We start from the raw sequence: 72089 nt of genomic DNA, 5'->3' as shown, positions 1-72089 counted from the left end.
TTCACGTTGATGTTCTTGGTGAACCTCCATCTGAACATATGTTTTGTAGTTAGCATTGTGAGCTCATATTTGGTTGAGCCTCACTAGATTGGTGCAAAGAATCTTCTGAGATGTCTTCAGGACACAATCTCTCATGGATTGAGATACACTGTTGGAAATATCAAATTGCATGATTATTCGAATGCTGATTAGGCAGGTAGTGTGGAGGATCATTGGAGCACTTTTAGTGCTATTTCTCTTTGGATTCTGCTTCAATATAATGGATGAGTAGGAAGAAGAAGTCAGTGGCCTTGAGCACCACCGAAGAAGAGTATATTGCTACCAGCATGGCCTCCTGTGAGGTAGTTTGGTTGCGAAAGCTCTTCAGTGCGCTGTTTGGATTTACATTAGATACCACCGTGATCCTTTGTGACAACCAGAGTGGGATTCGTTTGTTAGAGAATCTCGTATTTCATGATCGCTCTAGTAGATAGACATCATCTGGGATATGTTAAGTCAATGAGAAAGGAGGCTCCATCGCATTTTGATGTACAGGTCAATACACCTTGTCAAAGCCCCAAGGAAAGATCTAATCTGTGATTTTCCCAAACGACTTGGAGTCGTCAAGAAACCCTTGTACAAGGGTCTTTCATGTTGCATACATTGAGCTCTGGGAGCTTTGAGGGCTTGCGATTCTTATTGGAGCAACATATTACCACAGGGTGACTCACCCTCCCCTGGTGGTGCGCACTGGAACAAGATGATTCGCTCTCTTATGGGACAAGATGATTCGCTATCTTGTGGAACATGATGATTCGCTCTCCTGTGTAGCAGGATGATTAGTTCTCCTAGGAGGTCTGGATTGATGTGTTCTCCCTGGTGATTGTAGCAGGATTGATGTGTTCTCTTGTGAGGCTTGGATTGATGTGTTCTCCATGGTGATTGTAGCAGGATTGATGTGTTCTCCTGCGAGGCCTGGATTGATGTGTTCTCCATGGCGGCTTGGATTGATGTGTTCTCCATGGCGATTGTAGAAGGATTGATGTGTTCTCCTGTGAGCACAAGATTGATTAGTTCTCTTGTTGAGGCATCCTACCCATGCAGTCTGGGACTCATGGGAAGTACCTCTCATCTGATCAATGAGCAGGGAAATGAAGTTAGGGACCATAGTAGTACCGATGGATGCATTGTTGTATCTATTGTACTCCCTATGCTAGGATGACCTCCATTCATCTGGGATCAATGATACTGGTCTGGGACCAGTGGTAGGAGTTGTACCATACTATGATACTGACTTTGGGTTGGTTGAGACTACTCTGGGACCAGTGGTACATACTCTGAGACTGACTTCGTGTCAGTGCAGTACTGGTTTGGGACCAGTGAGAGTGATACATACTATGACACTGACTTCAGGTCAGTTGAGACTGGTCTGGGACCAGTGGTACACTCTCTGAGACTACGATACTAGTTTGGGACCAGTGGTAGGAGTGGTACTTACTATGAAGCTAACTTTGGGTCGGTTGAGACTGGTTTGGGACTAGTGCTACGCACTCTGAGATTGACTTTGAGTCAGTGGAGGATGATACTGGTCTGGGACTAGTGGAGTTGTACTCACTATGACGCTGACTTCGGGTTGGTTGAGATTGGTTTAGGACCAGTGGTACATTCTATAAGACTGACTTTGAGTCAGTATGATGCATCCTCGATCATTTCTTCTTCTTCATAATTCAGACAAAAGCATAGTAGAACAGAACAATGCAAGAGTAGAGAAGAACAAAGCAGAACAATACAGATCAGTACAGGGTAGAACAAGACCAAGAAGAATAGGCAGAATATAGCAGAGTAGGGCAAGGGATAGGTTGTATAGGGCAGTGCATTTGATGGATGAAAAGTAATGACTGATAGACAGATTGAAGATGAAGTTCTCCCTAGTTGAGAGGGAGTGTTAAAGTTGGAAACTAGGGAAAAAATTCATGTGGGTCATATTATTCATGGTTGATAATATTTTTATTAGATTCCTCTCATCGAGGGGTGTAGGATTGATATAAATATCATCCGATTCCGATAAGTATTCATGGAGATATGAATTTATTTTGATTATGGAATTATTATCAAGCTGACCTACAACTCATGTAGGCTCAGAAGCCCAACAGTTTCATCTATTCAAACACCAACATTGTGTATAAATACAGGCGGACTTTTCCTCATTTGGACTCACTCATCTCATCACATCTCTCTCTCTCCACTGTGTAGAAAAGAGTCTCTTCTCTACTGCGCAGAAAAGGGTCTCTCCCTCACACATGTGAAGCCGGAAGCTGCTGAAATTGAAGCTGCAACTGTAGAAGTAAAGATTGAACTAAGTCGACTAGAAGATATCCTCATCTAAACTATCCTATACGTTCATCTGAACCTCCTTTGAAAGCTGCAAATTTTGGTGGTGGAATCAAGTCAATCCGACGGACGGTTTGCAAAATATTGACTGCGTTAGTTTGAAGCCGGAAGCTGCTGAAACTGAAGCTGCAACTGCAGAAGTAAAGATTGACCTACATGGACTAGAAGATATCTTCATCTAAACTAAACTGTAGGTTCATCTGAAACTCCTATAAAAGCCACAACTTTTGGTGGTGGAATCAAGTCAATCTGACAGACGGTTTGCAAGATATCAACTGCCCTAGTTTCAAGCTGGAAGCTACTGAAATTGAAGCTGCAACTGCGGAATTAAAGTTTGACCTACGTGGACTAGAAGATCTCCTAATCTGAACTGCATTGTAGGTTCATCTGAACCTCCTCTGGAAGCCTCAACTTTTGGTGGTGGAATCAAGTCGATCCGACGGTCGGTTTGTGAGATATCGTCTGCCCTAGTTTGATGATGAAGCCGCTAATGCTGATGCTGCTGATCTAGGGTTTGCTACTACTAATATGAATCAGATTTATTGTACTACTTCTCTCTGCTGAATTATTAAAGATAAAAGAAGATTTGATCAAAGGGTTTCCCCACACATTGTGGGGTTTGTCCCTGGCTAGTTGCCACATCTTGTGTCTCTTGCCTTGGCTTGTTTTCTATTGATCGTTTAATGTTATATCTTCACTTTACTTTATGTACATGTGATTGCTAACCTGTGGAATATAATAAGGAAAATAAGTAAACTGTTATAAGCATAGAACATACCATAACTTAACAACAAGCAACATCAACCACATGCACCATTAAAAAGCTCAATCTTTAATGCAAAGTTTTTATAGAAAAATGTACACATGTATATATCCTGTATATAGGCTAGTCAATGTTTTCAAATGAACATTTACATATCTTGAGAAAGCATTTTGGCATCATTAGAATTTCCTCAAAATCCTTCATCTTATGATGAATATAATTATTTATATGAAATGCACCGATGTACATTATGATGATCCATGTATTAATTGACATTTGATCTAAGATCCATTCAAGTATATACATGCAAGCAAAGGTATTACTATGGAAATTGGCTCTTAAATCAAAATGACAACTGGTAATCAAGCTACAATGCTACATTAAAAACTGACATATCTTCAAATTTGTATGATACCATCAAGCCTAGAGGAGCATATTTTATTCATCTCCTCATCTGAACTATGTTGTAGGTTCATCTGAACCTCCTCTGAAAGCCGCAACCTTTGGTGGTGGAATCAAGTCAATCCGACGGATGGTTTGCAAGATATCAACTGTCCTAGTTTGAAGCCAGAAGCTACTGAAACTGAAGCTGCAACTGCAAAAGTAAAGATTGACCAGATCTCCTCATCTGAACTACACTATAGGTTCATCTGAACCTCCTCTAAAAGCCACAACTTTTGGTGGTGGAATCAAGTCAATCCGACGGATGGTTTGCAAGATATCAACTACCCTAGTTTGAAGTCGGACGCTACCAAAACTGAAGCTGAAACTGCAGAAGTAAAGTTTGACCTACGTGGACTAGAAGATCTCCTCATCTGAACTACACTATAGGTTCATTTAAACCTCCTCTGGAAGCCACAACTGTTGGTGGTGGAATCAAGTTGATCCGACGGTCGGTTTGTGAGATATCGTCTGCCCTAGTTTGATGATGAAGCTGCTAATGATGATGCTGCTGATCTAGGGTTTGCCACTGCTGGTATGAATCAGATTTATTGTACTATTTCTCTTTGCTGAATTATTGAAGATAAAATAAGATTTGATCAAAGGGTTTCCCCACACATTGTGGGGTTTGTCCCTGGCTAGCCACCACATCTTGTGTCTCTTATCTTGGCTTGTTTCATTTAATGTTCTATCTGCACTTACTTTATGTACATGTGATTGCTAATCTGTGGAATATAATAAGGAAAAGAAGTAAACTGTTATAAGCATATAACATACCACCCCCATGAGGATGGAGCGATACCGCTCGAGATAGACACCCCGGAGCCGGAAGATAGAACCATAAGATAGAACCTCCCGCATAAACGAACGAGTGGAGAACGAGTGAGAGCTGCCGATAGCCAAGTGGATACACAATCAGGTCAGTTAGCCCGGGTGTGAGTCAGTCAGTCCGGGATCCGTGCACATATTCCGGGGTCAGGACGTCACCAATTATATGAAATATGCCATAGCCAATAGCACTTAGCTGTGTTGTGTTTTAATTTAACAACAAGCAACATCAACCACATGCACCATTCAAAAGCTCAGTCTTTAATGCAAAGTTTTTATAGAAAAATGTACACATGTATATATCCTGTATATAGGCTAGTCAATGTTTTCAAATGAACATTTACATATCTAGATAAAACATGTTGGCATCATTAGAATTTTCTCAAAATCCTTAATCTTATGATGAATCTAATTATTTATATGAAATGCACTGATGTACATTATGATTATCCATGTATTAACTGACATTTTGTTAAACACACATGGGTAGCGAGAGAATCTGAAGGATAAAACATGAGAGTAAAATTTTTATTCACAAATGATTTACATTTATAGTACATGTTGTGACCTTTGGGTTTCACATCCCAAGGTCTCTTGGACTCTTTTTTTCCATTCGGCTTCCACACTAACCCATTGAGGATTAGGTGTCCAACATTCCCCCCCTTAATCCGAAGGGTTATGTATGAGTCTGAGAAGAGAGCTGTAATACAAAATGTGAAAAAAATGCATGGCAACACTAGGCTGAATGTGCTCTCTGAAATGTTGGTATAAATGGCGGTGGTTTAAGGATGACCACCAACACTGGAACGCTTAGTGCATTCCCGGAACTTTTCCAAAACAGGCAAGAAACTGAAGTCTTCTGCTAGAGGAAGTGCTCCTATTGTTTTGAAGAGGGAAACCTTCAACCATGAATGGGAGGTCTCACCCCGCATAAAAGGGAGAAATTCAACCTGAAAAGAGAAGTCTCAACCTGTGATGGTTTAAGGATGACCAACAATTTTGGAATGCTTAATGCAATTCCTGGAACTCTTCCAAAAATGGCAAGAAGCTGGAGTCTTCTGCTAGAGGAAGTGTCCCCAATTTTGTTCCTGGAATTCTTCCGAAACTGGCAAGAAGCTGAAGTCTTCTGCGAGAGGAAGTGTCCCAAATTACCAACTGAAGGCATGTTCATGGGCATCTTTGTCTCTGGCTACAACTATGAAACTGGTGTGGTAGGTTGTGGCTCAGGCTTGCTTGATGTGACTTTGAAGCTTGTAGATGACCATCATTTCCCCCCCTGTTAGATACAAGGTGAGATGATGGAGAAAACTCAACTACAAGACTGGTTCAATACTCTGGAACAAGTTTTGACTTGTGTTTGGAATATCTTCTTGGCCGTTGATGTCCATTGCCAAGAAGCGATCCATCCAAGATGAATCTTTGTTCTTGCAAGATGTTTGTTTCTGAAGAATTTGTGTGAAGAATGAGTGGTTTTATGACAATGCTTACATGGATGAAGATCAAAACAGTGATCTTTCAAATGGCCAACTAGGTCACAGTGTTGGCATTTCACAATCTGTTGTTGTTGTTGTTGTTGCTGTGGAAGAGTGGCAGAGTCTGGAACAACTGGAGGTGAACTGTCATGAATGAATCCAGCACTATGAAACTGAATGGGCTTGGCATAGTCTGGAATATGAAAGGACAAGTCCTTGTCATATCCAAGACCAGTTCTGTGCTTGTTGTGGACAAGCTGTTCCCAAGGTTTGATGATGGGCTTGGGAAGTGCAGACTGAGTTTCTGCATCTGCATGTACAACTGCTGCTTTATTGGGCACCAAACCTGAACCAACTGTAACATTATTGACTTGCTTATGATGGGTTGCAGTCTCAATGTTCTGAACAAAAACATGTTCAGAATAACTCCTTTATTTTAATTCTTCTTGCTGTAGCTGAGATTTGAGCTGCAAAAAATCAATTTTCTCTTGTACATTTTGTAGACAGACCTGAATGTCTGTGAGAGAAACTTTGCTGACTTTTAATGTATCATGATTAGTAGACAATATGAGAGTTTTGAGGAACTCTAATACTTCACTGATTCTAGCCATTTTTTTTTCAATGTCAGATTTACACCTTAAAAACTGATCACAACTACTACTCAGTGCAGAAAAGTAATACCCACTCGCAGTACACAACAATATCCTTTATAAATGTGTAGCAAATGAATCAAGGAATCAATGCATATATATGTAGACAGAGAGTATAATGAGTTTTAATACCACAACTGGGGCAACAACAACTGCAACATGCTTGGATCCTTCAAATACTCCTTCACTTTCAAATCAGAAATGATGGCTATCAAAACTTCAACAATTATAACACAATTCTCTGATCTTGCCACTTTCTAGCAATGAAGATAAGCAATGAGAGTAAATTCCAACAAGGAATTTCAGACCTAGAATGCTGCTCCAACACTTAGGTCATAGGCATTGGAATGAGTCTCTAGCATGCTGAAACAACAGTGATAGACCTCCTTACACATCCAAATACTTACAAACTGTATAGTTGTTAGCAGTCCCTCTGGATAAAACAATCGTAAGTCAAAGTGTTTTGATTCTCGAACTAATAGTGGAACCCTCCACTCTGAAACAGTAATTTCATGGAAAGTAGAACCCTCCACTCAGAAGCAATAATTTCATGGAAATCCGGACACAACTATTTTCATAATGCACAGGTTTGTGGCAAAATATCATGACGATGTTGCCTACCTGGAATCTTTCACCATGATGTGATAGAGATTATCACGATCAGTCCACAATATCAATGATCCAATGGTATGGCACTGCTCCCTGAACTCTGTAGTGAGTCTACGCCCTCAAAGAATAGGATGAAGAATTTTAGCGCGGACAGTGTCTGAGGTGAACATCAACTGAGGAAGTGTAGTATCGCAAACCAGCCTGCCCGAGTTCTGTCAACCATGACTGCATTTCTTTCAATCCCCATGATATATGTTGCAAGATCTACGATTGGAGGTTTCTGTTTAAAATAACAAATAGAGAACATACATTGATTTCCCATGGGAAATGCCCTCAGATTTCTATGTGGGGATTGCTGTAGTCTCCAAGTTGCAGAAAGGTCGACTAGTTTGGAAAACTAAAACAATGAACATAAATCATGCACATTTTCAACCATTGTTCAAAGCCTGCAGTTCACCATTCAATGCACATACTGGAATGGCTTTCAATGCACCATTCCCATGCTACATTCCCAGGGGCCAGCATTCAATGTTGTATTCAACATTCCATTCCCATGATGTATATGAACCAACACATGTACTTCAACAGAGTTAAACCAACGCACAGAGAATAATATACGCACTGAGATATTCAACACATCTTCATCGCACATACCAGAATGCAGAATCCTCTTGTGGCGGTGATATGAAATTATGAGGGTCACTTTGCCTTTTCTCTTCTCACAACATTTGCTGCTACGCAATTTACAACGCTCACTCTGACGCAGTTTTAGTGTTACAATCAACGAAATAATGGAAACAGTGAAACAAAGGGAGCACTGGGACCTGTCATAGTCAGGTGATGATTTATTTACATTTCCAGAATGCAAAGATGATTTACGATGTGGACAAATGGACAGTGCTATTTTTAGAAGAGTGGGTGAGATCAATGATACATAAAATGTTCTTTTCAGTAATGGACTAATGCCAAAGTAGCGGATGGAAGCATAAGGAGTTACAAGGGCAGTGGGATGCTAAATTGAGACCTGTGCTCTAATACGCAGAGGAGTTCAACCGATTTTTTGAACCGATTTTTTTGTTTGTTTAGGAGTTCAACGTGCAGGAGCGGCAGAAGATATGGAAGCTTTCGGGAAAATCCCTTATTGAGAATACTATATGCATATTAAAAAAACTGTAACTGTATTAATACCAAAACCACATGTAATAATAGAAAATACCAAGATTCGTAGGTAGAGTGGGCAGTGTAACCATGAATCATCACAAAGTATTCAACGCATATGCCAAAAAAAACAGCGTATAGCCAAAACACATTCAACATATATATATACCAGTGTTCTTCAAAATGGGAGCAGCGTTCTCCACCTGGAGCAGCATTCAAATCAGGAGCAACGTATTCAATACAGGGTTACCATCTCGACTTCTGAAACCCTCGGTCCAAGAACATTTTCTTTGTCATCGCTTCGTATGACACAAGCTCAAGCGTGATTCCTCAGCAAAACAACGGTCATACATTCCTTTGGCATGGAGATAGACCGCAGAGTGCTCAGTGCTTCAGGGCATGCTCGCATAGAAAACGTTGACAGTCCAGATGGAATATGGCAGAGGCAGCATCATTTATGGACAGTCGCCTTCTGGTAGATAGAGAGCGCAGGAAAGGAATATGGTAGTCAGAGGTCAGGTAACGTAGAAGAGAGTCTTAAAATAGCCAAAGTCAGGTGCAGCATATACAGTGTCAGAGGTCAGGTAGAAGAGGCAACAAATTTCTGGCAGACAATGAATTAATGGAGCGTTTCAGGTAATGGGCAGAACTGACATATATATATATATATATATATAAACCACAAAACAAGTGGCTCAAATTGGAGCAGGACCAACGATCGCCTGCTCTGATACCATGTTAAACACACATGGGAAGCGAGAGAATCTGAAGGATAAAACATGAGAGTACAATTTTTATTAACAAATGATTTACATTTATAGTACATGTTGTGACTGTTGGGTTTCACATCCCAAGGTCTCTTGGACTCTTTTTGTCCATTCGGCTTCCACACTAACCCATTGAGGATTAGGTGTCCAACACATTTGATCTAAGATCCATTCAAGTATATACTAGCAAGCAAAGGTATTACTATGGAAATTGGTTGTTAAATCAAAATGACAACTAGTAATTAAGCTACAATGCTACATTAAAAGCTGACATATCTTCAAATATGTATGCTACCATCAAGCCTAGAGGAGCATATTTTATTCATCTTTGTGTCGAGTTTTCAAGAAGTCTCAAATCATGAGATCAACATCTGATCCACATTATTTGCACCTTCCATATGAAGGAATCTAGCTCAAGAGATGATCAATTACAAATAGCGGCAAAGGATATTTTCATGCATAGATCCCCTTGTGATTGCAAAGAACTACTATTGAAGAAAATTATGAAAATGCTTCTACAATTAGAAGGCCATCATGTGATTGAAACATTGTGCCGCACTCAATTGCATCACTAGGATTTCTCCAAATCCTTCAACTTCATTATTATGGCCATAAATATTTGGTGATATTAAAGCTATATGATTATGTTGGAAATAATACTGAGAGGGGGGGGGGGGGGGGGGTGAATCAATATTATCTGGTCAATTATTTTTCATTTCACAATCAGATTTGTATACGCTACTTCAGTTAGTAAAAACCGCGTATGTACGCAACTACAGTTAAGGAAACCAATGTATAACCAACAGACTTGTAATTTAAATTATCCTTCAGATGTTGATCATTAATCTGTGCATCAAACCATATAAACAGTAACCGGGAACAATAAAACAGAACAGGCAGTCACACATAAAAACACAAGATATAAGGTGGAAACCCAATGTGGGTGAAAACCACCTGCTGCAATTCATCTCTATCTTCTTTTAATTAGAAACTTCTTTTTACAATGTTTTTACAACCTTCTCTCATTCTCCAGCTTCTCCTGGAAGGGAGCTACAACCCCCTTAGCTCTTGTACTAGTTTAGGTACTAGTACGTAGGTGCTGACCTACAAAAGGCTACAACCTTCTATTTTCTTCTAGGGACCACGTTTCATAAATTTTTAGACTGGATCCATAAATAATATCAATCAAACATCAAGTATATCTGCATCAACCAATCTCCTTTGCACCAAACAAAACTTAATCAAATAGTCACCTCTCTGAATGTTGTACCTAGAAACTAGTAACAGTAACCAGCCACCAATTCTGAACCTAGAACACTGCAGCAATAAACAGAAGTAGCTAAAACATATTTCAAGAGATGTACACTACTTCAATGTGTACAACCTGCATGCATACGCTGCTGAATTAAGGCCAACCTGCATATACGCTATTTTGAATTTCCGAACCAGTGTGTATATGCGCCTTGCTTCGCTGAACCTGCATACAGATCTATAAAAGATAATTTATCCTTTTCACTTATTCAGACATCAGTTATACCCAGATTATTAGATTTATAGATCAAGTCATGCGCCAAATATAACAGATCAAAATCACACAAAGATACTATTATTCAAGCCTTAGGATCTTGACCCATCAATAGAACTTATCCTTCTCCTTGCGCTTAGGTTCCTCCTTGATTCAGATCCAGCTATGCACCATAACCCAATGACCAGTGTTCTAGATCTTGCCTTTCATAAGATATACAATAATTCCATGAATGCCTTTGCCTAATGATCTCCTTCCCCTTTTATAGTCTTAGGCCTTACTCAATACCATGGTCCAAAACCACTTAGAACCAATACTTGGGGTGCAATACCTGGGTTTAATACTTTGGACGAGATACCATGGTCCAAAACCATAGGTCCAAATACCAAGGACCAAATACTATGGACTAAAATAAGTTTTCCCACATATACGCGCTTTTCCGTGCATGAAAGTGCGTGCATACGTATACGTGACTTTTGATCGGAAATACCGCGCATATACGCAACTTCGTCAAAGGGAACCTATGTATACCTCTTTTTCTTTCGTTCTGAGAGTCTGAACAATGATCTACCATCTGAGTGAGTTGCCATCAATGACAACACCAGTGTGATAGTGCCAAACCAGTGTCATAATGTCAACAATCTCCCCCTTTGGACTTGATGGCAACCCCAAGTCACTCAAAGTCATTCTCCCCCTTTGACATCAAGGGCAAAGGGTTCTTCTCCCCCTGAATACATGCTGAAATCTCTGCTTTCCTGTGCTGTCCATGCTCCCCCTTACTGTAGGCAAGGTCTGCAAGAATATGTTCTACAAGAAGATATATGACTTTATACATCATAAATGAAATTCCTATTACCAAAGCCTCATACATACATCCATCTCCCAACCAAGTGGGGATATAACTATATTGACTTATCCACCCAACCAAGTGGGGATACACCAAAAGTTTACACAAGATAAAACAAGAACATTACACCATCCATCCCAAGCACAGTGGGGAAACCAAAGTAGGCTGTTACATGACCTTAATAATAAAAGACATACATGACACAGAGACAAAAAAATCTAAGGTCTTCAACTAACATCAACAACATCTGTCAATCATCATTCAAATGGGCAACCATGATCTTCTTCTGCACCTGTTCCACCTGAACAAAAACAGCTGTGAAATTGAACCAATATCTTCTAAAATAATGCCAACAATGCATTATTAGAAGTATATGCTCCCCTTGAGCCTGTGCCAAATGGTCTTTGTCAGACCCATATCAGACTCTTTTCATCCTGAGTCTGGTCCCACTGATTTTCTTCAACCAAAATATACACGACTGTATCCACAGAAACCTGCGTATGTATGCGGATACGCTTCATGAAATTCACTTACAACCACTGTTCTCTGAAACATATAATTTCAACAGCAAGATGATGCATCAACTACTCCCAGCTTCTGTCTGAGGTATTCAAATGTCTCCTTGGGCAGTGGTTTGGTGAATATATCATCAACTTGTTCCTTGGAGGGGACATACTCCAATTTGACCTTTTGTTCAAGCACTTGTTCTCAGAGAAAATGATATTTGATAGGTATGTGCTTGGTCTTCGAATGCATGACTGGATTCTTTGAAATACCGATTGCACTTGTATTATCACATAAAATGGAGATAGGTGGAGTACAAGTGATTTGTATGTCTTGCAATGTTTGCATCATCCAAAGGAGTTGTGTGCAGCAAGACACAACAGCCACATATTCTGCTTCAGTTGTAGATAATGCAGTTGAACTTTATTTCTTGCTAAACCAAGATACTAATATGGAACCCATAAAGAATGCCCCACCACTAGTGCTTTTTATGTCATCCACGCTTCCTGCCCAATATGCATCTGTATATGCATGAAGTGTGAGATCTGTGTCTCTAGGATACCATAAACCATAGTTTTGTGTTCCTTGAAGATATTTGAAGATCCTCTTAACTGCCTGAAGGTGTGCTTACTTTGGATTTGCCTGGAGTATTCCAACTATTCCCACTACATGCATGATGTCTGGTCGAGTACCTGTTAAATAGAGCAGACTTCCAATCATGGATCTATAGGTTGGTTGATGCACTGCTGCTGATTCATCATTTGCACCGAGGCTGCATCCTGTTACCATAGGGGTACATACTGGTTTCGAATCCTCCATCACATATTTTTTCAAGATCTGTTTGAGGTACTTGGTTTGTGATAGAAAGATACCGTCTTTGTTTTTTTGGACTTGTAAACCAAGAAAATACGTGAGCTCACCAAGCATGGACATTTCAAATTATTTTTGTATCACCAAGGCAAAATTTTGACTCATGTCTTCTTCATTGCTACCAAAGATGATATCATCAACACACACAACAAGTATTAGCAACTTATCATTGTCAATTTTTATATATAGATTGCTATCTGTTGAACCTTTTGTAAAACCTTGTTGATGGAGGTACTTATCAAAGCGATAATACCAAGCCCTGGGAGCCTGTTTAAGGCCATAGAGAGCCTTTTTGAGTCTGCATACAAGTTTTGGATCATTTCCAAGGATAAACCCATCTGGTTGCTCAATATACACTTCTTCTTCTAAGTCTCCATTTAGAAATGCAAATTTCACATCCATTTGATATACTTTGAACTTCTGAAAGCTAGAAAGAGCAAGGAACATTCTTATGGCATCAAGTCTAGCAACTGGTGCAAAGGTTTCTTCAAAGTCTATACCTTCTTGTTGAGCATACCCTTTGCAAACAAGTCTGGCCTTGTTTCTAATAACATCTCCATTCTCATTCAGCTTGTTTTTGAATATCCATTTTGTCCCTATGACATTCTTATCATTTGGTCTAGGAACTAACTCCCAAGTATTATTCTTTTCAATCTGCTCAAGTTCTTCATTCATGGCCTTGACCCAGCATTCATCTTTGCATGCTTCACTTATATTTTGTGGTTCAGTGGAGGAGAGCAATGCTAGATAGCTTGAAGCTTCTGAAATAGTTCTTCTTGTTTGTACACCTGCCTCTTTCTACCCCAAAATTTGAGTTTTTGGATGATTCTTCTGAACATACCTGGATGGAGTCTTTTCTTCTATCCTTATCTGTTCATATGGTGCCTCATGGTTTTCTTCTTCATCATAAGTCTGATTTGATGTTGAAGAATAGTCCTCATCATCTTCGAAATCTTCGGATTTTACCTGCCTAGGAATGTTTCCTTCTTCATCAACCACTACATCAATACTTTCAACAATTTTTCCAAGTATTTTATTGTAACACTTATATCCTTTGTTGTGGGGAGAGTAACCAAGGAGAATGCCTTCATCTGCTCTAGGTTCAAACTTCCCAAGGTTTTCATCAGTCCTTTTGATGTAACATTTGCTTCCAAAAATTTTGAAGTATTTTACCGTGGGAGTCCTACCATACTAAAGTTCATGAGGAGTTTGAGTGTTGTTCACCCAGACATTTGTCTTGTTGAGAATAGTAACTGCAACAAATGCAGCTTCACCCCAGAAGGTTGCGAGAGTTCCAGACTCATCAAGCATAGCACGAGCCATTTTTTGAACTGTTCTATTAATCCTTTCCACTACTCTATTTTGTTGAGGAGTCCTTGCAGTAGAGAATTCCCTTCTTATTCCATGTTCTTCACAAAAATCGAAAAATTCATCCGAGGTAAATTCCCCTCCTCGATTAGACCTGAGGCATTTGATTCTGCGATCTGATTCGTTTTCAACCAAGGCTTTGAATGCTTTGAACTTTTCGAAAGCTTCGTCTTTATGCTTCAGAAGTCCTATCCAGCACATCCTGGAAAAGTCGTCAATAAACAACATAAAGTATTCTTCTCCTCAAGGTGACCTTTTCCTAGATGGACCACATACATCAGTATGGACAAGTTCAAGTGGCTTGCTAGCTGATCCTTCATTCTCAGGGAAATTAGTTCTGGTTTTCTTACCAAACTGACATGATTTGCATATTGTATTGTCTGGAATTCCGATGTCAGGGAGATCATGAACTGCTTGATATTTGCATGGTTTCCTTATCTGAGAGAAGGTTAGATGCCCCAATCTTATATGCCATAGCCAATGTTCATCATTCTTGCTTAGATAGCATTGTTGTTTTCCTCCCTTGAGTATGTATAGATTATTTTGAGTTCTTATGCCTTTGATCACTGTTTCTCCTGTATCAAGCTCACGAACAATACATCCATTTGATCAAAATATTACCTCATTCCCTTGATCACACATTTGACTGACACTCAATAGATTATGCTTTAAACCATCAACATACATAACATTTCTAGCTTTGACCTTTTCTTTCAAAATAATAGAACCTTTACCTTTTATGAGTGCAGGGGTGTCATTTCCAAATGAGACCTTTCTTTCCTTTTCTAAGGCCCTATATGACTGAAGTTTTTCTTTATCACCTGTCATATGTTTCGAGCATCCACTGTCGATGTACCATTGATTTTCCTGTCCTTCTGCATATAAGGGTATCCCACATTTTTATGGTTGCGGTTCTTTCTTTCTCCATGTTTTGGGACTTAATGAAGCTTTCTCCTTTTGAGTTGTTTGCTGAAACCTACTCCTGCATTCAGAATCTTCATGGCTGAAGTTGTTACAAATATAACATTTTATTTCATTCTCAAGAGCAGAAAAGTTATTGTAGGTCCTTTTCATGATCCCAGTCATACTCCTTTGTTTTTGAGCTTCTCTAGTCATGATGGTCTTTGTTGGGTCATTAATATGCCATTATTATTATCACTTTTGAACACTTATCCCACCCATTTCCACTATTCTTCATCATATCATTTGTTATAATTTATCATTTAAATCCATTTTATAAATGATTTATGCTCTCATGGATGAATATTATTTATTCTCCTTTATTTCTAATAAATTGATGATTATGCATTATTTTATCAATGATAGTTCTAATAAGTTGGTTATAACATTATTCACCATTTTTAGCCTCCAGGGTAACTTCCAGATTGAAGATTTGATTTTTAAATCTGCCAACTCATAAATTCGCTGGTTTAAGGAGTGACAGTTTTGCGGTTGAGATTCTGAGCAAATGAAGACGAATCTGGAAAATCCGGAACATGGGTTTTGTCTAGAACGGGCCCAATTAACTTTTATCAAAGAACGGTTTGCCCAAATTCGGCTTTTACTGAGAGAAACACAGGGTTATTTGAGCACGATTTTCTCAGATTTGCTGTTGCGGCCGTCCTCCAAATCTCAGCTGCAAAGTTAAATTCGTCTTGCTTTTGTTGAGAGATGAAAGGAAATATATTTTCTTGTTGACCATCTGGTTAGAATCAACCCAAATTTGTAAAAGAAATCATGTTGTAATTATCTATGTTATAACTGCTCTCTGATCTTTCTCTATTTAAATGAAAACCAAGATAAGAGAGGGGGAGACTTCAGGATGACTTTGGGGATTCGAATGATGGCGAATTGATGATTTGAATTAGAGATTCAGAAGCAAGGATTCATGATAGGATAGGAGGAAGGAAGGATTGTTTTATGTTGTAAGTCTCAAAGCTTCAACTATTGTAATGATTTCACTATTTAATGATTAATACATAATTTGGGCGTTGCTGTTCACTCTTTTCCTTCTGAAGTAACCCAGCAGCGTCCGTTGGCGGCTAAGGGCCCAGCCTCTGGTGGAGTACGCTGCTGCTGTTGTGTATCATATCTTTACAATTGCTGCTGCTACTGTATATTATATTCTTTTGTTTTATGCGTGGTTTGCTTATCAGTTTTATTTGGTAATCTGATATGTTATGTTATTTTACATCACAGCTCCGTTACATTTGATTTATTGAGTAATATCATTTCTGAAGATAGAACCGTTATATTAACTTTGCAACGCATTGCTGTTTCTTTAAGTGCTGATATAAATGGTTTTTACAGGATACCGTTGCTATTCAATTATGGAATGACTGTGTTGTAACATTTGACCATTGGTATTATTGAATTCATCTTAGAAATTATATTTCCTTGCGATTGTTGAATCTATGAACGTTGCTGTTACATTCTAAAAGACAATCGTATTATTTATAACTAAGACTGACAAGTGGATTACCAAGATCAGATTACTATATTAGCGTGTTGCGTGTATATATGATTGATCCCTGCTGTTCCATAAAGTATATTCCATCCAGTTTGCTTGAGGAGGGAAGAGTGTTATTTCATAGCAGAGTGTGAGTAAGTTGGTTTTGACTCGCAAGATTTAGTTCTTTTGATTGCTGTTTCATTTACTGTTGTTCTATTTCCTTTTGCTATTCCATTTTACTTGCTGCCATTCCATTTCCTTGCAATTGCTGCTTTGGTGTGAGAGAAGGTCTAAGGCTGTAGTGAGCCAGCAAGTCGCTGCCTAGCTCCCAGACCTATGGTCCATGCTCTAATTTCCTTTCCATCAGTTTCTAGAGGGATGGGTTATCGCTTCCGCACCCTTGACTGATAAGCTGCCTTGTGTGATTTTATTCTTTTAGAGCAATTTAGTCATAGTTTAACATCTGTCTATTCTTGTGTTCTCTGAACGCTGTACTACTAAACATTACTCTTGAGTAAATAGCCGCCTCAGACTGAGTACACTCTTGAAATAAAAAGTCGTCCCTGGGTTGATAATTAATGTGAAGGTAATTAGGAGTTTAAAAGACACCTTTTTATCGCTCCACAGTCTTGTAGGCAACACATTGAGCAACTTTGTGTCCAAAGTTATGACAAGAGAAACATTGGCCATTGAAGAAACTCCTGCGATTATCAAACCTACCAACCAATTGATTGTAGTTTCCATTGACATCCATTCTTGAGGCAAATTGAGAATGATTTACCTGTGGTTGGTTGTAGCTTCTATTTATCCTTGAAGTAGATTGCCCCCAATTTACTTGGTGATCTCTGTTCATTCTTGAAGTAAATTGTCCCTGATTTACCTGGTGATCTGCATTATGCTTTTGTTGTCAATTGTCAACTGTTCACTTCTCCTTGCTACATTAAGATAACTTTTGGAGGTGGATGGCCTTTGTGCTTCTTCAGTATATCCAAGACCTGTCTTGATTAGAGGAGAACGCTGCACTTTGATAATATCATCTAAAGTTTCAGATCCTTTTAGCAAATCTAAGATTAAGAGCTTTTGATTTCTCAATATCTTTTCTAAGTCCCACAATTTCATATTCTAACTTTTCATTGTGTGTTTCCCTTTCAGCAAGTTGGAATGTCATAGTATCTATAATTATATTCTTTTCTTCTAAACAAATTTTAAGTTTAGAAATTTCTTCATAAAGACCTTCTTCATCTATACCATCCAAGAAATCATCATCTTCAAAGGCCATCAAAAGTCTATAATCATTACATTGTTCATCTTCATCACTATTTGAAAAACCATCACTGTCTTCATGTGTATAATAGCTCTTCTTACTTACATTCTGTTTTCTGTTCCATCTAACTGGTTCCTTACCTTTGTCAAGTTTATCTTTATGAGGACACTTGGAAGCATAGTGACCGATTCTTCCACAAGAAAAACATTTGAAAGGTAGCTTACCTCTGAACCTTCCAGAGCCCCGTTGAAGGTTCTTGACAAAGTTTGATTCTTCCTCTCCTTCTGACATATGTCCTGACTCATTGTAATCTCCTTTTCTTGAGGCTTTGAAAGCGACTTCTCTCCTATCTAATGGCCCCCCTTTTCTCATTTCGAAAGTAGTTAGGATTCTGTGCAGCTGTGACATGGTAAAGCTCTGTAGATTCTGCTTTTCTTCTATGGCAGAAACTTTTGATTCAAACTTAGAAGACAAAGATTTTAGAACCTTTTCAACCAAAGTAACTTATTTTATTTCTTCACCCAAGTTTTTCATACAATTAACAATCTCATCTATACGTAAGAAATAGTTAGCCACACTTTCATCATTGTGCATTCTGAAATTTTCATACTGTATTATGAGAGTTTGTAATTTTGACCGTTTTACCTGATCATCTCCTTCATAGCTTAGAACGATCTTGTCCCATATTTCTTTTGCGGTTTTGAGCTGCATAACCTTGACAAATTCTGATTGAGATAGACTCCCTAATAGAGTATTGACAACCTTTGCATTTGTTTCATACTACTTCTTACCAGCCGTATCTATAGGAGTTGTTGTTGGAAATGTGTATCTTATTTCCACGATATCCCAAACTTTTGTACCAAGAGATTGAAGATAGGATGTGATTCTAACCTTCCAATAGATGAAGTTGCTCCCATAAAAAATTGGTGGCCAGATCGATGCCTCTTTTTCGTAGTTGCTCATGATGATAGATCTTCCTTCAAGCGATCAAGCTTCTTCTTAAGGACCTGCTCTGATACCAATTGTTGGAAATAATACTTGGGGGGGGTGAATCAGTATTATCAGGTCAATTATTTTTCATTTCACAATCAAATTTGTATACGCTACTTCAGTTAGTGAAAACTGAGTATGTACGCAACTACAGTTAAGGAAACCAGCGTATAACCAAGAGACTTGTAATTTAAATTATTCTTCAGATGTTGATCATTAATCTGTGCATCAAACCATATAAACAATAACCAGGAATAGTAAAACAGAACAGGCAGTCACACATAATAACACAAGATATAAGGTGGAAACCCAATGTGGGTGAAAACCACCTGCTGCAATTCGTCTCTATCTTCTTTTAATTAGAAACTTCTTTTTACAATGTTTCTGTACTGATAGAGTCTTATACCAGTATGCAGGCTGCTACCTGTGGAAGGCTACAACCTTCTCTCGTTCTCCAGCTTCTCTTGGAAGGGAGCTACACCCACCTTAGCTCTTGTACTAGCTGAGGTACTAGTACGTAGGTGCTAACCTACAGAAGGCTACAACCTTCTCTTTTCTTCCAGAGACCACATTTCATAAATTTTCAGACTGGATCCATAAATAACATCAATCAAACATCAAGTATATCTGCATCAACCAATCTCCTTTGCACCAAACAAAACTGAATCAAATAGTCACCTCTCTAAATGTTGTACCTAGAAAGCAGTAACAGTAACCAGACACCAATTCTGAACCCAGAACACTGCAACAATAAACAGAAGTAGCTAAAACATATTTCAAGAGACGTACGCTACTTCAATGTGTACAACCTGCATGCATACGCTGTTGAATTAAGGCCAACCTGCATATACGCTATTTTGAATTTCTGAACCAGCGTGTATACACGTCTTTGCTTTGCTGAACCTGCGTACAGATCTATAAAAGATAATTTATCCTTTTCACTTATTCAAACATCAGTTATACCGAGATTATCAGATTTATATATCAAGTCATGCGCCAAATATAACAGATCAAAATCACACAAAGATACTATTATTCAAGCCTTAGGATCTTGACCCATCAATAGAACTTATTCTTCTCCTTGCGCTTAGGTTCTTCCTTGATTCAAATCCAGCTATGCACCATAACCCAATGACCAATGTTCTAGATCTTGCCTTTCATAAAATATACAATACTTTCGTCAATGCCTTTGCCCGATTATCTCCTTACCCTTTTATAGTCTTAAGCCTTACTCAATACCATGGTCCAAAACCACTTAGAACCAATACTTGGAGCGCAATAACTGGGTTTAATACTTTGGACGAGATACCATGGGCCAAAACCATAGGTCCAAATACCAAAGACCAAATACTATGGACTAAAATAAGTTTTCCCACATATACGCTCTTTTCCGTGCATGACTTTTGATTGGAAATATCGTGCGTATACGCGACTTCGTCAAAGGGAACTTGGGTATACCTCTTTTTCTTTCATTCTGATCTTTCATTTTGAGAGTCTGGACAGTGATCTGCCATGTGAGTGAGTTGCCATCAAGGACAACACCTGTGTCATAGTGCCAAACTAGTGTCATAATGCCAACAGATTAAAGTGCAAGAAGAGTTACTAGTGAGATTATGAAGGAAATTCTTTAAAGCATCAAAATCATAGTTGAAGAAGAACAAATTCCTACATATGAAAATTTAAATGAAGAGTCAATTCACCAATAACTTTATAAAAGAAGAAATGAAATCATACAAAGAGAGAATTCTCCATATCTATACAAGATGCAGAAAATAAAACTCATATATCTCATAACAACCAAATGAATGGACATTCATCTCCTCTCAATGACCAACTCTATTCTCTAGAGTCATTGAGATGCAATTTTTGGGCATTCATTACTAAGAAAATTTCAAGAACAACAAATTGTTGTACAAAAGACTGCTAGTGCATGTCATTGAAAAGGGCATCACTAGCATTGATCATTTGCATACATTAAAAATATTCAAAGGAAAAAGGGGAAGATACCTAAAAATTCAAGAAAACTGAGAGAGTAAGCACAAGGAAAGAAATGGAAGCCATCAAAGAGAACCAAGTGCTCAAAATGATTTCTATATAATGATAAGGTACAAATAGTGGCAAGGAATGTAACACAAGGAAAATGAAGAGTAACTTCTATGTGCAATTATGAATATCAAGATTTGACTGGAGTAAAAATGTCAATGGCAGAAAGACAAAACCATACATAGTAATGACAACAAGGTAGATGTGATATTGATTTTATTAACAATATTTGTAACTGATGAACATTGTAAATGTCACCAATATGCTTTCAATAGATTTTGGACAAAATGATGGTCTATTCCAATAAAATCCTGACATTCACATTAATTTGGCCAGAGAAATTAAGCTAGGGGTCTTAAAATAGATATCTATACAAGTGCATGTATTAATTTGTATACTGTGGTGGTAGAAGTGGGATTGGACCAACGCTAAAATTACCTGGGACAACATTAAATCTCCTGAAGCAGCGATAAGTTCTTTTAAATTCCATGAACAATAATGACAACTTGGCGGTGGAATAATAATTATTCAACATGGTGTAAATGGTGTAAATATTGACACCTCCAGCCTTGTACAAATTGTATGCAACATTCGGTGCATTATCCATGAATAAATTATATGCACCGTTTTTATTGTAGCATTAATATATTCCATTGCAGCGTTAATATTGGAGGTTCTTTATGATACCTTCAACATTAATAAGTTAATGTATTTCAATGGGGCGTTAATGTATTGGAGCGTTTTTATTTTACGTTGAATGCAACGTTTTTATACCGTGTTGAATGCAACGTTTCAACACCATTAATTGCTACACTAATATGCAGCGTTTGAGTTTGATAAAGGGTTAACACATACTCCAGTGTTAATCGTTCCAACACCATTGAATGGTCCTTCCAATATGCAACGTTCATTTTATGGTCCTTCCAACATGTAACCTTTGTTTCACCACTATGCAGTGTTTAAGTTTGACATAGGTTCAATATGCACTATTCATACACTCCAGGGTTGGGCATGCCTTCGATATATGTTCATTATATTATATGCAACATTTTTTATTATTATCACTTGTAAATGAAGCAGCCAGAAAAAAAATCCAATGAAGCAAAAATAATACATATTCAATGGAGCATTGTTGTTAATTCAATGGAGCAGCCATAGTGCAAATTCAATGGTGTAATTTCAAGCGTTGGTGTCAATGTAGTATGGAGCAATGTGATAATGATATATTGTTGCTTCCTTTATAAATTAGGGTTTTTCTTTTTTCCCTAACATGCAACGTAGGGGCATGAAGCTTTCGCACCTGAGTCAGGATCGATTCCTGTCGATGCTGCGCGCTGCTGCGGTAGCATTTGATCAAATGATGAAGTATGTGTTCGGATTTATGTGTTTCGATGTTGATGTATTTTGCTGGCTTCGGTGATATTGTATGTGATATATAATGTATTGTGATTGTTGAGCGGGGATTCCCTCCGAGATATTTCCTTTGGAGTAGTGTTATTGGTGATTTGGCGTTGAGTTGAATTAAAAAAAAAAACAAAAGGGTTTTGTGCCACAACAACGTCAACGTAGCAAGTGCAATACAAATCCTCAATTCAATGAAACTGCATGAATAATGGTAATTTATTACAGTGTCGTGGATAAATTGCATTGGAGCAACGTTGTCTCTTTTGTATTGAATGGTGTGGCTGGAGTAAGTTTAGCATTAATCATTTGCCCAACGTTAATGAAATTTTCCTAGCATTAAATTATAAAACAGCATAATAATTTCTAAAACATCAATATTACATCCACAACTGAGTTGTCTATAATGCGATTTTTTGGAGATTTTGGGGACGGAATCCGACGGAAGAAATTGAGTTTAAATCTTGATTTGTTGCAGTTAAAATGGTTTTTTAACTGCATATTTGGATTCAGCACCCTGGGACGCTTTCATTGTGCAAAAAATAGCTATCAAACTTGCGATTCCAATAAATTCCTACCGGATTTCGACCGAAAAACCGCTTTATAGACTATTTCCATCCACAACAACGTTGGGAATTTACAACAACATTAGTATTATCATTTTTTTTGTTTTATTCAACACTGTTGGTGTTAATAGTTGGCAGTGTTAATAATGTATTGGTAACATTAATATTGTCGTGGGAAATGTTATTAATACATGGTTTATAATATGATGTAATATTAATGTCTCCAACATTTAATACATACATGCCTCCAGCGTTGTTACAAATGCCTCCAACGTTATACATATAAATTCCTCCAACATTATTACAGTTATGCTCCAATGTTTAATACATACATGCTCTATAATTAATATAGAAATGCTCCGACTTTAATATTTATGCCCCATCGTTAACATATGCTCCAACGTTAATAGGGAGCCTCTTGTGATGTCCATAACTTGCAGCATTGATATTGCATCAATATTGCGGCTTTTTGGTATTCCAAACAAAGTTGGATAGCAACGTTGAATTAATTTTTCTAGGAGCGTTATAAGCAACATTGTATTAAAATTACAAGTAGCATTAATACCAGCGTATTATTTATTTCTTTCGAACAAAGGATTATCTCTCTCTTGCAAAAAGTCTATCACACTCTTATGTGTTCAATATTAGGCTGCAATTTATTTATTTGGAGCAATGTATTATCTTTTTCTTGTTAAAAGTTATTTGGAGCAATGTATTATCTTTCTCTTGCTAAAAGTTTATTTGAAGCAACTTATTATTTCTCTTGGTTATTATTTGAAGTAATATTCATATATTGGACAACATTGGTATCTCTGTTGGAGAGCAATGAAGGAGCAATGAAGGAAAATTATTTTAATATATTGCAATGGTATTATCTGTATACTGCAATGTGTTCATATAGTCATACATGTTCATGTATTTGTATATTTCAAGAAATATGACAGCTTTTCCAATATATTGCATTTGAAGAGTTTACAATTTGGAGCAATGCTCACAATGTTAATTGGAGCAGCTTTAGGGTTTGGAGCAACTTGTGCAATTAGAGAACACCACTAGCAACTTGTGCAATTAGAGAACACCACATTGCACGCTAACAATGCATTAATACTTGACACTAATAATGGATATCCTTTTATGGATTGAGGCCTTGATTTATTTTATGAATTAGTTGATTACGTGTCAATAAGTTTGTTGAAGCCTCTAATTGCAAGAGAGAAGAAATTTTTACTCTTGTTAGTCTTAAAACCCCTTGTCATTGATGTCAAAGAGGGAGGTAAAAGAGGTAATTTTTTTGGAAGCAAAGGCATAAAAAGAGGTATTCTCGGACAAGCAAGATAAAGAGTCATTTTGTTGCCATCAATGCCAAAGGGGGTGAATGTTGGAAATGTTGGCATTGATGTCAATTGATTAGGGTGATGATATGGCTAATTTATGTTGAATGCTATTGTTGCAAAGATGCTTGAAGTACAAAGGCTGAAAGTGATGTGAAGTGCAAAGGATATGATATTAAATGTGAAGGTTGAACATTGTTAAAATGGGACATAAAATATTGAGACAAAAGTTGAAATATATATGTTTCATTGAACATAAAATGTAGATAATACAAATCTAATTTGTCTCTTGTAATCATTACTGATTGAGCTGTTTTAGTTCAACTCTATTTTATATTACAAATTGTTTTTAGAACTAAAAATGAAGAGACAAGTTTGTGAGAAGTTTTTGGAAGTCCAAGAGACAATGCTTCATTTCATATTCCTGCAAAGAATACAAACAACCAATATGGATTGCTTATAAAATATACAATGTGGAATGGAAACAAAACTTTTTGAAGTGAAGAAGTCTGCATAAGAATATTGATGAGCAACAATAGAAGAGACACAAAGTTGTAAAGGAGAAGCAGTGCATTAGTAGAATTGACAACAAAATTGTATATAAGGTAACCACCATTTGTGACTTGATGTTCTGATTGAGAGATTTCTGCTCGTTTCTATGTTGTAGCATGATAAAGAACATGTTGTAGCCTGTTGAGGTAGGAGCTTCCTGTGAGTTGTAGCCTGCAGAAAATTTGTGGGAGTAGGAGCTTCCTTTGAGGTAGGAGCCTCTTGTAGGTTGGAGCCTACAAAAATATGATGTAATGTTTTAGAAAATTAGAAAGACAGAAATATTTTCTTATATAGACAATTACTTGTCATTCTTTTATATTTATGTTTTTTTTTAGTTGATCAAGCAATTACCAAAACAATAACACAAGGACAACAAATGTAGGCAGATAACCAAGGAAAAACCCCTATCTAGGGGAAAACCCAATCAACAATTCTTCCTTCAATAGTTTCTTGAGATAATCCAAGAATTTAGACCAAGACAGAGATTCCCTCCACACCAAGTTAGCCCTCAATCCTTCTTTCAAATGACAACCCTTCACAAGTAACTTTGACTTGACAACATCAACAACAACTTCGACCCAGTAGCAACTTCGACCCAACAATAGTAGTAACAACAACTTCAGCCAAACTTAGAGAACATCGATCTCCCTTGATACACCTTAGAATGGAGTGAGACTTGTCCTAAAATTTTGGTTTTGAGCCCTTCTATCTTCCTCTATAAACTCACACTTCTTTCCATATTCTTTTCCAACCCTTAAACAATTTCGCACTTTTCTGGCTTCCAACTTCAAGGATCGAACTATGAGAGAGAGAATGAGATACTCTAAATGAATTCAAACTCCTTGTATTTATAGCATTTCTGTGAGGTTGAATTACTTTTCTTGAGGTCGACTTGGTGTGGAGGAGAATAAATTCATTTTTAACTAAAAGAATAATTCTTTTTACATCAACTGAAAGCCCAAGAAGGGTTTCTTTAATGTATAATGACTCTAATGACTCATAGTAAATCCTAGAATTCCTCAATGGGGACTTTGACCTAAAACATGATGAACCAAGCATGAAACCCATACATTAATAAGTCATAATATAAAAAAAAAAAATTCTTCATTATTTTGATAAGTACATCTCAAATACATTAATGAAGATCGAACCTATTTACAAATTTCAACAATACCTCTTATCTAGGGAGGTATTCATCAGTACACTTACAAGGAAGATCTTAGAACACATGAACCATGAAGAATTTTAGGCACCGCAATGCCATGGACTAGATTCTTGACCAGGGAAATCTATCCAAGGTCCTCTAACAATTTTAGGCATGCAATGCCATGGACTAGATTCCTGACCAAGGAAATCTATCCAAGTGGACTTATATGGATGAAAGCTTTCAGCCTCTCTAGGTACCATCAAGTTTACTTACTAACGATCAACCCAGGGATATAGGTGTGTATTTGAGGTTAGAGCTCCATGACCAATGCCACCCTCTCTACTTCGGGAACTAGACATCAACATAAAGTGTCGACTATATGTCCTCCCAGGCAAGGTCTCACACACAAAGCATTCACTTCCCGATTATTCCAATTAGTAACAAGTCCCCCTTGATCAAACAGATCGACAAAAAATCTCTCCAATCAAACTGATTGACAACACTTAAGCATGTGAAAAAGTGCCATCAAACTTCTGAGAGATTTACTTGTACAAACACCAACCCCAATAAATGACAAAATTTCGAATGTACATAAATACAAACCTCCAAGGTCTTCCAAACAACTGGATGTTGCTTCTCAACTTTTCATAGTAGGAATTATATCCTTTCCAATGAATATTTGATAGAAGATTCCTCAAACAGGCAACTTCCTTTCTTACTTCTCATCCAACAACACATTTCACAAATTGATCAGGCTTTTCTTATCTCAGTAGCCCTTCAAAATACATTCTCCAATTTTCTTCTCTCACTCATGACCTTCACTAAAACTTACGGCTGTTAGTCCTGGTCACATGAAGTATAGAACCATATCCATGACTTGCTCTTAATCAAAGAGGTTCAATCATTCTTGTACAAGGACTATTCTCAACCATCCTCTTACCCTAGGGAGATTCCTTTCACCCGTGCTCCTTCTCAATCTAGGGATATCTCTTTCATTCAAGCCCCCTCTTAACCTAGGGAGATTTCATTCAAGCTCCCTCTTAACTTAGGGAGTTCTACTTCTTCTTTACAACATTAGAGAATATTTCGTGGCTTCCATCCATCTCATCAGAGTTATCATTACCATCACCATTCACATCATGCTTATCACATCAACTTTACTTTACGAACATCTTCACCATTTTGAAGATTGTGTACCTACACAACTTAGATAGAAAACACAACCAAATCTACAGAAACATGAAGTTAGCCATATCAGAATCACGAAAGCATTTCAACTTTATATATATCAGATACCCAAACTTGCAAACAAGAGACACATACTCTTGAACATCTTGTTAGGGTCTTTGTCATAACCCTATACTACTACATCAAGGCTTATTTCATAACAACTTTCATTACATCTAGGGTTTCAATGTTTCTTCCAAAGGTATGACATACCCTTCTACAACATATAGAAAACCCTAGAAATAATTCTGTTGACAGTGCTGGATCTGACAACATTAAGGGGATCTCCCCGGTATGAAGTTCCAACTAGACCTCACATCATTTGGTGTAGGATTCACATCTAGTATGATGGTCCAATTGCCATAATCTTAAAGATATGCCTTAGCTCTTGCTTTTCAGCACATGAGAGTGGTTTACTTAGTCTTCAAACAACGAGATTTGCATGCCGGGTGAGTGCTTAGTGTCGCTTGTGTCAAGGTTCTTTCACTGCAGAGGGAGAGGGTGAGAGTAAGTCTCAAGTTGAAAGGGAATAGTCCCAACTCTTTTAGAGACACACAACATAGCAGGACATGCACAACTTCCGATGAAGTAGTCCACATAGATGCGACAGTCACAAACACAAGGTGAACAGATAACACATACAACACCCAACAAAATAGTCCACATGAGTATGACAGTCATTATAACAAGTTTACGAGAATGAATCTGTCGAGTGTGTTAGAGCCTAGATTTACCTCAGGCTGAAAAGGTAAGATTATAAGTCCACATCAAACCATGCTCAGCCTCGTAGCTAGCCCTACGAGGACAGGAGAGGGCTCTCTCCGGGTCAATCTTAGCAAAAGATAATCATATGGGGCTTGAGATGACTGATTTAACAACTAATCTTAGGCTAGGTATGAAGTGCAAGGATTTAATTTGATTTTTTGGGAGTTTTTTGGAAAAAGGGAAAGGCAAATTTAGGTCCGGGTATGAGGCAAAATTTTTGCAGAGTTCTGGTTGGGGCAAGGTAGGCAGTAGTTTTGATGCTTTAGATTAAATGAATGGATAGAAAAGACCGCTGAGGAGCTGAAGAGGGCAAGAGGTTGCAAGAATTCTCTCCAAATATATGAAAACATGTAAAACTAAACAAAGTTTAAGGCAGAGCGCAACAAACTCATGAATTCTACCTTTGTCACTCAATTTGTTTAATTTCAGAAGCAAAGAGAAGGGAAATGGCATACATAAAACATTAATAAACTTCCAATTACATGAAGAAAAACACCATCAAAACACAAAGCCACAAGGATCCCAACAAGTGCTACAAAACCTTGGTCTTTCCTTTGCCAAAAATGCAGAAATCAGATGTATAATGGAGTGCCAAGCAATCCCAAGTGTCCAACCTTGAAAATAACTGAGAAATTACATGATATAGGCAAGATTAACTCATTCCCATGCCTCTAGGGGTCGAGCTCATCATTCTAGGAGCTGTTTCAACCATATCTAAACAAGTAATTGAAAAATAGGCAATGAAACAACTTGCCTCTATATGTTAGGAAACTAATTCATTCAGTTGTTTTTCACTTTTTAGTGAATGAATCTACTAAAACAAGTAAATATGTGCCAAAATTACAACATGTTCATGAAATTATGTCAAGGTAGATCAAGAGTTACATGAAAAGGTGAAACTAGTCAAAACTGGGCGAAATTTTGAGCTGCTGAGTGAAAAATAGGCCAAAATTCTCTATGCGCTGCGCCCAAAACCTGTATGCATAGCACAACTTTGGAGGTGATTTGGAGGCACTTCCTTAAGTCCAAATTGAGCTCATGATAGCTCGTTGGAAAGCCCTACTTTTCTACTTTCCAACCCAAGTGGAATTTCGGTATTTGGATGTCATTTGCTCCTCCAAAACTTCAATCTCCCAAGACTACTTCCTGTGGGTGCAAAAGGTGGCTAAGAGGTCATTTTTAGGGTGTTTTTGACCCTTTAGGCAACCCAGAACTTGATGAAATCCTTAGGTAATCCATGAGCATGCATAACTTTTGATGAAAAATCCAAAAAATTAAAGTTTTCCTCCAGAGGATCTCCCAATTATAAGCGCGTGCCAAGTGGCGCTACGCGTTAGGCAGGAAAATCTGTTTTGAAGCCAAAAAAATTCAAAATTGACAAAATTTTCTCTAAATTTGCTGAAATTTGGACTGAAGGTCCATCATCAAGTATCATGCTCAGCCAAAGAAACTTTGGCCAATATTTGGAGCCTATCATGCCTTTTGCATCGTTTTAGTGCCCTCCTTAGTCTTGCCTTCAGGATTTTGATCCTTGCTTTGCAAACATGATTTCGTGCCCAATAATTATTTTTCATGTGCTTGAGCATGTTCTTGTCTTTGTTTTCTTTCACCAAAAACTTCTCAAGATGAATGTTGACCCTCTCGAGCCAGGTCTCTCGATCAACCTCAATCTTCTGCTCTAATGGAGTGAACTCTATCCTCCTCCTTTGGGCAGCTTGGCGGTTTTGCCGAATGTTTTGTAACTCCATGACTCTATGTTGATCCTCCAGTTGTTTGTTTCGCTGCTCCAAATAGTTTATGACCCATTGAGCTCTCTACAACTTGTCGGTCAAAGCATCTATCTTGGCCTTCTTCTCCTGAATAATCTCCCTCAGCTTTGAGGTAGGAGAGCTCACATCATCATCGATGAGGATGAAATCAGTGTCTAGGCCTCATGAAGGGCCCTCATGCTGCATAGGCTTTGTTAGCGCTTGAAATTTGCCTCCAGCTGAGAAAGACAAAATCCAAGGCAACATCAAACCACTTAGCCTCGTAGCTAGCCCTACGGGGCAGGAGAGGGCTCTCTCCGGGTCTATCTCGGCAAAGATCTTCAAAGGGCAGAGATAACCAATAAAGAACACTGATTTTAGGCTAGTAAACTGATAGAGAAAGTTTGATTTCAAATTTTTAGGGTTTTGTTGGAAAACTGAGCATGACAATTTTGGGTGCGGGGATGAGACACCGTTTTTGCAGAGGTCTTTTTGGGGCAAGGTAGGAGATTGTCTTGATGCCTTTGAAGGAAGTGAATGGATAGGTATGACTGGTGAGGAGCTAAGGAGAGCAAGAAACCATCAGGAGTTCTCCTTAAACAGATGAAAACATAGATATTAAGCAAACTTAAAGGCAGAGCATGGAAACCATGAATTCTACCTTAACACTTCATTTACTTAATTTGCAGAAGAGAAGAGTAGGAAAATGATACACATAAAAAACTTACAAGTACATGAGAGAAACACACCATCAACACAAATCACCACAGGAATCCCAAATAGTGCTGCAAAACCCTGGTCTTTCCTTTGCCAAAATTGCAGAGATACAAAGAGTAATACAGTCTAAGCTTATCCCTCAAGAGTCCAACCATGAAAATGACTAAGAAAGTACATAATATAGGCAAGCTAACACATTTCCTTGCCTCTAGGGGTCGAGTTCATCATCCTAGGAGCTGTTTCAACCAATTCTAAACTGAGCACTATAATCTAGGCAGTCAAAACAACTTGCCTCTATAAGCTAGGAAACCAATTCATTCATTAAATTTTTGACTTTTTATGAATGAATCTTCTAGAAGAGATAAATAAGTGTCATGTCAACATAAAATTACATTAATTACATCAAGGAGGGTAAAAAATCCCACCAAAAGTCAAAACTGGTCAAATGCTGCGTTTTCCTGAGCTGAAGATGAAAAATTGAGAAAATGTCCTGATGCATAGCGCGCCATTTCTCAACGCGTAGCGCGCCTTTGAGCCCACGTTTGGGGCACTTACCGGCATCCAAATGAGACAAAAGTGGGCTTGTTGGAAATTTATGGATGTCTACTCTCCAGTCCAAGTGGAATTTCTCAATTTGGTGCCCATTTGCCCCTCCAAAAATGCAATCTCCCAAGACTGCTTCCTGTGTGTCCAAAAAGTGGCAGAAGGTCATTTTTTGCTTGTTTTTTGACCTTTTGGGGGCCCAAATCTCAATGAAATGCCTTGGCAGTGGCTGAGAAAGTGTAATTTGTCATGAAAAATCCAAAAATGCAGAGTTTTTATGAAATGGACCTCCACATCTTCAGGGTAGCGTGCGGCGCGCTACGCGTTGAGGGCAAAAACCTGTTTTTAGCAAAAAAAATTCAAAATTGACCAAAATTGCTCCAAATTTTCTGAATTTTGAGCTGGGGGTGTATCATTGAGCACCATGCTCCTTCAAGGAGGCTTCAGCCAAAATCTGAAGTGGATCGGGCCTTTTCCTCCGTTTTAGTGCCTTGGCCAAGCGTGCTTTGAGTACCTTCATTTTCGCTTTGCACACATGCATGCGGGCCCAATAATGATTCTTCATGTGTCGGAGCATATCTTTGTCCCTGTTTGCCTTGGCTATCAAATTCTCTAAATGAGTGTTCACCTGAATGAGCATAGACCTTTGCTCAATAGGTGTCAAATCACCTGGTCTCTTGCGAGCCAAGTTCCGGTCTTCTCGGATCCTCCGCAACTCATCAAGAGTGTGTTCATCCTCTAACTGCTTGTTGCGCTACTCTAAGTATGTGATTGTCCAATTTTCCATTTCCAACTTTTGCTGCAACAAGTGATTTTCAGCCTTTAGTTGCTGAATGATCTCCTTTGGCTCCGAGCTAGGAGAACTGATGTCAAGGTCAATGATTTCTATGTTCGGATCACCTGATGGTCCCCCATCAATCATGGGCTGTTTGCCTCTCTCCGGTACCTGTGCTGCTGTCAAAAGCGAGGCCCCTTCCACATGAGGTGGAGATAACACTCACTGTGCTGATGAAGAAGGCGAGACCCCTTTCACCTGGTGTGAAGATAATACTCGCCGTGCAGATGCAAATAAGGCCCTGTGGCCTCTCTGATATGTAACAAATGGAGGGGAGCCGACATGCTCGGGCTCTGGAATGTGAAACTGATGTGAAGGCCCTCCCTCATCATGGATAATCTCAGGAGGTGGCTGTGGCACCATGAAGAAGTCGCGAGAGATGAAATCCTCCCAAGCAATACCCTGCTGTGCCAACTGATGCATCACTATGATCTCGATCAGTGCATAATGATATATACTCTTGTGTTGCTGTGCGGGGTTCTTCCTTTGCACCAAGGGCACCATCCTCTCTATATTTAGACACATGAAGAATGGAATGTTCATCATTCGTACCCATGTGAAATGCATCAACAAACGAATATGGTACGAATATAAATGTGAAAATCTGCCCTCGCAAGTGAAATAGCGAATGATGATCCTCATCAAAGGTGCATACTCGTCTCTTAAGAATCTAAAGGGAAAAACAGCAGTTAGGTGCCTCATATATACAGGTTTGATATATGGCTCATAATGAAATCTGTCCAACTGCTGGCGCTTGTTCCACTCCTCTCCAATATTGGGTATCCCTGTTGCTTGAGCAACAATCTCGGGTGACAATGTGAAGTCCACTCCTGCAAGATTCACATGCCCATTGTGCAAATGTAGGACAAACAAGCGGACCAATTCCCTGTGGTGTTGAATTTGGGAGATTCTCTCACAATATTCATAACATGATTGGTATCGGAAACATGTCACTACAAGTGGACAAGCTTGTAGATAAGCCAAAGAGGTGGGCTCCTCCCTGACATGCTGACCACCTTTACCACCCCTGTGATGCCTCCTTGGCACCTCTACCTCTGGTGTTGATTCACGGTCATCACTTTGCTCATAATCTGTTTCGGTTTTTGACATGGTTTTGGAGGCAAGTGACTGAAAAATAATGCTGACTGTGCACCCAATGAACTGCTGTTTTGACTTGTTTAAATGCTATTACCAAGGGGACAAACACACATGGGAAATGTTAGGGAAAAGGGAACATTGAGGGGATTAGGGAAAACAAATGTGAAAGGAAATTTTAGGAAAGGAACATGGAACATATACAATCATAATTTGTGGGATTTTAATGGGAAGTAGGGTTTAGGAAATTTACATAGGGTTTTAGGAATTAGTAGGGTTTAGGGATTTTAATGATTTTTAATAGGGAAATTATATGATTGCATGGAAAAATGTCAAGGAAAATGGTGATGAAAATATGGGGAAAGAGGAATGGAAAATGGGTAACCTTGGGCAGCAAATTTCAATGAAACCCTAGCACATTTACATTTTTAAATTTTGACACAGCAAGGTAGGGTTTTTACTCCATATTAGCATGGCATTTTTTTTGCATGTTCATTGCTCATTCATCTTAGCCAAACCAAAATCACCATGGATTAGAGGCCTACCTGAAAAGATTTTGAGAGAGAAGTAGTTTTGGTGGCTTGCTGGCGATTTCCTGAGCAAGAAACCCTACGCGTAGCGCGCCCAGCCTGATGCATAGCGCGCCTCCAATGCGTAGCGCCTGAGTTAATTTGCACTGGAAAATGCGCGCTGATGCGTAGCGCACCCCCAACGCGTAGCGCGCCTCCTCTGATGCGTAGCGCGCCGCTGTAATTGCCCAATTCGCCCAATGAACTTTGAAATCGACTTGACAAGTATTCTCTTGAAGTGTTGAGAGGCAAATGAGTTACCAATGAGGAGGGAGGGGCTTTTATAGGCTCACTTTTGAATTTAATTTGCCCAAAATCCACTTTGTAATGTTTTTGAAATGACACTTTTTTGAATTAATTGCTGCTGACTTCTGGTTTCCGTTTTTTCAAAATAAATTGGTTGAAATGATGATTTCTCTTGAAAATTTTTGCAGGGATAGCTTCTGAGATGTCTTGGCAAAGGAGACCAAGGCTGCATGCCAACTTTTGGAGAATTTGAACTTTTTACAAATTTTTACAAAAATGATATAATGACCTTTGTCTTCAAAAACAGGGTTTTTGAAAACAAGGTAAAAATTAGCTGTACAATGATAAGAGTTATTAAAATGATGCTTTATGATGGACATCCCTCTGGCCTGCTGGTCCTTTATGACATCTCAAGACAAAGCTTGACTCAACCCTAGACCTAAGACCTTGACATTTAAAACAGGGAAATGACCTTGTGAAGATTTTATTTACTCAAGAAAACATGATCCAGCAGTGCCAAACAAGAGGGGAATAAAAGACATAAGCTTCTCCACCAGGGTTATGGCATGCCTAACGGGATGCAACATGATCACACTGATGAGACACCTAATTATGAAATGCAAAGAGCTTTGATCTCTGGTGGAGGGCTACTAGACCGACTCTAACATTGGCTCCAATGGGGATGGTAGCTCCTTGGAGATGCCAAGAACCTTAGACCTCTGGGAGAGCAGACCAGTGTTTTCCAACCATTGGGCAATGGAGTCATTATTTCAACAAATCAACACAACTGAAGACTCAACTTATTAACTGGAAACTGACTGAATTGATTGAAAGACTAATTCGGAAAACTTCAAACTAAACTGTAATGAAACTGGAACAAAATGCTGCCTTTTGGCTGCTTATTTATTTACAAAATCTACCCTACTTTGCTGTAAAAACACTAGATCAGGTAATACTGAAGTGCCAGATCAACCATTCAAGTAAACCTGAGAATGATGCCGCTCGAGAATGCTTCCGCCAGGACACAGATGTAATTGCTGGCAGCCCTTCATGCACGTAATGACCCTGGTCACGGAAAATACAGCCTGATCTATCAATCAAACTGAATAACATTTCCATGTACATCGCAATTGGATCGCGAAAGCCATACTCTGTTGGTTGCCCCAACTCTGCAATACATACCTCCAACTGCACACTGTCAATGTAAACATCTGTAGGCAATTCTATGATTTCTTGTTTCAATGGAGGAAGGATTTACAAGAACTTTTTAGGGTCTTGGAAATCATATGACTGGATCTGCTCATCTAAATCTTGAATCTCCTTTTCAATTCTTTCAACAACTAACTCACAAAATCTAGTTTTGAAACAAGGGAACTTTGGAGATTTCAACCAATGAAGCAAGGCACTGAATAAATCTTCATCAAATTCAGAATCGGCTAACTAATTTCTTATTTCTTCTACAGCTTCACACAGGGCAGAGTTTGCCACATACCCCACCATTGCATGAATGGATCAGTGAGCACTGAACTGTCTGGATCGAGTTGGAGTCGCCAGGTGAATGCTTCAGCCTGCATATGTTTCTGACTGCTTTCCACCATCAGCATCAGATCTGAAATTTGATTTCATGTACTAGGACAAGACAATCAACAAGTCGAATGTTCTCCCCAGTGTGGTCGCCAATATGTTAGCGCTTGAAATTTGCCTCAGGATGAGAAAGACAAAATCCAAGGCAACATCAAACCACTTAGCCTCGTAGCTAGCCCTACGGGGCAGGAGAGGGCTCTCTCCGGGTCTATCTCGGAAAAGATCTTCAAAGGGCATAGATAACCAATAAAGAACACTGATTTTGGGCTAGTAAACTGATAGAGAAAGTTTGATTTCAAATTTTTAGGGTTTTGTTGGAAAACTGAGCACGACAATTTTGGGTGCGGGGATGAGACACAGTTTTTGCAGAGGTCTTTTTGGGGCAAGGTAGGAGATTGTCTTGATGCCTTTGAAGGAAGTGAATGGATAGGTATGACTGGTGAGGAGCTAACGAGAGCAAGAAACCATCAGGAGTTCTCCTTAAACAGATGAAAGCATAGATATTAAGCAAACTTAAAGGCAGAGCATGGAAACCATGAATTCTACCTTAACACTTCATTTACTTAATTTGCAGAAGAGAAGAGTAGGAAAATGATACACATAAAAAAATTACAAGTACATGAGAGAAACACACCATCAACACAAATCACCACAAGAATCCCAAATAGTGCTGCAAAACCCTGGTCTTTCCTTTGCCAAAATTGCAGAGATACAAAGAGTAATACAGTCTAAGCTTATCCATCAAGAGTCCAACCATGAAAATGACTAAGAAAGTACATAATATAGGCAAGATAACACATTTCCTTGCCTCTAGGGGTCGAGCTCATCATCCTAGGAGCTGTTTCAACCAATTCTAAACTGAGCACTATAATCTAGGCAGTCAAAACAACTTGCCTCTATAAGCTAGGAAACCAATTCATTCATTAAATTTTTGACTTTTTATGAATGAATCTTCTAGAAGAGATAAATAAGTGCCATGTCAACATAAAATTACATTAATTACATCAAGGAGGGTGAAAAATCCCACCAAAAGTCAAAACTGGTCAAATGCTGCGTTTTCCTGAGCTGAAGATGAAAAATTGAGAAAATGTCCTGATGCGTAGCGCGCCATTTCTCAACGCATAGCGCGCCTTTGAGCCCACTTTTGGGGCACTTCCCAGCATCCAAATGAGGCACAAGTGGGCTTGTTGGAAAGGTCTGGATGTCTACTCTCCAGCCCAAGTGGAATTTCTCAATTTGGTGCCCATTTGCCCCTCCAAAAATGCAATCTCCCAAGACTGCTTCCTGTGTGTCCAAAAAGTGGCAGAAGGTCATTTTTTGCTTGTTTTTTGACCTTTTGGGGGCCCAAATCTCAATGAAATGTCTTGGAAGTGGCTGAGCAAGTGTAATTTGTCATGAAAAATCCAAAAATGCAGAGTTTTTGTGAAATGGACCTCCCCATCTTCAGGGTAGCGCGCGGCGCGCTACGCGTTGAGGGCAAAAACCTGTTTTTAGCAAAAAAAATTCAAAATTGACCAAAATTGCTCCAAATTTTCTGAATTTTGAGCTGGAGGTGTATCATTGAGCACCATGCTCCTTTAGGGAGGCTTCATCCAAAATCTGAAGTGGATCGGGCCTTTTCCTCTGTTTTAGTGCCTTGGCCAAGCGTGCTTTGAGTACCTTCATTTTCGCTTTGCACACATGCATGCGGGCCCAATAATGATTCTTCATGTGTCGGAGCATATCTTTGTCCCTATTTTCCTTGGCTATCAAGTTCTCTAAATGAGTGTTCACCTGAATGAGCATAGACCCTTGCTCAATAGGTGTCAAATCACTTGGTCTCTTGCAAGCCAAGTTCCGGTCTTCTCGGATCCTCCGCAACTCATCAAGAGTGTGTTCATCCTCTAACTGCTTGTTGCGCTGCTCTAAGTATGTGATTGTCCAATTTTCCATTTCCAACTTTTGCTGCAACAAGTGATTTTCAGCCTTTAGTTGTTGAATGATCTCCTTTGGCTCCGAGCTAGGAGAACTGATGTCAAGGTCAATGATGTCTATGTCCAGATCACCTGATGGTCCCCCATCAATCATGGGCTGCTTGCCTCTCTCCGGTACCTATGCTGCTGTCGAAAGCGAGGCCCCTTCCACATGAGGTGGAGATAACACTCGATGTGCTGATGAAGAAGGCCAGACCCCTTTCACCTGGTGTGAAGATAATACTCGCTGTGCAGATGCAAATAAGGCCCTGTGGCCTCTCTGATATGTAACAAATGGAGGGGAGCTGACATGCTCGGGCTCTGTAATGTGAAACTGATGTGAAGGCCCTCCCTCATCATGGACAATCTCAGGAGGTGGCTGTGGCACCATGAAGAAGTCGCGAGAGATGAAATCCTCCCAAGCAATACCCTGCTGTGCCAACTGATGCATCACTATGATCTCGATCAGTGCATAATGATATATACTCTTGTGTTGCTGTGCGGGGTTCTTCCTTTGCACCAAGGGCACCATCCTCTCTATATTTCGGCACATGAAGAATGGAATGTTCATCATTCGTACCCGTGTGAAATGCATCAACAAATGGATATGGTACGAATATAAACGTGAAAATCTGCCCTCGCAAGTGAAATAGCGAATGATGATCCTCATCAAAGGTGCATACTCGTCTCTTAAGAATCTGAAGGGAAAAACAGCAGTTAGGTGCCTCATATATACAGGTTTGATATATGGCTCATAATGAAATCTGTCCAACTGCTGGCGCTTGTTCCACTCCTCTCCGATATTGGGTATCCCTGTTGCTTGAGCAACAATCTCGGGTGACAATGTGAAGTCCACTCCTGCAAGATTCACATGCCCATTGTGCAAATGTAGGACAAACAAGCGGACCAATTCCCTGTGGTGTTGAATTTGGGAGATTATCTCGCAATATTCATAACATGATTGGTATTGGAAACATGTCACTGCAAGTGGAAAAGCTTGTAGATAAGCCAAAGAGGTGGGCTCCTCCCTGACATGCTGACCACCTTTACCACCCCTGTGATGCCGCCTTGGCACCTCTACCTCTGGTTTTGATTCACGGTCATCAATTTGCTCATAATCTGTTTCGGTTTCTGACATGGTTTTGGAGGCAAGTGACTGAAAAATAATGTTGACTGTGCACCCAATGAACTGCTGTTTTGACTTGTTTAAATGCTATTACCAAGGGGAAAAACACACATGGGAAATGTTAGGGAAAAGGGAACATTGAGGGGATTAGGGAAAACAAATGTGAAAGGAAATTTTAGGAAAGGAACATGGAACATATACAATCATAATTTGTGGGATTTTAATGGGAAGTAGGGTTTAGGAAATTTACATAGGGTTTTTGGAATTAGTAGGGTTTAGGGATTTTAATGATTTTTAATAGGGAAATTATATGATTGCATGGAAAAATGTCAAGGAAAATGGTGATGAAAATATGGGGAAAGAGGAATGGAAAATGGGTAACCTTGGGCAGCAAATTTCAATGAAACCCTAGCACATTTACATTTTTAAATTTTGACACAGCAAGGTAGGGTTTTTACTCCATATTAGCGTGGCATTTTTTTTGCATGTTCATTTCTCATTCATCTTAGCCAAACCAAAATCACCATGGTTTAGAGGCCTACCTAAAAAGATTTTGAGAGAGAAGTAGTTTTGGTGGCTTGCTGGCGATTTCCTGAGCAAGAAACCCTACGCGTAGCGCGCCCAGCCTGATGCGTAGCGCGCCTCCAACGCGTAGCGCCTGAGTTAATTTGCACTGGAAAATGCGCGCTGATGCGTAGCGCGCCCCCAACGCGTAGCGCGCCTCCTCTGATGCGTAGCGCGCCGCTGTAATTGCCCAATTCGCCCAATGAACTTTGAAATCGACTTGACAAGTATTCTCTTGAAGTGTTGAGAGGCAAATGAGTTACCAATAAGGAGGGAGGGGATTTTATAGGCTCACTTTTGAATTTAATTTTCCCAAAACCCACTTTGTAATGTTTTTGAAATGACACTTTTTTGAATTAATTGCTGCTGACTTCTGGTTTCCTTTTTTTAAAAATAAATTGGTTGAAATGATGATTTCTCTTGAAAATTTTTGCAGGGATAGCTTCTGAGATGTCTTGGAAAAGGAGACCAAAGCTGCATGCCAACTTTCGAAGAATTTGAACTTTTTACAAATTTTTACAAAAATGAGATAATGACCTTTGTCTTCAAAAACAAGGTTTTTGAAAACAAGGTAAAAATTAGCTGTACAATGATAAGAGTTATTAAAATGATGCTTTATGACGGACATCCCTCTGGCCTGCTGGTCCTTTATGACATCTCAAGACAAAGCTTGACTCAACCCTAGACCTAAGACCTTGACATTTAAAACAGGGAAATGACCTTGTGAAGATTTTATTTACTCAAGAAAACATGATCCAGTAGTGCCAAACAAGAGGGGAATAAAAGACATAAGCTTCTCCACCAGGGTTATGGCATGCCTAGCGGGATGCAACATGATCACACTGATGAGACACCTAATTATGAAATGCAAAGAGCTTTGATCTCTGGTGGAGGGCTACTAGACTGACTCTAACAGGCTTCTTGCTTCTGTCCCGTACCTATACCTGTGCTGCTGATGATGGCAACAAGACCCCTTCCACCCAAGGTGGAGATAGTACTCGTCGGGCTGCAGCAAACAATCCTCTCATGCCTCTCTGATAGGTGACATATGTCGGCACACTAGTAGTCTCTGCCTCCCGACCTCCATGCTGATATGAAGGTTCACCTGTATGATGGACAACCTCCTAATGAGATGTTGAAGCTGTGAAGAACTCACAGGAAATGAAGTCTTCCCATGTGATACCCTACAAACCAAGCTGATGCACAATAATGATCTTGATGAGCGCATAGTGATAAATGTTGTTGTACTGTTGTTCAGGAGTCTTCTTTTGCACAAGATTAGTCATCCTCTCGATGTTTCGGCACATGAAATATGGAATGTTCATCATCTTTACTCCGTGAAATGCATTAGTAACCTGATATGATATGCATAGAGGCGTGAGAAGCAGCCCTCACAACTGAAGTATCTGATAATGAGTCTCATCAACAGTGCATAGGATTCTTTCAAAAACCAGAATGGGAACACCCTTCTGAGCTGTCTCACATAGCTAGGCCTGATATATGGTTCATAATGTACTCTTTCCACTTGCATTCTTTTGTTCCACTCCTCACCTACATTCAGTATTCCTGTTGCTTGAGAAATGGTCTCTGGTGTCAAGGTGAAATTTACACCAGCAAATGTTACCTGACCATCATGCAAATGCAAAACAAATAACCGAGCCAACTCTTGATGATGCTGAATCTGAGCAATCATCTCACAATACTGAAAGCATGACTGTTGTTGGAAACATGCCATGGCAAGTGGGTAGGCCTGCAATTTAGTCAATGAGGTGGGCTCTTCTCTGACATGTTTGCCACCCTTACGAGGCCTCCTCGGTGCATGAAGCTCTGTGGTAGAATCATTGTCTTGTTCATATGATGAATCAGTGTCTGTCATGGTGCTGCAAAGGTGTATGTCAAGTATGTGTTTGGTTTGGTTTGAAAATGAGAAACAAGTGTTTGTTTTCAATGCCAAATATGCCAAAGAGCAATAAGGAACTGTGAGGAATATGGGACAGTGGGAAAAGTGGATGGTGGAGTTTGTCAAGCGAAATTTGAAACGTGTTAACAGTCACTTGACTGTGTTTAGGGATGTGGGGTTTGGGAATTTGTTACAAATGATATGGGAGAGGGAAAATGATAGGAAATGGTAGGATTTAGGATAGGGAAAATGGGAAGCAGGGATATGAGTAGTTTGGGAGGTTAGGGCATGAGAGATTGACTATAATGATAGAATTATGAAAGGGAAAGGATCATAGGAGGGAAAGGAGACTTGGCACCAAAATCACAATTTAAAAAACCAAAGGAGCAGATTTTGATACAAATATAGGGTTTATATTTTCAAACTTTAAACTTTCAAATCTTCCCTCCAAATCACAACAAACACCGTTTAATAGCAATGGCAAAGGCTCACACACTTACTTGGATCATAAAAGATTGAGTTGTTTGGAACAAATTTGGAAGCAGTGATGAAATTTCAGTTGGCAGCTCTGTGTGCTGCGCGCACAACCCAGTGCGTCGCGCCTGGTGAGTGCGCCGCGCTCGTTCAAATTTTCACTGTGAACGGTGGCTCTATGCGTCGCGACCTCCCGGTGCGCCGCGACTACCTCCCAATGCACCGTGCAGCATTCCAACACGCAGTCCCAGCCTCAAACACAAAATTCGCTCCTCCAAAACTTAAGTCAACTTCAATTCATCTCTTGGCATACCAATGGGTGTTTCAAACAATGAAAATATCTTATATAGTGATGGGTTTGATTTTTGTTTCTAAAAAACCCACTTTCTTATGTTTTAGTTTTGGCACTTTTCTCATTTTAATACAACTCTTTTCTTCTTGTTTCCTCTTTGATTTTGGTTGAAATGATGAAACTCTTTTGTCAATTTTACAGGGATGTTTGGCATTGAGTTTTGGCAAAGGATGACCAGGGCTGCATCTGAAATATCCAAGAACTGAAAATTTTGAAATTCACATGGCAATTTATTACAAAATATGAAATGTCGAATTTTCTTCAAAATAGAGTTTTGAAGAAAAGTCGTACTCCAACAATATGACGATGAAATTTTTGAAATAAAAACTTGTTTAGGACCTCCCTCTGGCCTGCTAGCATTATTGGACACTTTGAAGCCTGAATTTGCTAAACCCTAGACCTAATGACTCTTTGCTGACCAAAATACCATGCATTATGAATGTAAAATTGATTTAATGAACTTTGATGATTAGACACAAACCAGCAGGTACAAGACATGAGGGGAATTAGTGACAAGGCCCTTCTGTCAGATTATGGCATGCCCCTAACAGAATGCGGATGAATGAACTGTATGAGACACCTAAAAATGAAATGCAATTAGAGAAATGATCTCTAACGGAGGGATGCAAAGACTGACTCTAACAGAGTGTTAGACGAAATAGTCCACATGGGTGAGACAATGTTAACAACTGATACAACACATTTCCAACAACATCTATACTAAAAAAACCAAAATAGTTCAATTGTCATAATACAAGTTAAATAAACATGCACTACAAGCATCCAAAGAATAGTCTTACAAGCGAATAAAATACATGTGTGAAAATATGCTAGCCTATTAAGAGGCTTTTGAATTAAGCGAAAGTTCCAAGAAACATCTGTATACCATTACATCACTAACCCCGATAGTAGGGCATTGGAGCCACTGCTCACTTCTCAAAGAATAGACTACAGACTCTCAAGGCTATGTGGGAGGAGCCAACATGAAAAGTCATTCACATGCACAAATGAGGGGTATATATAGTCAAGGGGTGAACTTGACCCTTGTGACTCTTCGACTTCCCTCGCGAGCGTTTGACTTACATGACTCTTCAACTTCGTATGTGGGTCTCTTGGACTTCCATGTTACATTACATTAATTACAACAGTATGGCCCATAGTAGTGATGTGGCTGAGACGACTCATGAAATGACTCAACATGACAGTGATGGTATGTTCATGTTGATGGTGGTGTCCATGTCAAACTGTAGTGTTGCTAAGTGATGAGTGTGCTCTTGGTGTATCATAGCTTCACCTCTACATGACAAGGTGTGCGAAGTCTTCGATGGTCTTCGTGTTCACTTGATGTTGCACATGCATGTAACCCTTTCACTGGTACTTGGCATGCTTCATGTGTTCATTTGTTCGTGAACAAGTCTCCTAGCATGTGCTCCTTGTTCATCCCGTTCGCCATCGCGCCATGTCTCATCCATGTACCTGTATCTGCAATCGCTCATGACGAGACAACATCAAATCCATAAATCTCATAGTTTACCATGACACATCATCTTTCGTTTTCGGTGTAGGTGACCGGGAGAGAGGACAAGGCGCTGAAACTACATAGAGCACATTTCAGACTAGGATGTGGGGCTCTGGGGCACTATTAAAGAAAATTGCGCAGAGGTCACTGGGAAGCTGGGATGAGAAATCAAAAACAACAATGACATTCTATGCAATCTGGCTCAGCTGGGAGGCAGAATTGCACAATTGTTTTAGGGAGGTAGTGCAGGCAGGAGGGAGGACAGTAGTAGTGAAAACTACGCAGATTCTTAGGGGAATTTGGGAGGGGGCTGTGGGAGCTTGCTGGTAAAAACTACATAGAATTGGGAGGTAGGCATGCAGGACATGTCTCCGCGGTTTCCGGGCTGAGCGGGATGTCAGGTAGCCGTAGGAAAATCGAAGAAATTTGCACATTTTTCAGGAGGAGCAACAGGCTGGATGATAGGGGGTCTGGATGAAAAAATTGTGTAATTTTCAGAGGCAATGCAATGACAAGCAGGGGTTGCCTATCCCTCATGTCTTCGCAATTTCTTCAGTCAACAGAGGCGGGAATGCTGACAAATTCTGTGCAATTTTTTAGAGGAGTGAAGCCTGGGATCACTACCTAGTGAAACTCTCCGGTTGACCAGCGGGAGGCTTGATGGATTGGCTTGTAAGTAGTGCAGATTGAGATGGCTTCTTGGGAAACATTTGCAATGTTTTGGGTGACAATCAGCTAGGTCGATTCCAGGATTGTGTAGTGCAGACTACTTGGGAGGCAACCTCAAGCTCTATGCAATTCTGGGTAGCAGTGCTTGGTCACTGAGGGATGAGACTGCGTAGTGCAGCTCAGTGGAGGTCTGACTAATGGAGGGTAGTTCAGTCGACAAATTTTTGGAAAAATGACTAAGTGTGTGAGCGAGTGAACTTGTGTATGCGTGACCTTGTGAACACACACTCAACATGACTTGATGATAAGACACCTCAAACCAACAAGACAACATATGCTCAATGTGATTGACCAAAGGGTGTGAGTAACAAGTGCGACACTTGTGATAAATCATTGAACGATCGCAATGAGACTTGCGCAAAATTGCATACAACTTCGTGTGTGAGTGCGACAACAACTTACATAGCGAACACAAGTTGTACACACGAAGACACACCTTCAATATAGCCACAACATGACTACAAGCACGACATTGCAACCATGCCAAAAGACGACTAGTGAGCGGTCAAGCAAAGAGGGTGTCAAGACTTGTCACGAGCTCATGGGATGAGCTTGAGTGTTTACAAACATCAAGGAAAAAACCAAGGAAGGCTTTGAAATTGGATGTAGGCCAAAATTTTGGAGGGTGTTGTAGCCACTACAACACTTGGCAACACATTGGTTGAATACCAGCTTCTATTTTTCGGTCCATTGACAACACAGGGCCTTGATTTATTAGAGAGTACTGAATCATTGTATGGGTTACTTCAGCTTCCCCACTTACCCCATGGACAAACATGGTACACCTTTTTCCAACTTAGTTAAACACAACAACAAGTTTAAGCTTGATCATAATGTTTCAAAACCGGGAAGGGTAGTTTGGCTTGCGAGTTTAAAATTGTCAGAGTAAAAGTTTTCATCTTTGGTGTTGCTCCGTTTCTAGCAGGCCTAGAGAGTACCCTAATGGAGTCATGCAAGAACACACACATTTCTCCACTGCCAGTGAGCTTGGTTATTACCCCGGTGGAGTTGCATGCTTCACCTCTCTGCAGCAGAAGCCTTTCTCTTCTTTCGCCTTTGTATTTTTAAAAGAGGACTGTGCATAGCAACTTATTTATTTTTTGGGCAGAAGAAGGATCTCGACTTATTGAGAAAAGAAGAGGTTGTTCCTTCAGAGGAGCATGTAAGACCTCTGACATAGGTTTGCTCATTTAGATTTTTTCCCTTCTCCATTTCTACTAGTTGGATGAGCTTGAACACATAGAGCAGAAGGCTGAGTACAAGCATGGGGTTTCCTAGTGTGGACATAGGTTCATGGTTTGACCCAAGCTTCCCTTGTAGACGGCTCGTATTTTCCATCAAGACTTCATCGACCAAAAGTTATAACCAAGCACAAAGAATATGAACACAGGACTGGCCAAGCGCTCTAGTGTCACAAGACTCTTTGGATCTCAGCCACATACTCATTCAAAAAATAGAACTCAGTAGAGGGAAGAACTTATTGACAAACCAAAAATAGATTGGTATTAAGCAAACAAAACAAAAGGAGGCAAGAATAACAAAGCAAAATGAAAAGACAACAAGCAAGAAAAGCGAGCAAGCAAACAAACCAAACCAAGTCAGCAAGCAAAAAAACATGTAAACCAGAAAGCAAAGAAAAGCAAGAAAGTAAACACTACTCCTACTCCTAGGCTAAACAGTTAGGGTTATGCGAAATGAAATTTCCAGTGAAGCCATCATAGGTGTACTCGATTGCAACCCCAAAGATACAAGTGATTAAAACAGATAAAATATAGTGTGCAACAGAAAATACAAAAACTTGACAATCTTACACACAAGAGAGAAGGTCTTGCCTATGGGCAGAAATATGTGTCACAACCACCTAACACACGTGCTTACCTCTTCGATGACTACCATTTTTCAACAAGCCTTGGAAGCTTCTTGTGAATCTATGTTCATCTACACCAAGTTTCTTAGAGAGTGTGAGGAAGGACTGAAGCGTGTTGCCTGCAACACGGCTCACCAAGTAAGATTGTTCTAGCCATTCAACGATTGGATCATAAAATTTGTGATGGATGTTTTGAAAGACTCGTGATCTTCGAAAATATGGATTCTTGATTCGAGAGAGGGGATCACAATGGGAATATGGTATGGATAGATACATCTGATCATTCTCATCGGTCATGTCAAGGCAATGAGGACCTACCATAGCCATCAATGCAGGCTGAAGTGCCTCACTTGCTTGACAGAAGTCTGAGGAGAAAGATGTTACACAGTGAAGATCATAATGTGTGTAGTGATTGTCATTGGATGTACTATTGGTAAAATGATAAGCTGCATGAAAATCATCTAAGATAGAAGAAAGACCATACAATTTGGTCGAGATGCTAGATTCCTAGTTTGACATGAACAAAGAAAATTTTTGAACAATCTTGTGAATGCTTTGAATGATGGAGTCAAGTTTGCTATGTGCTAGATATGACAGAACATCCACATGCAACTGGTGAAAAATTGTACAGACATCATGGTCATCACATGAATGTAGAAAGGATGCCAACACTGTGAATGTGTTAAGCCAGTTGGAATGTGGTGAAATGAGAGGAACTTGATTCACATGATAGCTTGTGTGCTCATCATCACACAGGGAGATTGCTGGTGTGATGAGCGAGTATATTTGACGTGAAAGATTCACAAGAATACCAAGGAGTTGATCAGAGAGAACATCTGATAAGTATGATTCTAGACAAAGATAATCATTGAGATGATGACTTCACAGTTCCTTGATTTCATGAGAGACAAACACTCCCAACCCAAATTGGATGTAAGAGAAGTGCATGAAGATGGACACGTTGTAGCAGACTCGTGGATTTAGTCATTAGTGAAAAATTAAAATTTGACATATCACACTGTTATCACTCAAAAGTCTTCCCTAGAAGCTATAAAAAGAAGGAATAAACTGAGGTAACCACAAACCTAATTTTTTAGACTCGGCTTCTAGCCAACCTAAGTCGAGAGAGGGCTCTCTCTTTATATTTTAACTTTGTTTTGGGTGGGATTTCAGGCTAGTTCTTAGTGCTCATGATGTTTTGGTTTTGATTGGGTGGTGGACTTAAGGGAACAGATGGGCAAAGCAAGTATTCAAACCATTGGGCTATGGAGTCAATCAAAGAGTGGCTTAACTAGAGAAGATCAATTACTAAAGGAGGAGTTCATAGGGTAGGCTAGCACAGCAAAAAGAAAATCTGCAGGTTCAGATGGATGAGGTAGTCCTAACCAGGGTAAAAGGGCAATGAATAATCCTTAAACCGGTATCATAATGAAGAACATAAGGAGATCAATAGAAAATGGCAACTAAGAATCCTTTACTATGGACCTAAGGGTGGAACTATGGAAGTAAGGGAGCAATTAAGAATTCCTAGACCAAGATAGTTTAGTAGAAAACAGTGAGAAAGTAAATAGTCAAGACAGAGAGCATTAAAGCTAATTCTGAAATATCATTCCTTGTTTACTATTAAGATTTCATAGAGAAAACATGTGAATATTTATAACTTGACGAGAAAACAGTAATAAACATGAAGAGATAATACTTATTTGGTTTCCACTATGCACAAGAATCCTGTTAAATGTCTTTAGCTTTATTTCATGACCCAACAAAGCCAATCCAGTCTTGATTACAATAGCTCTTTAGCTTGATATGAAATGTCTATAGAAATTTCTTTTAATCCACACTAATTACTTCAAAATATGAAGTATTTATAGAAAAAATGTTACAAAATATCTCATAACAGTACAAGAATTATTTTAGGAAATCAAAATATCTTCAAGCATGAAGATAGAGACAGATGGAAAACTACCTTCTTGCTGTCCCTTTTATTGTGATTGTGTTGGCTATTGTGATTCGAATTTGGCTCTTTCAGTTGCTTGATGTCTGTGTTCTGGAATCACTTTATGTCTTCAACCTATTGATACTCTTTACCTGCTACACTTTGACCCTGTTTCACATGTTTTACTTGGCTTCCATATGGATTTAATGTAGTAACTTTATAGTAAATCTGTTAATTTTATCCACCATTCATCTTTAGGTAATTTCATCTTTAGCATTTTTCTATATATCTCATAAGCTTCGGTGTACTTGGAAAAATTTGGCTTGCTAAAGAATAGGTGCTTTACCTCACGCTCTAGGAAAAACATATTTTCTAGATTATCATACAATACCTTTCCTGTGGGCAGAGCGGGCAGAGCTTTTACCCATGAAGTACTAGCTTGGTTGCTAGCCAACTTGTTTAGTCTTTCAACGTAGTCATCTTGGGTCATAAGCTTGTCATGGATGACCATAGGACTGGGGAGGCCTTTTTCCCTCAAAATACCAAACTTTGTCATGAATCTATCAATATTAGCTTGGATGCTTTGGCATCTCTTCTCAAGATTGAGCATAAGGTTCCTTTTAGTAAGAATCTTCTTGATTTCTATGATGGTCCCTGTCCTATCTTCTATGCCCAGTTCATCTAGTTGATACCTGTTCTTGTTGTTCAAGAGTGTTATCAGTTGGTTGGCCTCTTCAGGCTTGTCTCCCAACTCTTCTCTTGTCTTGTGAATTGCTTCGGTGGCCACTTTCACCAGTTTAGTCTGCTAAAAAATTACTTGAATTAATGGCCAAACATCATTGACAGAGTCAATAATGTTGGCCCAGAGAATTTCCTTTATATCTCCTAGTGGCTATTGCAATGTCAAGTATTTTCAAGGATTTTTATCCTTTCACCCATTCTTTTACTCTTTTGAGCTTCTTCTTTCTATTGTATTTGTGCAAGTTTGCAATCAATTTCCAAACTTGACACTTTTTCTCTAAGCCTTTTAAGCTCTGTAGCATGGATGGTCATTTCCTCCATGGCTTTTACCAATTCAGCTGTCTTCTCTCTGGATGTACCTGCACTTGTAGATGTACCTGTGACTAGCATGGCTGTAGTTGGTGGAACTATTGGTGCTAAGGAAGCAGCCAATGTGGAAGGAATTGCTGTAGAGACTGTAGGAATGACAGTCTATGGAGTGGTGGCCAACTCACTCTGTTTAGATTGAATCAAGTTGCCTAGCTCTTTCCCTGTTTCATTTAATTGATCATTCAGCTTAAGGACTAAGTCCATAAGCTCCTCCCGTTCCTTCGGAGTTTCTAATACTTCAGCTGTTTGTGGATGATGTAGATGAGGGATTATGAGTTGCATTTTCAAGGCATCTATGTCATCATTTTTGTTTTTTATTAGATTTTCTACAGCCTTTACATCCTTGGGATCATGCCCCAACTCTATGATTAAGTCCTCTAGGGACTTTATCCTTGTATCTTTGGCCTTTGAAGAGGCCTTCTCTAGTTGGAATTGCATTGAGATATTATTCAACGAATTTTGTAGTTGATGTGCTGCAATGGCCTTGCTAGTCAATGTGGAATAGACCATTTCCTCGGTCTGTTTGTGCAATTCTATTTGGTCAATAGGATGTACATCCTTCGCTAACACCTTAAAATCTGTCTTCAAGTAATCTGCTATAGACCTGGGCTGCTATGTCTTAGGCTTCATGAAAGTCATTTGCATATTACCTTATTTTACATCAAAGGCTGACATTAGCCTTGTTTGATTAGTGGGAGCCATTTTAAGGTATTGTGCATAGCTCTGGGCCTTCAACCTTTCATTTCTAGCCTTTATCTCTTTTTATTTCTCTCTAATGTCCTGGTCCTGGCCAGTTGGAGCCCTGAATGAGGATACTTCCACGCTCTGTTGTCTTTCCAGCATTTGAGCCTATGTAATGGATGGTTCTTGTCTTCCTCCAGAGGGAGTGGTCTGCCTGCTCTCATCTCTTTCTGTACCTGTGGTTCTAACTATTTCCTCTGTGTACTCTTGTTATGAAAAAGGATTTAACCTTTGCCTCTTGACATAATTCTGTGCAACAGGTCTACTAGAAGGTGTAGCCTTGTCTCTATCTCTTTTGGAATTCTTCTCCTCATTTAGAGGAGTCTGTACAATAGGAGGATTACTCATGATGTGTTCTGGCTGAGCCAGCTCTTTTGATATGTCTGGCTGCTCTGATTCTTCTTGGTCTTGAGGTCCTTCTTTTTCTAGTTGCTCACTCTGTCCCTGTGTTTCCCTTTGGGATTGGGATTCTCCTGGCACCTGTACAAATGAATCTTCATCAACTCTTCTTTCTAGATCAATCAACACATTATTGACAACAACTTCTGTGCTATCTCGGTCTACTAAAGTGTTCTCCACCCATTCTAGTTGATTTGCATATTGTTCTATCTCAAGAATTCTGTGGTGGATATAGAGAGATAATTTGTTCTTTTGTCTTCTATCGCAGATGAAATCAAAGGGTCATATCTGCATATGAAGCTTTGTTTGAGTTTGAGCCTTTGAAGGATTTCTTCTGCTTCCCTTCTATCTTCCCTATTGTTGCATATAAAGGGGCCAAGTTGGTCTTTTATTTTGAGTTGAGATTTCTTCTTGGCCTTCACAAAATGTACCTCATCTGAATTAATCATTTTCCTGTAGTACTCCAGAGCAAACAATCTCATGGGGAGGTATCTTGGTAGTTTGTAGGGTGTTAACTCATGGCCACATATTCTAATTTCAGTGTGATTTTGGTACAATTACCAATATCCCACTCTGTATTGTTTAGACAACTGTAGGAACCTCCTGATATCTGCACTGATTCTGGGGGGAGGACTTCCTAACAACATAGTTGCCACTGGGTGAACAAAAAGATCTATGAAATATGTGTAAGTATATGGAGAGTCATATTGGTGGATTAATGGGGTTCAGAAGACTACTAATGTAGGGTTGCCTCTGGTATCAAGGTTTTGAAGTGGAAATGAGAATTTATCAGCTTGATAGTATAGGAAAAGATGATATAAAACTGGAGAATATTTGAATACTCTTTCATTGTCCATTCTCATGAATTGATCATGAATCTTATCTGCAATGAATTTAGCATAACCAAACATGATGGAAGGGGGCTATCCAGGAGTGTAAATGGACATGAAGGCTATAATAATCTCAACAACAAACTCATTGGTATTCTGGCCCAACACACTAGATATCATTGCTATGATGTCTTGGCCAAGTTCAGAGAATATGGTCCACATGTATGGGGGAGGGTCCTTTGGAGTGTATATCTCTTCCCTAATGAAGGTCTGGAATAACTGAGCAAGTTTGATGGAGGTGATTGTAGGGAATCTGTTAAGCAGGTCTCGAGCAGAAATGGGGGTCAAGTTTTTCCCTGGTTGCAACTGCAGTATTTCATTGATGGATTCAGCAGTGATGGTGAATAATACAGTATGGTCAAGAATCATCACTTCTCTTTGGCTGAGACTGTAGTTCATCTGGCAATAGTGGACAATTTCAGGGAAGATATGAACTCTAGGGAATTTGTACTTGGGCAAACCTGATTCCTAAAGACCTATTTTGTCTGCATGATTTAAGTACTAGTCTCTGTACCTGCAGTATAACTTCAATGGGGATTCTTGGACAGAGGTGCCTTTGATTTGAAAGTCTTTGTCTGCTAAAGGGAGATGGTCTAAGTCCTGGTGGGAAGTAGAAATTGGTAGGACATTCAGTGCAACTAGAGCAACCATCCTTCGTTCTTGTGGATTCGAGGACGGGGGCGAAAGGTTTTCAGTCAAATTAGGGGAAAATTGGTTCAATTCAAAGTAGTTTAGGATTGTTGGGCAATTGTTTTACTTAATTACTTAAGCAATTGAGTAACAGGTTTGGGAATTAAACATGGTTTCTCAATGATTTTGGGTAAATACCTGGTTTTGGCTTTGAACATGTTGATGGGCGACTGTGCTGTTTGTAGGAGGCGTACGTGACTGAAGAGTGGTCTAAAAGTTCAGCAGCTTCGACAGGTTGGCAGTTGGATGTGGGTTGAGGGTTGCACGTACTTTGGTGCTTGCATGGAGGTTTGAGCGTCTTTTTTCATGATAAAACTAAAAAAAATGAGTTTTTTGGTTTTATTTGCAAAGTCAACTGAATTTTGCAGGTACACAGTGAAAGTACATTTGGAATTAAGCAGGGGATGAGATGTTTTGTCGTCTAGCAGGAGGGGGTAAGCGGGTTTGGATTGCACCGCTTTTAGGATGGAGTGGTTTCAGGGGGAGGCCGCCCTATGCCATTCATCGAGCGCCATGTAACATTGGGGTCCAAATTGAAACCACCCATATCAGGCGGGTAAAGTTCGACCTTCGGAGGCTGTCCGATATGATCGTCAACCGTCGGATCAAATGGGGCCTGATCGTACGATCATCAGGGCGAGTTTTGACATGAGGTTTAATGAAGGGGCCCAGTGAAGGTTTAAGCGTGGCAGGATTAAGTTAATCAGAGGTTATGGTGTGGTTAGGGCGTTAGGGGTGATTTCATTGGCGGAGGGCTTTGGTTATTAGTTAATCGTTGATCAACTAATTAACCCATTTAACCATGTCATCATGATATTAATAAAGTTTATGTTTCAAACTTTTAGGGGCGGGGTATTAATATTAAGGGGTTTTAATAAATACATAGGGTAAAATGGTTATTTTCTCAGGAGTTAATATATAAATAAAGTTAAAAGTTAATATGAACAAAGGCAGAGAGTGTTTTAGCGCTAAGTGTAAGACGAATTCTTTGCAATTTGTTTTAGCTTTTCACATAGAAAACATAAATACTTAGGCTAAATGTATATTGTGGGTTTTCGTGAAAAATGGGTTTTTATGGGGGGTGATCACTTTTCTAAGGTTTTACCCTTAGATAAAGGGGTTTATTAGGGGAAAGTGAGTTTATTTGGAATATGAATGAATTTGAAGGGGGTGAATGCTTATGAGGGGACTTTTAGTACTTAGGACCTATAAGTTATTGGGTCGAGGTTCTGGTCCCTCCAGAAGTTAGAGAAATTATTTGATCCCCTTTAACTTAAGATTTTAGGTACTTTAAGACCTTTCTTGGGAATTAGTTAAGTGGAAAATGTAATGAATGAGGGAGGTTAATCAATTGATTTTGTGTACTTTGATAAATTCTCAAATTTCATCCATACTTAGAACTTTGATGATAAAGGTGAATAATATGATCTTGTCTAATCAATCATCACAATTCTGCAACCATTCTTCTACTTACCCATCTACTCATCCTACCATTTTTACTTCTCTTTATTAGGGTGCACCTAAGTTGGCAAACCCTTTATCAAAACTTTTTCTTTTATTTTACAAAAGTAATTTATCTAAGTCTAACCTTATTACAGCCAAGGTATGAGATTAAACAGTTGAGCTCCTTTTATTTACTCTACCTATCTACTTATCTGCCAAGATTAAACAGTTTGATTAGATTTTATTCTCTATCTCTAAGCATAAAATTGAAAACATGAAATAGGCAAGTTTAAACATTTTGACCATCCATGGATTGTGGCAAAGTTAACAAGTTGCACACAATCTTTTATTTTGCATCAAAAGTAAATAGTAGTGGTAGTTTGACTTGCATACTTTCATTGTCTTTTTTCTTTCTTGGGGTTCATTTTTTCATCTTTTTTGACCTTTTTAATTGTTTTTGTCCTTTGATTTTTCTTTAAGACATACCCACTTTACATTTTTTTAATTTTTTTTTTTTTTTAATTTTTGAATATGGAAAACATTTGCAGAAAGCAAAGGTATGTACATATTACATATTTGAAATCAGCCATTCAAAAATTATGACTCCTATTGGTATAGGAACATAATAGTGGCTCCACTTGGGGATGGAATTTCCTAGTGAAATGTCAAGAACTAGTAGTTCAATGGCCTTTTGAATTACTATGATCTTACTCTGCAACTTTTCCCTTTTACTTTGCTACATTATTGATATTTATGACAGTGAAACTTTTGAAGCTTAGGGCCTTCTCTTCGGGCTTCAACTCAAAAATGACCATCCAATCAACACTAAACTTTTGAAGAATGAATATAGACAAGTAATTAGTGAAATCAGTGACTGGGATCTATGTAGTGCTTAAGCATTGACCATTAACTAGTCCTCCTTCTATTTCTACACCATCCAATTCTTTGAGGAAAAAAACAATATTACCCCTGAAAGCATAAATAATATAAGGGCCTTTCCATAGGAATTCGAACCTCCCATGTTTACCTTTATCCTCCCTTCTTGAGTCCCATTTCAAAACTTTATCTCCTAGGTAGAAATATTCTGCATTAGTCCTTTTGTCAAAAGCTTTCTTGATTCTCTCCTGCACAACTTGGGATCTGATATACACTTCTTCCTTGGTCTATTGTAAGTGAATTGTTTGGTTGATCCTCCTTTGAATATCATTTGGCTCAACTTGTGCTTCTTGGAGCAACTTCGTCACTGGTGTTCCCAAGGAAGATGGGAAAACAACCTCCATTCCATAGAATACCTGATAAGGACTGGTACCAATGGATTTCTTTGTGGTCAGCCTATCTACCCACAAGGAATTTACTAGCTTCTTATTCCAGGTTTTCTTGTTATTTTCCAACAATTTTTTGATGATATTCACTAAGCTCTTGTTGGAAGACTCTGCTAGTTTGTTTCCTTGGGGATAGTAGGCTGTGGAGTGACCTAGGGTTATATGATATTTGCTGCAGAAATCAATCATCCTCTTTGATTTGAAAGCTTCTGCATTGTCTATGATGATTTTGGTTGGGAAACTGAATCTGGACAGAATGTTGGCCTCAAGGAAACCTATTATGACAGTATCAATAGCTTGTCTTGAGGGTATGGCTTCTATCCAAATTGTAAAATAATCTGTGGCAGTCAAGATCCATCTATGTTAGGCAGAAGAGGGGGGGGTGGATTTCACCAATGAAGTCAAGACCCCATTGTTGAAATGGTGCTTCAGTAGATATTGGTTTCAAAGGTAATGGTAATAGTTTTCTTTTTCCTTCAAAAATTTGACATTTGTGACATGAGGTTACAAATTTCTTTACATCAGAAAATAGACTGGGCTAGTAAAAACTAACTCTTAAGATCTTGTCAGTTTTGGTATTCCAGTAAAGATGTCCCCCACAGTCACTTGCATGAAACTTTGTAATATTTTGTCAGATTCTTCCTTTAATAAACAATTAAGAAGGATGCCTTCATGATTTTTCCAAAATAAAGCATTGACAATTGTGCAAAACTTCAAATTTTTCATTTTTAAGAACCTAGTTTTAGTCCTGGATAACTCAGGAAGAGCTTGAAGATTTTGTAGAACATATATAATGTCAGCATACCTTGGTGAGTCAGTAAAGGCCTAGCTGATCTGTGGAGTCGCCATCTCCTCTTCTTTATCCAATTTTGCAATGAAATTTATGTCTAGGGCTTGACAGTTCGATTCAGCCATGGTCTTGGATAAACCTTGGCCTTTTAACAATTTTGTAGGTTTAATTTCTAGGTCATATTATAATATGGTAGCTATCCATTTCCCTCTTTTCCCATTTGGACCATCCTATGTTAGGATGTCTTTGACTACAACATTGGGAACATAAGCTATTATATGAGAATATAGGATATAAACTCTGAAATCTTTAATGGATTTGACTAGAGCAAAAGTTTTCTTTTCCATTATATTATACTTTAAAGGTGCATCTCTCAGGGCTTTGCTAAAGAAGGCTATTGGTTTTTCAAAACCCTGATCATTTTTGTGTGGTAGGATTGTAGCAACAGTATGTTCTAAGGTGAAAGAAAATATGATGAAATCCCTATCAAACATTGGACTGATGAGAACTAGTGTTTGTGTTAAGCATATCTTGATATCTTCGAAAGACCTTTTATCCTCAAGTGTCCATTTAATAGTCGAATCTTTCTTTAACATGTTCTTTAATAATCTAATTAGTTCAGCTAAGTTAGAGATAAATCTTCTCAAAAAGTTTATTTTACCTAAAAAGGCTTGTAGTTCTCTAATGTTCCTAGGATGTGGTATCTGTAAAATGGCTTCGATTCTTGTTGGGTCGATCCAGATAACATATTTGGAGATTATGTGGCCTAGTAATTTTCCCTCTTCCAACCCAAATAAAGATTTTTTTGGACTCAGGGAAATTCCATACTTCTTACACTTGGTGAAAACTTGCCTAAGGTGATCCAGGCGTTGCTAATTTGATTTAGAGAATACCATGATATCATCTAGGTATATTACCAGGAAATCATGGATTTCCTTAGCAAAGGCCATGTCCATTGCTCTTTGAAAGGTGGCCCTTGCATTTTTTAACCCAAAAGGCATCTTCACATACATGAAAGTGTCCCAAGGAGTAGTGAATGTAGTTTTTACTTGGTCATCTGGGTGGACTAAAATGTGGTTATAACCAGAAAATCCATCTAGCAGTGAGATTCTGGTTGAAACTACTACCCTATGTAATATGTGATCCATCCTAGGAAGAGGGTAGTTATCCTTGAGCGAAACTTTATTTAGATTCCTAAGGTCAAGACACAATCTAATTTTGCTAGTTTTCTTTCTTGTAGGTACCAAATTAGAAACCCAATCTGAGAATCTAATTGGTGCAATGATCTTGGCTTCTTATATTCTTTTGATTTTTTTTCAATAGAAGGAAATAGAATGGGGTTAATCCTTCTAAGCTTCTGTCTAAAAGGCTTTTGGTTTTCTTTTAAGGGAATAGTGTGTTGTATTATGTTGGTGTCATAGGACTTAAGGTCCTCATAACTCCAAGCAAAAAAATCTTGGAATTCTTTTAACAGTTCTATGTATTTCACTTTTTCATTGGGAGGTAAAGACTTTGAAAGTTTTATCATTTTGGGATCTTGTTTAGAGCCTATGTTACACTCCTCAATGTATGATTTTAAGGGTTCCATTTTCGGCTTTTTAGGGACATCGTTTGAATCAAACAAGTCCTCCAAAGGAGTTAATCCTTTGGACAAAAAATTGTCTTCAAGATTGATGACTTCAGATTCTTCGTCGATTGCCTCGTCAATGTCAATTTGTTTTAGGTTTTGAATGTCTAATTTTGTAAACTTTGTGGGATGGAATCTATCTACCTTTTCATCTTCTACTTTGTTTATTTCTACTTTATCAGTGTAATCAAAATCTACTGTCATGTCTGTATCTATGTTGCTATTTACAAATTCATCATCTAAAGTTAGAAAATTGTTAATTTGTTGATCGTTATTGAATACTTGCTAGTTCTTTAAATTCTCAGGAATAACAGGTTTGTGCCTAACCTTAGTAGTGTACTGATGGTTAGGCTGAAATGTCAACTTGCAAGTACTAGAAAACATAACTAAACTATGAGCTTGCATATTGTGTTTTCTTGGAATAACAACACGCTTTGTTTCTAAAAAAGTATTTAGTATTTCTACAACTATTCCTCTATAAATCCTAACCTAGGATCCCTAGCCATATAAATAGCGTTGATTTGTTTTATTACCAACTCGGAATCTCCCATAATAGAGACTCTTATGGCTCCTAACCTTTTGACCAATTTGAGACCTAAAAGAAGTGCTTCGTACCTGGCCATGTTGTTTGTACATTTAAAGTTCAATCTGTAGGGATGACCATTTGAATGATCTTTTTCTAAGTTTTAAATCCATACTCTGCTCCTGCACCTAGTTTGTTTACTGACCCATCGAATTCATGATGCCATAAAATTTCATGTTCATAATTCTTACTGTCTGGGGGAACACAATCTTCTTTGACTAAGGTATCTAGGTCATCTTTATTATCTGAAATCTCTTGAATTTGGACAATTTGATTTTCTTTTGCTACTATAATTTCTTTTGGTTCTGCAATAATGTTGTCTGAAGTGTCTTCTTGGTTAGATTCATCATTGTAAAGAATGAAAGAATCAATATCAGAATGCATTGAATATATAGGAAAGTTTTGAGGTCTCTGCTGGGTACTCACTACATACTTCATCAAAGTCTCTCTATATAGTTTTCTAGGATGTCCAAAGACCGATATGGTAGCATACTACATGTCAAGTTGCAAAGATCCCTGGAGTTTGGTACCCCACGATCTAGACAACAACATGCCATATTTAGGTGGTATATCAACAACAACTATGTCCATAAGAATGGTCTTAGCAGGGTACTGCACTAGGGAAACACACAGGTATTTTATAAGTCCTAGGCACTTAAATTGGCTTGAATCAAATGAAAATAGGTCCTTGTAAGGCCTAGTGATATCCAAGTTTAGCTTCTCCATAACAGATTTAGGCATAAGATTCTGTGAAGCCCCAGAGTCTAGCATGGCATTATGTAGGATTTTATCGTGTATGTTAGGGCTAATGTAGAAGGGTGGTATCCCTCCTTCCACTGGTTTTCCATTAACATCAGGACCAGAAATTAACTTAGGCTGATCATCAAATAAGTTAACGGAGTCTTCATTCTCAATGAAGTTTAAAAATTTTCTTATTTGAGATTTGTAAATTTCATGTTTGATAAGTTCTGTTAAAGGAACTGAGATTTTAAGTTTGGCCACCTCTGCTCCCAAATTGAAAGGCAAAGGGGATTTGTCTGTTTGAACATTTGAAATCTTAACAATAGGGTTTGGAGTAGTTTTTTCTTCTTTTTCAGTGTTTAGAGTCTTTTTTATTGGATTTTCTAATATAATTTCTGGAGACTATTCCACTGTTTCCTTGAAGGGAACTGAAGTGGAAGGTTTCTCATTAGAAGGTTGGTCATTGGTTACATCTTCAATGGTGGGACTGGGAGGGTTCTGATTTGATCTAGAAAGGATTTGGAGAGTTTTTGTGACTGGAGGTGCTTTAACTTTCTTGGGTTGATTAGGTATTTCTTTCTTGTTTTGGTCCGGAACATCAGTGTTCTTTTTGCTCCTCAAATTGTACTGTTTATGCACTTCGAAGATAGCAGAATCATACCCTTGCTTGTAGTCGAAAGATTCTCCAGTTTGGGTTTGTAACTGCTGAAGCATGTATAATTCCTGGTCATCCTGAGTCAGAAAGACAGTTTACTCATTATCTAAACCCATTAAGTTAATTTGGGTGTCTAGCTTAGGGTCTTCTTGATGGGAAGTTTCAGCATAGTTCTCGTGGAAAGGAGGTTCTGATCAGGCCCATTTTTACCAGTATTTTGGTTCTGGTTCTTCCTAAAGTTTGGATTCCTCATTGGAGGTGCCTATTGGTTATCCCAGTGAGGTTTCCTTTCAATGATTTTTATCCTATCCATCATTTTTTTCCATTCCTTTATCTAAAGCATCCATTTTTTGATCAAAGGGTGAAGTTTCATCTTTCAAGGGTGCACTCCTTTCGTTTCTAACCCTAGCTCTCTTGGATAAAAGATTAGCTTCTACACTAACTGCTACACTTTGCATAGCTTCTAGCGTAGGGGGATTCCTTTCTCTAAGTTGAAACGCCATGTCAGTGTCAAACCCATTTGGAAACTCTATCAAGGCTAAGCTAGGTGGAGGGCTAAGGTCAAGTGGTATTGCGTTATATACATTGTTAAATATAGTACAATAGTCCTGAACGGTTTCGTTTGGTCCCCTCTTGAGGTTTTCATATTCGGAAAGAATTTGAAGAGGTTTATTTTTCTTCTTTTACCTATTTAAAAATTGCTGGTAAAAAACTTCTAAACTATATATACTATTATTAGGCAGAGATCTAAACCATGTTCTCACTTCTCCAGCTAGAGTTTGGGAAAAAATTCTCATTTGGACATCTCCTATGTCAATTTCATGCAGTTCAAAATAATCTATCATTTTTCTTGTGTGCTGATGTGCTGTGTAGGATCTAGTGCCATCATATAGAACAATTTTACTATTGGAGTCTGGTGGCAAGACACCTTGAGGAGCAGGCATCACAAGAGGGGCATATCTGAGTGCCATAGCTCTGAGTTGGGCAGGATTGAGAACAGGAGTTGGGGTAACAGGGGGATTTGGGATAACAGGGGGATTTGGGGTAACAGGGGTAATGGGTGTTTGATGGGTAGTGATAGGCTGATGGGGAAGTGAAGGTATGAATGGAGATGAGGAATGAACTTCAGAAATGTGAGGAAATGATGGTGAACTAAAAGAAGTTGAAGCTGTTTTAGAAAGTTCAGGGATCCTATCAGTAGTAAGGGATGACTGAGGGGAATTCAGAAGGTACTGATCAATTGACAAGTTTTCCCTTTGGACTTCAAGTTCTGCTGTAAATTCTGGATCTAGAACTGTGTCCTCATGTGCACTCTCAGACTTGGTTCTGAATAGGGAAAGGTCAAAATACTCGTCGAGAGGGAGGTCTTCTATAAACAACCACTCATTAGGGTAGGACTTGGATTTAAATAAAGGTCTTGGGCTTACTGAACTTTCTTGTCTTCTGATTATTCTCGAAATAAGGTTGGGATTGTCAAATACAGGGGGAGGATTTGGATCAGGGTTGGCCCTTGTATAGTGAGTTCTCCTTGAAGCTAGATTTCAAGCATTCTATTTTTTTTTTAAATGATTTTTTTGAAATAACTTCTAATAAACCCTTTAAGAGGCTTGAAAATAAAAATTTGAATTTCTCAAAGGTTTATTAAGACTAGGGGTTTGAGTCCCTAGTGGAGTCGCCACCATGTTATCACTCATAAGTCTTCCCTAGAAGTTATAAAAAGAAGGAATAATCCGAGGTAACCACAAACCTAATATTTTAGACTCGAGTTCTAGTCAACCTAAGTCCAGATAGGGCTCTCTCTTTATAATTTAACTTTGTTTTGGGTGGGATTTCAGGCTAGTTCTTAGTGCTCATGATGTTTTGGTTTTGATTGGGTGGTGAACTTAAGGGAACAGATGGGCAGAGAAAGTATTCAAACCATTGGGCTATGGAGTCAATCAAAGAGTGGGTTAACTAGAGCAGATCAATTACTAAAGGAGGAGTTCACAGGGCAGGCTATCACAACAAAAAGCAAATCTGTAGGTTCAGATGGATGAGGTAGTCCTAACCAGGGTAAAAGGGAAATGAAGAATCCTTAAACTGGGATTAAGATGAAGAACAGAAGGAGATCAGTAGCAAAGGGCAACTAAGAATCTTTTACTATGGACCTAAGGGGGGAAAATACGGAAGTAAGGGAGCAATTAAGAATTCCAAAACCAAGATAGTTTAGTAGAGAACAATGAGAAAGTAAATAGTCAAGACAGAGAGCATTAAATCTAATTCTGAAATATCATTCATTGTTTACTATTCAGATTTCATAGAGAAAACATGTGAATATTTATAACATGACGAGAAAACAGTAATAAACATGAAGAGATAATACTTATTTGGTTTCCACTGTGCACAAGAATCCTGTGAAATGTCTTTAGCTTTATTTCATGACCCAACAAAGCCAATCCAGTCTTGATTACAATAGCTCCTTAGGTTAATATGAAATGTCTACAAAAATGTCTTTTAATCCATGCTAATTACTTCGAAATATGAAGTATTTATACAAAAAATGTTACAAAATATCTCATAACAGTATGAGAATTATTCTAGGAAATCAAAATATCTTCAAGCATGAAGATAGAGACAGATGGAAAACTTCCTTCTTGTTGTCCCTTTTATTGTGATTGTGCTGGTTGTTGTAATTCGAATTTGGCTCTTTCAGTTGCTTGATATCTGTGTGCTGGAATCACTTTATGTCTTCAACCTACTGATACTCTTTACCTGCTACACTTTGACCCTATTTCACTTGTTTTACTTGACTGCCATATGGATTTACTGTAGTAACTTTATAGTAAATCTGTTAATTTTATCCACCATTCACCTTCAGGTAATTTCATCTTTAGCATTTTTCTATATATCTCATCAGCTTCGGTGTACTTGGAAAAATTTGGCTTGTTGATGAACAGGTGCTTTACCTCATGCTCTAGGAAAAACAGATTTTCCAGATTATCATACAATACCTTTCCTGTGGGCAGAGCTTTTACCCCTGAAGTACTAGCTTGGTTGCTGGCCAACTTGTTTAGTCTTTCAACATAGTCATTTTGGGTCATAAGCTTGTCATGGATGACCATAGGACTGGGGAGGCATTTTTCCCTCAAAATACCAAACTTTGTCATGAATCTATCACTATCAGCTTGGATTCTTTGGCATCTCTTCTGAAGATTGAGCATAAGGTTCCTTTTAGTAAGAATCTTCTTGATTTCTATGATGGTCCCTGTCCTATCTTCTATGACCAGTTCATCTAGCTGATACCTGTTCTTTCTGTTCAAGAGTGTTATCAATTGGTTGGCCTCTTTAGGCTTGTCTCCCAGCTCTTCTCTTGTCTTGTGAATTGCTTCAGTGGCCACTTTCACCAGTTTAGTTTGCTAAACAATTACTTGAATTGATGGCCAAACATCATTGGCAGAGTCAATGATGTTGGCCCAGAGCATTTCCTTGATATCTCCTAGTGGTTGTTGCAATGTCAAGTCCTTTGCAAGGATTTTTATCCTTTCACCCATTCTTTGACTCTTTTGAGCTTCTTCTTTCTATTGTATTTGTGCAAGTTTGAAATCAGTTTCCAAACTTGACACTCTTTCTCTAAACCTTTTAAGCTTTGTAGCGTGGATGGTCATTTCCTCCATGGATTTTACCAATTCAGCTATCTTCTCTGTGGATGTACCTGCACTTGTATATGTACCTGTGAATGGCATGGCTATATCTGGTGGAACTGTTGGTGCTAAAGAAGCAACCAATGTGGAGGGCATCGTTGTAGAGACTATAGGAATGACATTCTGTGGAGTGGTGGCCAACTCACTCTGTTTAGACTGAATCAATTTGTCTAGATCTTTCTCTGTTTCATTTAATTGATCATTCAGCTTAAGGACTAAGTCCATAAGCTCCTCTTGTTCCTTCCAAGTTTCTAATACTTCAGCTGTTTGTGGATGATGTAGATGAGGGATTTTGAGCTGCTTTTTCAAGGCAGCTATGCCACCATTTTTATTTTTGACTAGCTTTTCTGCAGCCTTTACATCCTTGGGATCATGCCCCAACTCTATGATTAAGTCCTCCAGGGAATTTATCCTGGTATCTTTGGCCTGTGAAGAGGCCTTCTCTAGTTGGAATTGCATTGATAAATTATTTAGCGAATTTTGTAGTTGATGTGCTGCAATGGCCTTGTTGATCAATGTGGAATAGACCATTTCCTCGGTCTATTTGTGAAATTCTATTTGGTCGATAGGATGTACATCCTTTGCCAACACCTCAAAATATGTCTTCAAGAAATCTGCTATAGACCTGGGCTGCTATGTGGTAGGCTTCTTACCTTCTTTTACATCAAAGGCTGACATTAGCCTTGTTTGATTAGTGGGATCCATTTTAAGGTATTGTGCATAGCTCTGGGCCTTCAACCTTTAATTTTTGGCCTTTATCTCTTTGTATTTCTCTCTAATGTCTTGGTCTTGGCCAGTTGGAGCCCTAAATGAGGATATTTCCACGCTCTGTTGTCTTTCCAGTATTTGAGCCTGTGTAGTGGAAGGTTCTTGTCTTCCTCCAGAGGGAGTGGTCTGCTTGCTCTCTGCTCTTTCTGTACATATGGTTCCAGCTATTTCCTCTGTGTACTCTTGTTCTGAAAAAGGATTTAACGTTTTCCTCTTGACATAAGTCTGTGCAACAGGTCTGCTGGAAGGAGTAGCCTCATCTCTACCTCTTTTGGGATTCTTCTCCACATTTAGAGGAGTCTATACAATAGGAGGATTACTCATGATGTGTTCTGGCTGAGCCAACTCTTCTAATATGTCTGGCTACTTTGATTCTTCTTTCTCTTGAGGTCCTTCTTTTGCTAGTTTCTCACTATGTCCATGTGTTTCCCTTTGGGATTGGGATTCTCCTAGCACTTGTACAAAGGAATCTTCATCAAGTCTTCTTTCTAGATCAATCAACACATTATTGACAACAACTTCTGTGCTATATTGGTCTAATAAAGTGTTCTCCACCCATTCTAGTTGATTTGCATATTGTTCTATCTCATGAATTTTGTGGTGGATATAGAGAGATAATTTGTTCTTTTGTCTTCTATTGCAGATGAAATCAAAAGGGTCATATCTTCATATGAAACTTTGTTTGAGTTTGAGCCTTTGAAGGATTTCTTCTGCTTCCCTTCCAGCTTCCCTACTATTGCATATAAAGGGGCCAAGTTGGTCTTTTATTCTGAGTTGAGCTTTCTTCTTGGCCTTCACAAAACGTACCTCATCCAAATTAATCATTTGCCTGTAGTACTCCAGAGCAAACAATCTCATGGGGAGGTATCTTGGTAGTTTGTAGGGTGCTAACTCATAGCCATATATTTTGATTTCAGTGTAATTTTGGTACAAGTACCAATCTCCCACTCTGTATTGTTTAGACAACTGTAGGACCCTCTTGATATCTGCACTGATTCTGGGAGGAGGACTTCTTAACAACATAGTTGCCACTGGGTGAGAAAAAAGATCTATGAAATCTGTATAAGTATATGGAGAGTCATATTGGTGGATTAATGGGGTCAAAAAGACTATTGATGTGGGTTTGCCTTTGGTATCAAGCTTTTGAAGTGGAAATGGGAATTTATTAGCTTGATAGTATAGGAAAAGATGATATAAAACTGACGAATATTTGAATACTCTTTCATTGTCCATTCTCATGAATTGATCATGCATCTTATCTGCAATGAATTTGGCATAATCAAACATGATGGCAGGGGGTTGTCTAGGAGTGTAAATGGACATGAAGGCTATAATAATCTCATCAAAAATCTCACTGGTAGTCTAACCCAACACACTAGATATCATTGCTATGATGTCTCGACCAAGTTCAGAGAATATGGTCCACATGTATGGGGGAGGGTCCTTTGGAATGTATTGCTCTTCCCTAATGAAGGTCTGGAATAACTGAGCAAGTTTGATGGAGGTGATTGTAGGGAATCTGTTAAGTAGGTCTCCAACAAAAATGGGGGTCAGGTTTTTCCCTGGTTGCAACTGCAGTATTTCATTGATGGATTTAACAGTGATGTTGAATAATACAGTATGTTTAGGAGTCATCACTGCTCTTTGGTTGGGACTGTAGTCCATATGGCAATAGTGGACAATTTCAGGGAAGATATGAACTCTAGGGAATTGGTACGTGGGAAAACCTGACTCCCAAAGACCTATTTTGTCTGCATGATATAAGTACTGGTCTCTGTACTTGCAGTATAACTTTGGTGGGGATTCTTGGATAGAGGTGTCTTTGATTTGAAAGTCTTTGTCTGCCAAAGGGAGATGGTCTAAGTCTCGGTGGGGGGTAGAAATTGGTAGGACATTCAGTGCAACTAGAGCAGCCATCGTTGGTTCTTGTGGATTCGAGGATGGGGCCAAAAGGTTTTCAGTCAAATTGGGGGAAAATTGGTTCAATTCAGAGTAGTTTAGGATTGTTGGACAATTGTTTTACTTAATTACTTAATAACTTAAAGCAATTGAGTAACAGGTTTTGGAATTAAACAGGGTTTCTCAATGAATTTGGGTAAATACCTGGTTTTGGCTCTGAACGGGTTGATGGGAGACTGTGCTGTTTGTAGGAGGTGTATGTGACTGAAGCGTGGTCTAGAATTTCAGCAGCTTCGGTAGGTTGGCAGTTGGACGTGGGTTGACAGTTACATGTACTCTGGTGCTTGCATGGAGGTCTGAGCATCTTTTTTCACGATAAAACTAAAAACAATGAGTTTTTTTGTTTTATTTGCAAAGTCAACTGAATTTGGCGGGTACATGGTGAAATGCGTTTAGCATTAAGCGAGGGATGAGATGTTTTGTCGTCTAGCGGGAGGCAGTAAGTAGGTTTGGATCGCACCACTTTTTGGTTGGAGTGGTTTTGGGAGGAGGTCGCCCGATGCCATTCATCGGGTGCCACATAGCATCGGGGTCCAAATTGAAACCACCCATATCAGGCGGATAAAGTTCGACCTTTGGAGGCTGCTCGATATGATCGTCAACCGTCAGATCAAATGGGGCTTGATCGTACAGTGATCGGGGCAGGGTTTTGACATGAGGTTTAATGGAGGGTCTCGGTGGAGATTTAAGTGTGATAGGATTAAGTTAATCAGAGGTTATGGTGTGGTTAGGTCATCGGGGTGATTTCATTGGCAGAGGGATTTAGTTATTAATTAATCGTTGATTAACTAATTAATCCATTTAACCATGTCATGATATTAATAAAGTTTATGTTTCAAACTTTTAGGGGCGGGGTATTAATATTAAGGGGTTTTAATAAATACATAGGGGAATAGGGTTATTTTCTCGGGAGTTAATATATAAATAAAGTTAAAAGTTAATATGAACGAATGCGGAGAGTGTTTTAGCGCTAAGTGTAAGATGAATTCTTTGCAATTTGTTTTTTCTTTTCACATAGAAAACATAAAAACTTAGGCTAAATGTATATAGTGGGTTTTTGTGAAAAAGGGGTTTTTATGGGGTGTGATCACTTTTCTAAGGTTTTACCCTTAGATAAAGGGGTTTATTAGGGGAAAGTGAGTTTATTTGGAATATGAATGAATTTGAAGGGGGTGAATGCTTATGAGGGGACTTTTAGTACTTAGGACCTATAAGTTATTGGGTCGAGGGTCTGGTCCCTCCAGAAGTCAGAGAAATGCTCTGAGCCCCTTTAACTTAAGATTTTAGGTACTTTAAGACTTTTCTTGGAAATTAGTTAAGTGGAAAATGTAATGAATGAGGGAGGTTAATCAATTGACTTTGTGTACTTTGATAAATGCTCAATTTTCATCCATACTTAGAACTTTGATGATAAAGGTGAATAATATGATCTTGTCTAATCAATCATCACAATTCTGCAACCATTCTTCTACTTACCCATCTACTCATCCTACCATTTTTACTTCTCTTTATTAGGGTGCACTTAAGCTGGCAAACCCTTTATCAAAACTTTTTCTTTTCTTTTACAAAAGTAATCTATCTAAGTCTAACCTTATTACATCCAAGGGCTCAGATTAAACAATTGAGCTCCTTTTATTTACTCTACCTATCTACTTATCTGCCAAGATTAAACAGTTTGGTCAGATTTTATTCTCTATATCTAAGAATAAAATTGAAAACATGAAATAGCCAAGTTTAAACATTTTGGCCTTCCATGGATTATGGCAAAGGTAACAAGATGCACGCAATCTTTTATTCTGCATCAAAAGTAAATAGTAGTGGCATTTTGACTTGCACACTTTCATTGTATTTTTTCTTTCTTGGGGTTCATTTTTTCATCTTTTTTGACCTTTTTTTATTCTTTTTGTTCTTTGATTTTTCTTTTAGGACATACCCTCTTTACATTTTTTATTTTTGAATATGGAAAACATTTGCAGAAATCAAAGGTATGTACATATTACAGATTTGACATCAGCCATTCAAAAATTATGACTGCTATTGGTATAGGAACATAACACACACCTGGAATAGTAAACATTTTTTACACGAGTATCCACGTTGAGTGCAACCATGCAGATAGACGAATTGTGCGTGAGAAACCAGATTTGATTCGGTTCGAGGGGCATACCAGAGTCACGAGGTCCCCACATAACCATAAATAGATGTTGAAGTGCTTCAACTCCCTGCCACATCCCCAAACTTTCTAGAATTGAAAAATGGAATTTTGAGATGTGAACTAGATCATGCATGGCTTGAAGCTAGCTATTTTTGTTGATTTCAAAACTGCTCTTAGGTGGCAGCCATCTCTATTATAGTCTTCATCAATCATTTCAGCTTCAGCAAGTTTCCTTGATGAGTTGTCTTCATGGAACATACAAGATGATGATGAGTGGGAAGAGTCATGTGTGTTGAGACTGTTTTCATCACGGGCAACCTCATTTCCTTGTGTTGATCGAGGAGATAAATCATCAGATGAAGAAACAAGAGAACACATAGTATCTCTGATGCATGTCGATGCACTATGGATGGTAGGAAACACGGGTAAGTGGTAAGAAGAAGAAGTTTCGATGTGGATGTCTGCTTTGACTGGTGCATATTCCAGATATGAGTTAGAGCGTACATGAGAGAACAACAAATCACATGATGTGTTTGGGCGTTCATCACCACATACAGAAAAATGGGAGTGATGGCAACCCAGGACTGGAGGTTGATCAAAAGGACTAATTGTGCATGATGTTTCACCCAGATTAGCAGATTGAGAATCGGTCTAGAATGGAAGCTCATTGTCTTGATGTGAACCATTTTGAAACATAGAGGAGAAATTGATTGTGTCTTCACCTTCCTTCTCCTCTGCATGTGTAATGAGGCTGCCTTGCACATGACCAAAATTTGAGCCAGCCCTTGCGAATCAAGAGAATGCGTACAACTAGCTTGTGAAGTGGATTAATCAAGTGAGTCATGGTTATTTTGGAAAATTTAGCATCTACAAATAAATACTAATTCCCTAGATAAGTAGTTGTATCTAGAACAATAGTTTAAAATGTTTTAGACTTTTCCTATAAAAAATAGATAAGATGAGAAGATAGAATGCCTACTTGAAGTTCCGCTTTCCTCTCGTCTCCCTCGTATCGATTCCGTCGCTCCTTCCTGTACTTAATCCGCTTGAGAAGTACCCTATAAACACAACAAAAGACAAAAACTATTCAAAGCATGTGATCTATTGAATATAAGTGAAAGGAATCAAATAAAATTCACACATATAAGCATTATGAAACAATACAAACATATGGGAAAATGTTCAAACACTTTATTAGATAGAAGAAGGAATTACAACCATCGGTGTCTGATTCAAATCCATTCCTCTAGCTTGGATCCCATCCACAACACATCAAAAGCATGACAAAATTGTAGCATCACAATACTTGCTTTAAAGCCAAATCTCATAGCAGCATTATCTCCTTACAATTCAACATAATCCAACCCCTGATCACTTAGATGAGTGGTCAATTTATAGGAAGATGAAGGAGTTTTTGTCATTAATTGTGGCATTGAATGGCCTTGCATACTTAGAATTAGTTCCATGGATGAAGGGATGGGAGGATAGGATGCACCTTCACTCATTCCTCATCCATTTTCAAGCTCATAGGAGTTGATAAGTGAGGGAAACTTCTAAATGACTCCAAAATATAAGAATATTCCCCAAACCCTATGTGAATTTCGCTCATTCTCGCCTAGCGTAGGTGAAAGGAAGCCTAAGTGCTCTGCAGAGCACCTTGGCAGTGGACTTAACTACTCTGTAGCACACCTTCATAAGGGCTTACCTGCGCTGGTCACTTTAGAGGCTATTTTTGGATGTCTTCAAATCATGAAATTGTCTGGGAAGGAGGCATTCAAAGGGGTGACTTTCTCAGGGCATGAAGCAACTAAAATTATGGTTTGATGAGCCCTAAAATACCGATCTGGATGTTGGGATTTGATGTGCCCAAATGGATCTATAACAGCTACCCCCTAAAGCATGAAGTCGGAAAAATGTCAATGTCGAATGAAATGATTTATGATGTGATGAGGTGTTATCAAAGTGGAAGGTGACTTGCATCAATTACAATACACATATCATGATATTTGATTTTACATGAATTTTTGAGGGAAGGCATACCAATGCTCAGCTTATAAACTTTCATTATATGTACATAAATAGTCATCTACAAATATAGACCCATGATCAGAATGACTATCACTATAAAGCCATTATACATATGATTTAGTACTCCTGAAATCGCAACCTGGATGGATGAAACTAGATCGGGGGTCTTCAATCTCATTCAACCATTCACTCAAGTACGAGTCTAACCATGTGAATATGTGATCTGAAGTCAAATATGGGAAGACACCATCCGATTACCAGCCAATGATGTACGCCATTAACAGATGCGAGAGAAATCATTGATAATGATAATGATCCTCAAGGTACTGTAGTACATTCTGCATGGTGAGAATGGATGATTTGATGTTAAACACCTTTTGATGCCCCAAAAATTATTGTATCAACATTGGGGGATAACCACCCGGTCTGGACCTTAATATAGCTCATTTTTTGTTTGGAATGGTGGCTCTGACTAGATATAATGGGACCAGTTTCCCAATAATGAATAGAAGGGGATGGATGAGTGATTGGTTTCTAATAAATGATAATGAATGGATGACATAATCTATCAGCGAAAATATAAATAACTATTCTATCCTGGGAGGCTTCTATTCTTTGAAGTGCAACATTTGATGATCTCTGTTCATCGATAGGCATATAGATGACTCTAAGCAATAAACATAGACATTCATTTACTTAATGATTACTTTGTTCAAATAGTTGAACAAATTGATTAACACATTGTTACACTTATCCTTTTATATTACCGATACATGTATGATTAAAAAAAAATCATGCTGTAAACATCCAATAGTGGAAAGTATAAAGAATGTTGTTAAAAACACATGCATATATTTGATAATAGCAAGAGCGATCAAACAACAATTCACATAAAAGGAATGAACTCAGACATAGATAGTAGTACCATATGAGTTGCAAATCACTCCCAATATCAATCGTTATTTGGATTCCTTCTTCCGACGCAGAAATACTTTTAAACAAAGGCAGTAGTGCACATTCACATAAAATCTTCGTTATCAAAATTGGAATAATTGGCCCAGTCTTTATAAAGGAATATGCCTGAAGTACAGTAGTGCAACTTCAGGTTTAAGTCATATACAAAAACTTACGACCCTTTCTAAATACATGAAAGGGTCTATAAATACTTGATTAAAACTAACTAACTATGAAACTAAAATCCTACTTAATTGGTACAACTTGATTCGAAATATCTTCCTCACGGCAATCTGGTAGTCGACAACATGATTCATCACTTAGGCTGTTTGCCTTTAGACCTGAGCTGGCATATTGCAAGCATTGGTTCCACTTCTGGTGGTCGGTTGAGACGAGAATTGAGTTGGGCAGCATAGGTGGCATCTTTTATATCGGGAATGATACACCCGATTGCATCTGTGAAGCACTTGAGGGTGGCTCTCTGGCTGTATGGTTTGACTAGGAACAACCAATAGGTGTCCCATGTCAAACTGTTAATTCCTGCGATTAATCTCCCATTTTTCTCCAGCTCTTGATAACATGACTGCTCCAATGTTTTAGCCGATAGCAATTTACCTGGGGAACATTGAGAGATCATGTTAGATAAGTAGAGAGTATCATTAATCAATTCAACCAAATTAATTGTGTTTAACTTGCATCTGGAAACTGCTCTCTTTGCTTTCATTAACTGGGACTACCATTCCATAAATAATATCTCTTTATGCGATTCTAGGATTTTTGGCAAATTAGCTGCCTGTCCCTCATCAGTGTCTTGCCACTCAAGAAAATTAGTCAAGGTCTCATTGGCCTGCTCCAAGTCTGTTTTAGCATCAACCGATTTATCACTTATTGATGCTGTTAAGTCACATAGAGGTTTTGCTTGGGCGATTTGTTGACATAACAACCTTATTTGTGTCACCAATGCTTTGTTAATCTGTAATGCCTCGGCTATGAATTCAACTGGTTGTGGAAGATTCTTGGTTTTCTCTATTTGGGCTGATAATTGAACAATTTGCTCATCTTTAGATTTCCCCATCTGTTCATGCATCATTTTCAATTTTGCCAGTGCTTCCGACAGCTCCTTCTACTTTTGAACGACGCTTGAATCAATTCTTTGTTTTTCTTCCTGCAATTGTTTATTCAATTGATTGTTTATTTGTTGCTGTGTGTACAATTGTGTTGTGGCTAGCAACAACCCCCCCCCGCTTTTTTCATTTAAGTGTTGTCCAAAATACTAAATGACTGGGGACCCTTAGTTAAAATTTAGGAAAAGCAAGAGTTTCCTTTCTTCAAAATAAGGTTACCATCGTAAACTTAGGAAGATCTTTTGAATATTTTAAAAACTAAGTCTATGATAAGGGAAAAATATTTAAAGCCACGTTGCAAACAAGGATAGGAAGTGCTTCCATTTCACTATAATATTGGTATGTACAAGACCCTCATGCTAAGCAATATATCGCATCGCAATAAAGTAACACTCATAACGGAAAAACTTCAAGATTTACCGATCTGCGATAACACCGATCGCAAGATCGCATATCGCAGAAAATGAGCTGACAAGATTTGGCAAGCATAAAACTTCTGCGATCTGCGATGTTGTGATCGTTGCGATGTTATATTCATGTGTTTGCGCGATCTACGATGGTGCGATCTGCGACGGCGCGATCTGCGATGTTATGTAGGCAAATCTTAAAATCACTTCATTACGAATCCTTCGGGCACGCTATTCAAGGAAAGCCACTTACCATAATCTGACTCAAGATCATGTGCTTTTAATGATAGTAAAGGGATTAGTTGTCAGCTATTAAATGAAATGTAGACGCGTGCTTTTGTAAAGAATTACTTCACG

The sequence above is a fragment of the Pinus tabuliformis genome, chromosome 6 (genome assembly GCF_031772625.1).
Source record: "Pinus tabuliformis cultivar Carrire ecotype Pingquan chromosome 6, CPIR1, whole genome shotgun sequence".
Classification (NCBI taxonomy): Eukaryota; Viridiplantae; Streptophyta; class Pinopsida; order Pinales; family Pinaceae; genus Pinus; species Pinus tabuliformis.
Note: the sequence above shows the minus strand (reverse complement) of the source record.